General features: G+C 33.6%; 1 protein-coding gene across 4 annotated transcripts; it reads left to right on the forward strand.

The window, feature by feature from the left end:
* Nucleotides 1-540: 540 nt before the first annotated feature.
* Nucleotides 541-49,926, forward strand: LOC149907883 (uncharacterized). 4 transcript variants are annotated; one of them, XM_090103000.1, is made up of 18 exons: nt 541-784; nt 15,520-15,667; nt 21,971-22,299; nt 22,489-22,644; nt 24,189-24,372; nt 28,706-28,855; nt 29,924-30,039; nt 32,048-32,222; nt 39,241-39,369; nt 39,599-39,741; nt 40,233-40,449; nt 40,617-40,891; nt 40,999-41,180; nt 41,409-41,600; nt 44,746-44,905; nt 45,639-45,763; nt 46,314-46,483; nt 47,668-49,926. In XM_090103000.1, the coding sequence occupies exons 3-18, from the start codon at nt 22,212-22,214 to the stop codon at nt 47,855-47,857; spliced, it is 2,652 nt and encodes an 883-aa protein (XP_089959126.1). In that variant the 5' UTR covers nt 541-784; nt 15,520-15,667; nt 21,971-22,211; the 3' UTR covers nt 47,858-49,926. The 4 variants fall into 4 exon arrangements, with proteins under 4 accessions (XP_089959126.1, XP_089959129.1, XP_089959127.1 ...); XM_090103003.1 differs by having other exon boundaries at nt 21,971-22,293; XM_090103001.1 differs by having other exon boundaries at nt 15,520-15,660.
* The last annotated feature ends 22,163 nt before the right edge of the window (nt 49,927-72,089 follow it).

The following is a 72,089-nucleotide window of genomic DNA, read 5'->3' on the forward strand; positions in this document are numbered from 1 at the left end:
AAGAATTTTTTCTTGTCTCCAGATAATAATTAATCACCCAAATATATTGTTTAAAAAATATAACCATGTAAACACATGAAACTCCAAAACATTCCTGAACCCAACTGAAACTATGTATTTCGAGTCACTTGACCGTTAAATAAATTGAGCCATACTATCGTCGTATACATTCTATGGGACGCGTCCCATGAATGAAAATAGGCCTGTGTAAATAAATTACACTGGTCAATCTAAAGGGTACGGTGAACAATAAGGAAGTCCTTAAGTGATTCTAGGATTCGCAAACACAATCAAGCATTCATGAATAATTAAAAGGTGAGCTACAAAAGCTACGTTCATACTCTACACAATTAACGTAGTCTACGACTTCAGGTCGATACTTATTATGAAATTAGACTGTCGTACCGGAGACAAAAATAGTAAATAGAGATGTAGATATATCGGTACGGGGTCTTAGATTGTTCATGTGAGTAAAGGTTTATTGTGATGGAGACATGCGCGGTGTATGCCCCGTAGGCAAGGTCTCAGAGTGACGTCGAGCGTCACGGAGCACGCCCGCGAGCGCTGCTCCTGTGTCCCTGCTGCCGGCAAACTTACGTAAGTTCAAACATAAACAGTGAAACTTACCATTGCAAATAGACATTACAAAGATCACAACGGAGCTGACAGCAAAAATTACAAGGGAAGAATTGAGCAAAGAAAATCAAGTGTGTGTTAGTGCTACGAACCTGTGTTAAGTTTGACATTAGAGTGATGTTTTCAATGTTTAAATTTTCATGATTAGGTGAGTTTATAATAATTACCCATTGGTAGGGAATATAGTACTTAAAAAATATTTGATAGTTGGAAAGTGAATAAATGGTAAATAATAATTTTACTATAAATATTGTATATTCGTAGTAATCACCTACGAAGCTCTACGGGAAGGGCGGCATCGTTTATGTTATCATTAATTTTATAGAACAATTTCGATGCACCGGGTATGCGTAGAATTTGTAAATTTCCGGAGAGATGAGGTTTTAAGCTCAATGCATAATCCCCAAAATATACTCTCAAACATATTTTCTATTAATTATTGGTGTAATTGTGTAGTTTATTTAAGTGAGAAATCTTTGTTAAAGTAATATACGCATGGTTATTATGATAACTATTCTTTCAGTTTCATAATACCAATAATACGCTTCGTGATTCTTAATTAAGTAATAGTTTCTGATTATTCAATTTTAAACTGAATACCAAATTACAAACAGATAATTATTATTAGTTTATTTTTTTTATACTCATCAAAGGATTATTTTTAATTAAACTAACCATTTATTAGAAGATTATAATGAATATATGTACTTTAAAAAAAATACACTCAATTTAGCATACTATGGGATACAAGTTTTTCATTATACAATAGTCCCCGTGTTTTCCGGAATAAAAACTAAAGATATAACCTCTATCGCTCATTTATTAGCTAATAGAACTTACTAGTCTACTGACTTCCTATTACTGAAAGATTTTTTATAAATCTATTTTTGAGTTAATCCATTACAATATGCAGAAAATGTAATTCAAATCCAATCGTAGGCCCCATTAACGTTATAAATGAGAAAATTCCTATCTGTCTGTGATATGCTTTTACATCTAAACTTTTAGTTAAATTTGGAATTGACTATAATTGACTATAACCACCTATAACTTAGGAAAAGACATAATATACACTTTTGATCAAGAAAAAAATAATTTATGTGTGTGAAATGTCGTTGCTACGCGAGCGGACCTGCGTGCGTGAACTATTATAATTGTAGATGTAAAATATTTTAATAATTACGTACTATACTTAAAACATTACATCACACAACAACTATGTATATTAAAATGTCCAGTAACCAAGTACAAAATAAACTCGTTTGAAGAGCTCCAACATTATATAAATTAGACTCATATTCACACAATACAGAATTATTATTATGCCGTGGACGGTAATAGCTGTTGTCACGCAAGAATGCCTCACGTACTTCATGACAAGTAAATACTAGGATTGTGTTATTATAAACTTTTTAGCGCTATTTTAAAATGAGACTAATTAAATAGGTAATATTTAGAAATAATTTATTCGTGTATAAAATCTATGTAATAGCTCTATTGAAAGACAATAAAAGGACTAAACAAAGAAAAAAATACGTACATTATTCCTGTGTATAATTTTTAGCGTATTGTTTTCAGTGTGTTTGCTACGAGCTTTTGTTGTCATCTTGTATGGTCTCACAGAGGTGTATTTTCCTTAGCATTAAAGAATACAGAACTGATTTATTACCGTTCAGAGTAGCAACAACATTATGCGTTGCGATATAATATCGATTAAGAAAAATAAATATTTCAGGACAATTTTCACACACGGTACGATCTGATCCCATACTAAGCCGCCGCCCTTTGCTTCAAATGTCCTGTCTGTGTGTGTGAAATTTGTATTTGTGTTGTATGCAATAAAGATTATAAATAAATAAATAAGCTTTCGCTTGTGATAAGGAAACCTGATAAACATACATATATAATTTTAAATAAATACTGATATAGATAAATAACACCCAGACACAGAGTAAACATCTATGTTCATCACACAAATATTTGCCCCGGGTGGGAATCGAACCCACGACCTCTGGCTTGGAAGGCAGGGCCACTGCCAACCAAGCCAATCGGTTAAAAGGTCAAAAGTATCATACTAGTACAGTACACTGAGTACCAAAGGTATACGAAGGCTTTAAGGACCGCTATTTCATTATGATTACTTTATTGATGTGGCTTTCTGAGCGTAGCAAATACAAAAAGTTCACTTTAATATTTATAGCAACATTATTATGTATAATGATGCAGGAATGCAATATGCAATGAATGTTTGCAAAAAACTACACGAGAACTTACTACAGAAATGTCACAAAATTTGTATCTGTTTATTTTACAATTTTGTAGAAACCTAGTTAATATTGAGAAAACCTCGAAGCTTTCATACACAAATGGGAGTCAAAGTAGTAAGATACAGAGTTAAATTTAAAATTAAATAGTATGAACTGTGTTTCTTAGAAGCACTTCTTCTTCATCTTATTTACTCTTTATTTTCAGCTCCACACACCGAAACTGTAAACTTAATAGCACGAACAATAATTTAATTAACCTATTGGAAATAAAAAATAATGTTATTTTCATTTAAATAATCAACTTTGATGTGTCCTTATTACGAAGAAAAAACATAATTCAAAAATCATCATTCCAATTATAATTTAAGGCTTCATTTCATTGCCATGTTATATACATAATTATAATATATGTCCTAAAATTGTAATGAAATATGTGGCTGCTATTAAAATTTAACTTATAATCATGTTAAAATTTATATGATTTCAGTTATATAACTAAAAATCTGTTCGAATTTGAAGCTTTAGTGCAAAACTTCCCTCATTAACGATTAAACTGCGTACATTTGGTATGCCCTTGAAAAGTTCTGTAACTTTTCCGAATTTCGTAAGCCGCTACATATTTGCTTCTAATTTGCCTCTGAATCATAAGGTAAGCTTCTTCTGCTTTTTTTCATTTTTAATTTTATAATAAATAACAATCATTATAATAAATACGTTACATAATATTCTCAAATTATATCGATAAAACCTTATATCGATAATACCTTTTACAATAATATAATTTTCCATCTGTTTATGCCTAACTTACGGTAATTTACATCAAGAAACTACGATTTATTAACTTTCAAATGACCAACAAACGAACGATTTGAGTTATAACAACCCTGTTTTATGCAAAATCCTATTACCTGAAATTTAAACGTAGCAGAAAGAACATTGAGCTCGGCAATAATAATTGGCATGATATTTTCAGTGCTTTTATTTCACAATATAAAAAAAACAATAAATAAAAATAGGATAGGAGTAGTAGCAATACAATGGGAAGGTCAAACTAAACTAGTGTTTAACGACTTATTTTGTTCTTCTGAAACTCAGGTGAAGTGAAGAGGGGTTGCTAGCAAAAATACATTTTCTTTACTTGTCTTTCAATTATTTTATTTTTTTAATTTTAAGTCCTATTTTTATTTTTGTCTGTAAAAATATCGATAATGTAAAAGTTTTAAAAAGTACAGTATTTATAAATTCGTACTGCCTATTTGGAAAAAATCTTAAAGAAGAAAAAGATAAAAACTTTTTTTTCCTTAATACCTCCACCTCATTACCCACTTACGCTTAAACATTCCGTTACACAAAAATGAAAGGCATTTCAAAGATTTTTCTTGTCTTAAGAATTTTTGAAACAACATAATACTCTACAATGTTTCAAAAAATTCAAATAACTACCGAAAAACGTTTTCTGTAGTTGATGTTAGAAAGTTGTAACAAAAACAGCTTAAGGACATAAATAAGAACGGGAGAGTAAAATATAGGGGAAAATAAAGTGTTGAAATAACGAAGTAATTCGAAACAAAAGTTGAGATGCTCCATTATAATTCAAAAACTTAGAACATTAGATTATGTAGGTCAGGTTAACCAACAAGAGGATTGCGCCATTTCATCCGTCGTGGAGCCACTTTCATTTTTTGTATGCAAGCGAGAGTGCCAAAAGTTTTGCGCACTGCGTCGCTTCCTCGAACTGAATATGTATGGGGGTAAACTTGCCAATTCAAATTCCGCTAGATTCTTAACCACGTAGCGAAATATTGAATTTTTCTCCTTTAATGGCGATGATTCGCGCGCCTGTAAAACAGCCCAGCTGCAAGCTAGATTTGTGCAAATCGTAGGCAGCTTAGAGCTGGGTTACATTGTGTAAAATAGCAATATACAAAGATAACCGAACTATCTTTTTCTTTCTACAGAATCTTCTTTTTTTCTACAAGATCTCCACTGCTAAATATTTTTCTTATTTTACATGTGTAGTATTTTTTTACTTTCTTTTTGTTTAATTATATTTTACTAATACAAATTTATAATAGCTAAATATCGTATCAAATACCTCTTATCCACACCATATTCGAGTTAAGCCTTCATTTATTAGAAGCAAAGCGGAGTCAAAAGTGGAATTCATTCAAACACTAACTTTTAAATAGAGTTCATGAGATTTCAAAGTAACTTAACGTTCGCATTTAATATTTATAATTGACGCTGGTAGTGCTAAAATAAGATATAAAAATGATATAAATTGAAGAAATATTAAATAATAAATTAGCCCCGTGACACGTCCGTGACCTAACGAAAGCTTAATGCACTCCGCTGCAATCGTAGCAAATCGCTGCAAGGCTGACGTGCTCGATTTATATACATATATTTTGGAGTGTTTGCTGTAGACGATAATGATGTCTGAAATAGACGACTATATTTCAGCTTAAATAATACAGAAGCTTGATAAATGCTCATTACGGCTGTCTCGGTAAGACTAATTGTACTTCCGTAAAGTAATATATTGTTGAAAACTCTTTCAGTTTTTCTTGACGGCAGAGTAGGCGTCTTTAATAATTTGAGTATTCTTCAATTGTTCAAACGCTACAGTTGTTTGAATGACGGTCTCGCCGTGCTGTAACAATGGACTTCCGTTCGAATACTTGACTCAGAAACCCAGAATATCTCATAAGGGTTTTTCACCCATACAATGTGGTCCTAATTAGAAAAAAAAACCATTAAAATCATCCTAATTCCTTTACTATATGTAATACTTTACTATAATGGTACTTTAACAAGACATCGTAACATAAACTTCAGACATATGTAGACCACAAACAACCGTTACAACCCAACCTCTCCAGGTCAGTGATATATTACGTTGTAGGTAGTTACCTTGTAACTTACCTAAATAATAATCGTTTAAAATACATAAATACTTGTATTTGAATCTTGCATCAATAGTTTTTAAAAAGCCCTGGATTTATTGGATCAAAGCCACTATTAAAAATACCTTAATAATTTACGAGATCCTTTAGCACCACCTGCTCAATACGTCTTCCCAAACCACCTGCTCAATACGTCTCCCCTCGCTTAAACCTGTAACTTATCTATCAGTCAGTGAGTCGTTCAGTCACTGTACACTGAACAGATTTATAGGTTTTGAATTAGGCGGATCCCCATAGAGCGAGCAGCCTCGCGAAGTAATTGCTGCCCGAGACAGCTCTGTCAGTGTGGACGTAGCCCCCGAGCGACCTCGAGCGAAGAAAATGACGTACACGATAATTACAGCCATTGCTTCGCGAGGCTGCTCGCTCTGTGGAGACCCGCCTAATGAATAAACGCCGGAATCTCACAAGCGGATAAATAGAGCTACAACTCGTTTTCTGCATTCAATACTTTTCTTAGAAAATTATACTATTTATTTAAATTACAGAAATTGTAAGCATTTATTTATATCATTTAGGATTCAAAGTTTTTCATTACTCGTTACAAGAAGAAATAGAAAATAAGTTCGTAAACAGTAGTAAATTCACGCATCGCGTAAAAACATTCGTATAATATGAGACAAACGAGAAAAGAAAAGTGGAAGCGAGATTGCTATTGTAAGACACATACCGAGAGTCTGTATAAAAACCTTTCGTGGAGATGTGCTAGATATCTCGGTTTTCTGTTGCTGTAAGACGCTACGATTTCTTTTTAAATTGAATACTACTGAATAAAGTATTATTTCACGTTTAGATACTATTACTTAAACGTTATGGATATTTCAGTGGATATCACTTAAAATAACAGGGGGGGGATTCGTATGATAAGTTTAAAGGGAATATTGATTGAAATTGATATTTATTATTTTATGGCATTCAAATGCTTTATAAATATAAGGTAAGTATTGTTGGTAGGCCAGAATATTTACGGAACAAATCAAATTTTGGGAGATTTACGTAATTCCTCTTTAATTTTTGGTTCATAATCATACGAACAGTCATACAAGTTTAATAGCATTATATTATGCTGATTTGTCCTTAACTCACATTATAATATGTAATATAGGTATAAAATACTTTTCTAGAACTCACTTAAACACGTTTAAATGCGTTCAACTTATAAGATTTGATTACCTAGAGCCGTAGGGAAAATGTAAAGCTGAATAAAAACATGCAGGAAATAATGTTCACAGTCTTTGCGTTCTAAAGGAAGGTTGCTTCAAAGCTAAGCTTTAACGATGAAGGTAGATTATATTCTAATTATTATGAATAAGAATGCTGGAAAGAGAGTATCATTTGATAGCATTTTACTCAAGTTTAGTACTTGGAATTATATTTTGAAGAAGCGGGAAATAAATTATGATCAAACAGAATTAAATGTTCCATCAATGTCATGTTTTTCGAGGTCAAGCGTGCTCTAATATATTCGTAAGCTTGCTATCTAACCTATTTATTAATAGAATAAAGATCAATGCAATTAAGTAAATAATTTTAACCTTGTCTACAACTTTTTTTTATTAATTACTAGATACTTTCATTTAATGATAACTTGTTAATATTTTATTTTTTGGTTAATGAAATCGGTTGTTTTTAAAAGACAACCTATCTAATGCATTCAATCAGTCAGTCATCTCCATAGTAATTTCTATGGTTAAACACAAAAACTTGTTGCTTATTCCATGACTGTGACATGTATAATTTAACTGTTCAGATATATTTTATTACATTTGAAGCCACACCGGCGATATCACGTTATTAGCATATTAATCTAATACATGCTCTCTTGTTATCTATTACTGGCGTTAGCGAGCAGTACTAGATGATGATGTTAGTCAAATTTCCGCATGATAATATTACCTACAGATTAATTAGTATGTCAAACATGCATTGGCCGACTGTACCGACGCATTGGATTTAATAACTGCAAATAATTACGCGGTTTCAAACATAAAGCGATTGAAGCTTGCTAATTTTTATAACTTTACTAGCTTTCTGCCCGCGGCTTCGCCCGCGTTTTCAGAGAAAACCCCGCATAGTTCCCTTTCCCGTGGGATTTCTGGGATAAAACCTATCCTATCTCTCAAGTTGGATCGAACTGCACATGGTGTGCGAATTTTATTATAATCGGTTAAGTGGTTTAGGAGTCCATTGAGGACAAACATTGTGACACGAGATTTATATAAATTAAAAGATGTTATTATGGCTGTCGATAAGTTTTAACCAAATCAGAAATGATGTTCAAATGTTAATAGTAAAGAATAAAACGTAATAAAAACTTTACTCATTAGACATCGACGAGAAAGCTCTCTCATGCAGTTAGAAGCCTAAATAATCCGAACTTGCATATTTGAAAAGCCCAATTATTGTTCTGTTGAATAGAGATAACAATTTTACATAGAATTTCAGTAGGTATTCATTAATTATTTACAATGCGAAGAAGCCTTCGTCCCTTCTGTACCGATTCCTGAGGGCTCTCCAAGTTTAGAGTGAACAGCTCCTTAAGGGTTCTCTTAAATTAGGGGTGATACATTGTGACAATAAATGTTCTTGATTTTTCAAGATTTTTTGACGTGACAACGTCTTATAATTCGATAAAGCCGGCTGTACGCACGAAAAAACATGACTCATGCGGCGTTACCTTGCTTTGAGGCGTTCCATGTAAGGCTTGAAGTGCAAGCGAGAGCGGAACGAGCGACAAAGAAGCACAATCGGACGTTGTCACGTTCAACTATCGTCAGTAAACCGACTTCACAGACAATTAATTTTTTCCGTTGTAATTTTTGTGAACGGTAGAAAAATCATATAAATGTTCTAATATGCTCCATCGCAGTAGTTAAATTTTCATCGAAAGCGACAGAAGAAAAACTGATTACTGAAGTATACATAAAGTTGAAAATTTTTCTTACAAAAGAAAGATAAATTATTGTATAGATACAAATAGGTCTAAGGATGAAGGCACGATATTTGTAACAAATTAATATTAGCATACATACCTAATATAGGTAAGTACTCGTACTACAAAGATTCTCACGAGCTTTATTTGAGGCTTAAGTGTTTGGAGTCATGGCAACGTATATGCCTATGTGATTTAATATTCCTCATTTGTTCAAGAATACTGTATGATATCATATTATTTACGGCGGTAGGCAATATTAATTAACGTAAGGTTTAAAATGATTGATGTATTAACCATTATGTTTTGACGCACGGCTTGGCACATCCTTTTATCGGATGAAATAAGGAATATCAGTGCTAATTAAAATTAAAGTAATAATAAACCAAAATTTGAATACACATAATATAAGGACTTAAAGAACATATAAGTATATAGGTACACAAACGATGCCGCGGAAAGCGAGCTAGTCATAACAAATATAAAACATAGCAATAGCAATAAAAAGTAATTTATTCTTATCAAATTCACCAATATAATGGTATTGCTTTCAATTTTTATTTATTTCTCTTTGAAAAATACGTAAATTCATAAGTATAGTTATGTTGCTCTCTAACTAAGGGCTTTCTTGCCCTACGGAAGAATAAATTTGCGAATGTTTTGTTATTTCTTATTTAGGAAAAATTCGTTTAACCGCGCGTGCGTAATTTGTTTACAAACCGCCCAATTGTGCTGCTTAAAATATTAGATTGCTTATCGCCTGTTTTATGTATCCCGTCTTTATTGAGCAAAGTGGTTTTCTTATTGTTGAGAAGTCATTTTGAATGCTAATATTTTGCCATCATTAGCACTTTAATGATAAGTCTTAAACATCAGAACTTTTCGTTATTTATAAGAATATAAACATGACTACTTAATAGTCAAATAAAAGGTAATAAGATATAGGTATATTGATATCTGTTAGTGAAGGCTTGAAGAGCTATGTTTCTCTTCTATTCTGCCTTTCTTCAAACATCTTTAAATGTATAATAATAATGTTTTGAAATACTTACATTTTCTTGTCTTACATTTTCATTTTAAAATTGATATGAAAACCTAATAGCATAATATTTTTAGCCCAACCCGTGATTTAAATTTACTCATGAATATTAACGCCTCGAGTCATACGAAACTCTATGATACGTTTATCAAAATAGAAATAGTCTCACATTTTATGACACCTCTAGAACGTTAAATTTGATGGTGGCTACATTAGGCGCAAGCAATTAAAGTGAAAATGCGGCAATAACGAGCGAAGCTTTCATTACAGTCCATAAGGTTAGGATTTGCGTAAAGAAAGTTATAAAAACAGTGGCAATTTTACGAGCGTTTGTGGTCTGCAAACAAATGAGTACGTTTAGTGTAGGATATTACATACAACCAACAATGTATAGAAATCATTACAGCTATTTAAAAATTAATTGTGAATTCTTTACTTTCACGATAAAAAAGCGTACATTTCATGACAATTAGTACTTTTATAATGAAAACATTTACTAAACCCAACAACAAAAACGCGTTAAAACACCTATTTATCATGAACAAATGAGCGAAAAATGCAATTAGCGAAAAAGAAAAACCACTCCCAATATAGAAAACCTTTCCGAAGACATAAATCTTTCTTGTTTGCACTGTGTTTTTCGACAATTGAGGGTCAGCCTGCTTACTCGTAAAACCCTTTTTTGTTTACCATTTACCTCACCTACTAAGCTACGTGAATATACAGCTCTTCACGACGAGTTTTATTACGCGCTCCAGAAAACATAATAATATTTTACACGCGTATTATAAATTACCATACGAAAACAGAGTGAAATAACTTTACCTTAAATTTCAGAATAATGTTACCAACACACGTGTTTACCACATAATTGTGCTTGTGATTGAATGATGATGAACCTGCTCCTTTATAATATAATACTTGATAATATCTTGTTTATTATTATATGTTTAAGAAATTCTTAAGAATAATATTAACCGAAGGACTAAAAACAAATCTAAATTTATCATCTGATATTGGTCATTTACATTATACAAGCCAAATAAGCATTATTAAAACAAAAAGCTATGGAAATTGCACAACAAATATAGGCTCTTTATGCGGCACTTGTTTTGACAGGCCCTTTTTATTGAAAGTGAATTATCGCTGCACAGATTGGACGCCTGCTGTCGAAATTTAAATGCGGTTCAATTTTGGGGATTTCTGGCAATCAGTGTCCTTTATTTTCATATACACTCTTCGCGTTATTCGATACGTTATCATGAAAATTTCAATTTTGTTTATGTTTGTTGTTTCAGGGAGCGTATATTGTTCAATTTGTAAACGGAAAACATAAAACTCCATCTACGTGTGGGCGTAAAAGAGACGTGCCTTTTATATTATTTCAAAAAGTTCGTTACGTGAATATCTGGCTCGGCTAATGTGTTCGGTCTCAAGTTATTTGGGTTATTACAGATGATGGCGCGATCCTTCCGCGCCGCGGGGACGACGTGTTATAAAGCGGACACTAAATCTTGCTGCTATTGACAAATGACGTCGCTCGTTACAATACCGTATCGTTTCCCAGGCCCATAGAATTTTATATTCCTCGACCCATTTCCATGCTATTCGATCGTCCGTAAACCGTTATATTATCCTGAACGCGAAGAAAGTGTACGCTATATTCCTGTTTCATAGCTCTACTTGTAAGGTTTTGTAGCTCGTCTCCCCTTCCGTCCTGTTTGGAAACATTTTCAGTAATGGCATACTAGACACATTACGTGCACTTATTTAAAAATATTAAAAGTTCAAGGAGAACGGAAAATCCGATGCAAGAATCTGACTTGTAGCTGTTGTATTCTCATAAAGGAAGTAGGATAATAAACATGTGCTCTGTTAATAGAGACGGCAAAAAAGGGGCAGTTGTTGTACAATAATTTACCTCATTACTTATTTATAAAATTTAGTTATTGTAAATTATATAATTAGCAACTTTTACTCATTCTTTTAATATGAACAGCTGATTATATAAAGAGCATTTTATAATTGTGACGTTCTGAAATGAACGATAAAATTCAACTGGAGATGAGATGAGAAGATGTAAGGTTTCGTCGAATGAATTTTATCTTCACTATTTTAAAGATTCATAAATAATTTAATTCATCAAAAATGCTAATATCATTAGGACTGTCCAAATTATTTTTAGCCATATTAGCATTTAATTAAAAGCTGACATAAATGAATGTATTTATATATTTCAGAGATGAATGTGGCTCCAAGTAGTGCTGTATAATTCTGCTCTTTGTGGAATTGCTCGTAAATCACCGCAAGACCCGAGTTCTTTGACAAAAGTACCGTCATATATAAATACATTTGTATGGACGCTCTTTCCTTTATATCACACTATTTCCTGAATCTCAATAGAATCGTTAGGAACACATATCGATAGGAACGAGAAATACATTTCTAGCTTCGTTTTTAGGAATGTAAACAACAAAATGGAAGAAAATAATGGCAAGATTTGTTTCGAACGAAAGTAGGTACTTAAAGCATTTTAATTGGTCGCAAACATCGATATATCTCCATATATCTCAGGTTCTTTAATATAATGATAGATATGAATTTATATTAACAATTGGGATAATAATAATTCCTTAATATCAAATGAATCTATTTAATTGAGGCATCGAGAGAAAAGATAATAATTTTAATTTGATAATATTCTAAGCCAAATATAAATGATTAAAATAAGAAATATGTAATATTCTGCTTCACATAGACTAAGTCTATACTGAGCTTTAAGTAAAAATATGTCAGAGATTTTTGTCACACCCAAACTTAAAAAAAACAGCAATTTCAAGTATAAATAAAACAATACTACATAAAATTTCCTAAGTGTAGAAACTCGGAAAGTGTAAAGCGTGTCGGAGACATGGGAGGAGTGGCATTTCGGGAACCAAGTGCTGTTTGCTCCCGCGGCTCTAGTAATATAAACAAAACGCACTGGGAGCACTCACCGCTCGTACGATTGAGCCGGATCGAATATTTAACGTGGAAGCGATTTCAAAAACATTGTTACTCAAATATGGAGCCGTGCCGACAAGCACCGGATAGAGGTGAAATATTTCAATTTCACAATCCTTTTCTATCTCCCAACAATCCTACATGTTTATATGAGGCTTTAAAAGAAAAAGCTTTTTCCACCGGCCTTGCCTAAAACGATTTTTATATGAAACGTTGCAAAATCAGTGGTATAATAAATGAAATCTTGGATTCCATTTCTCCTCATAAAATGCAAATTTATCCAAAGTATATGACATTATAAAGTAATAAAAGTTGACCTACCACAGATGTGGCCTTCTCCAATTCTGTCCGGAAATGATGAACGGAATCGGCAAGTAAAAGGCATTAAATCTGTCTGGAGTTTTCGATTTGCATTGGGAAAATTGCATTTTCGAACTGGCGGCGACAAGGAGGCGACGCCTGCAAATGTTTGCGAGTGCTTCCTAAAGCTTTACTTAAGAAATTCCACATCTATATCACAACTTGTTCTAATATATTATGGAAATAAGTTTGATATATTTTATGTTCAAAGACGGAAAACTTCCATGACTTTAACTACCCAAAAATAAGATCACTCTTTCAGTCGTGTATTCTGCAATAAATAATTTATTATTGAGGATTAAATACAGGAGATACAAACTGGAAATTAGGTACGGGTGTTTTTTATTCTGTATTATCCTCGAAAAACCAACAGATTAAATATAAAAATTATTTATATGTAAATATTAATACATATAAAAACTTTTTGCGTTAAACGAGAACAAAACCCGGCTGGTACGAAAAAAAAACTATAAGAGAAGAAAATTTTAAATGTAAAAATTACGGTTGTGTCCGAAAATTAACTTATTATAAAATAAAAATACTTTTGGCGTTATTATGAAAATTTTTAGTTAAAAACAGCAAAGACAAAATCTAAAAATGGCTTGCTGTTACGATGAATGTGGGGATTATCAAGTGACACCTATTCTTGTGGCTCCCTGTGATTCGTCGCCATGTTGCGAGTCGCCAGCTTTATGTTACCCTTGTTTGCCCCGATGCCCTAAGGGCCAAGTTGTATACTGCTGTGAAAAGAAACCTAGGCGATCTCCACCCTGCATTGACGATGATTGTTGCGAACAATCGAAAAAGGGATGCAGTAAACAAAAGAAGGAATCATATCAACGGGATTGTTCTCCACATCATTGTTGCCCAGCTTGCAAGCATCCTACATGCAAACCTGTCAAAACAAAATATGTTATACCCTGTTACCGCTATGAAGATGGCCGCATTGTGAGTACATGTACTTATGTAGCATATTCTTTTTGGATGCGTTCCAAATATTATCTCGAATGTGGTTTACATTTGAACCATATAAAGCGCATTCCGACAAAATTTTTGTCGTATTATCTTTAAGATGATTCCTGAAACCAACGACATATATTGTTTATATGTAAAATTTGTTGTTGGTTTCAGGAGCAATACAAGCCGTCTCGTCACGGTAGGTTACCAGTTTCCGCGTATTGCCGAAATGGACTACAGGATCAAATTCACGGTTATAGAGGAGCTATTCGATACCTTTGCGCTGGTGGACAGTGCAACGATTGTTCAGTATTCACTGCAGTAGAACCCATCCGTAGAATATTTCCTAAAATTACTCGAGAAGTTTTACCCATTAAAAAGAAGAAAGAAAGGAAACAATAAACTTAATAACACGAAAGATGTACGCATAAATCGCATGTTTATCTCAAAACGATTTACATAAATTTGTCACCCTAGAAACATCACCCGACAGGTTCACCCCATGCCCTCCTCCGCACTCAAGCGAAATGGACTACAAGATCAAAAGTTTGTAGAAAGTGGTGGGATATCATATATTAGAAAATGTTGGCGTAATGCGCAATGGAGTGACTATCCATTTGCTATAGCTGTCAAACCCGCGAAGAAACTTTCTGCCATAGTGCCTAAGAAGAGGTGAACCGATTGGGTGCGTTAATTAATCAATTTTGTCACTTGCAACCGCGTTATGGCAGTGAGTAATGAATTGTAGGCATGGCTATGCTTTTGATAATATTTTATAAAGTGTATTTTAATAAATGATACAAAATGGATGTCATAACAGATGAAAACGGTGTACAAAATGTAAACTCTCACTCAATAAAACGGAATGAGAATGTCTATAATGATTAAATTGCCACTGTCGGTTGCAGGTGCAAAAACTTCCCGTGTCTGCGTTCAAGAGGAATGGAATGCAAGACCAGGAACACTCAAAACTCTTAGGTGCAACTAACTTTCTTACGAAATGCCCCCGTGATGTCTCCATAGAGTGCGATGTTTGTACGAATCCTGTGAAAATTAATGATCCCGTAAAAGTACCCAAGATGGAAAAGTCTGAATTGGGCTGCAGAATATTAAAAAAGAAGCCTATAGAAGTTTCTCTAGAAGATATTTTAGATGACTGAATTAATTTATATGAACCAAATATGTGTTATCGGGTGCAGTGCTAAGTTTGGATAATCGATTTCTTTGAATAGGTACTAAATAGAGTATATTTATCTAATATTATTTTACATGATAAAATAATATTTTTTCATGGACGCTGTTTTTATTATTGCATGATATTTTATTTGTAATTTTGAAATATATTTCTTTTTGTTTCAGGTGAACCAGCCCACAGTTCTTACGCGCCGGGCTTGCGAAGTGGCCGTAAGTTGTAGACCTCGACGTAAACCATTTGTTTCTTCTTCGTTTTGTGCGGATTCGGAACAAGAAATACATCGATACGTGTCTGAAGATGAGCGGGTATCGTGTTAGTTAATTAATAATATGTAATAACTTATATAGCAGAAATCCTAATCTTCCTCCCACTAAAAGAAAATTCTAGAATCTAGTCACAGTATATTGCAAAATGTTAAATCGATACTCTCACATGTTCAAAGAGAACATTAGCCGTAATTTGAAACGATATAGGTAGCTTTTTATAAGAAATTAATATTCTACTAAAGGCCCGCCACCTGAATCAATTCCCACGCAATATCCTTTGACGAGGCCGAAGCAAAAAGCCGAATAAACGCCGTCGGTGACGCTGAGGTGAAATTCAATTTCATTACTACTCAGCTCAGAGCGGAAAAATGAAACGAGCCAATGATAACTATGAAAGCATAAAAATGTTAGGTAATTAGACACGAGTTTTAATATAAATCATAATAACTTCAAGGATATCTTTGAAAATTCTTTCAACGGTACTTGTAATATCTTTCATATTATTTACATCTCAATAATTAAGCACGCTTTTAATGCCCCAAATATTTGAATTCCAGATTGACCCGATTAGTATTTCATTAATATGTTAATTTTTGAAAGGTCAAAGCTCAAGCTTTGACTAATTGAGACATTAATGGTTAAAATAATGGCTAGTTTTGGGTTGCTTGGTTGTTTAGAGTTTTTGCCATCGATCGCGCCCACTCACCGCAATGTTTATTCGCCCAGCGCCGGTCGGGTTCTGCTGGGGATTTATTTCCGAACCGGGATGAAGATACGGCTTTTCGTGATTGGTCCCAATAATCCAACTATTCACGACTCAGCCAATCTATCTTAAATACAACGGCGCCTGAGCTTAAGTAATCAACGCGTATATATCCAGTCAAATTAATTTAGAATTACGTTTACGGGTTTAGGAATAAAATAGAGATACATTCTGGAAGCGATTAACCTTTGATTTGGCAAGCTAATAGTCGTTTATAAAAATAAAGCATAGGAAATATTATAATATTCTTTGGCGTAGAGGAAGACTAACGAATCATAGGTAGATATTTCTACTTGAATAATAACAATATTTTTATTATTTTATTTATTTTTAAATACATTCTAAACGGGTAGTAAATGCAAGTTGTATAATAATTTCAACTATATAAACTCGTATTACCTATACCTACTAAATATAAGAAATATCTTAGTATTTCGTTTTAAATTTCATATCAGCTCAGATTGTATTGAATTTCTGCAGACGGTGTCAATTTCTATTAATTATAACACACATCATTTTCTATTTTATCTTCTGATGAAATAATGACTTACGAATTAATATTTTCGAGCTGTGTTTAATTATTATTAGTTGAAATAAATTTTACTGAATTGTCATAATATAAGTGTTACTTTTTTATCAAGAAAACATTGAGAAAATATGATAAACTGGTATTTTTTTATGAAAATCCACAGCCATCCCGTTATATTATGCCAAACGTGTCTTTGACAGCTAAGTATGTATCTGTCAAGGTTATTATTGGTAGTAGGCGTCTGCATACTAAGCATTTTCAAGAAAATAGGATAAAAGATATTAATAAATTTCATTATTTGCAGTTAGAATATTGTCTTTGTAATAACACTTAACGTTTCGAAACAAAACGAAAATTTTAAAGCGCTTATTTAATCCCAACTCTAGCACAACAGAGTCGGCTAGTTGCTTCTTTCGTAATAGATATCAATAACAATTTCTCCTTAACCCAAACACGCACGGCATTTATTACAGTTTACAGAATCCTTATTAAAACGTTAATCATTTGAATTTTTCGCTATTTATGTAGATTGGATAACGGAATTTAAACTTTCCAGCCTCTTCAGTAATTAACAGAAAGCGCAGTAGCTCGAAACACGAAAAGTTCCGAGTTAGGAATTTCGTCTTAGGATTTTTTACCTGCAAAGTTAATTAATTTACGAGATTCGAGTTGAGGAACTTGACTGCTTATGCAAATAAGTAGTTTATTGTCGCTTCGCGGAGTTTGTGGAGTCTTGATGGAACTTTACATTCGTATTTATGATTAATTCATATTAAATGTGATCATTTCCGTCTCGGAGGCGCAAGTTTCTTAGTTACTCCCTGTAACTAAGTACCTGACGAGTCTAATTGTTTTTTTTTGTTCAGGGTAATTGTTGCTACCATTTCGAGAAAAAGAAAAATGGATGTGGCATGAACGGCTGTCACGCGTGCAGCTCGTGCCCCCATTACGGAGATTGTGTACCGGCGAGGAGTGTGCTTCCAAACAACTGTTATTTTCATTGTTGTTGATGCTAATCCATGCGCGATGTTTGGTTTTAAATTGTTCGTTTGTTTGCATACAATGTAACTCTAAACAATATGGTGGCTATATTATTATTAAACTCTTTATTTACTTTTCTTTTTTTATTTCGTAAAATGATACTTTTGTGAATTATATTGTTGTCTAGAATCTCTGATATAATTACAACAGTATCATAATATCTTTTTATTTTGGTATATAAATGAAAGTCACATTTGTTACAACACTCAAGAACGGCTGAACGGATTTTAATGATTTTGGTTTGTTAGATTTGCGACCAGTTGTCTTGTGCGACCAGTGCGAGCAGTTGTCTTTAAAAAATAATTCTCCCAGTTTATGCTGAATGACTACGATGAATTATAGTATTTGTGTCAATTAAAAATTTTCATGCAACAATTAGGATTATCACTATCTTATATTATAGAATACTGGTAATGTTTAATATTATAAAAAGAGCTCAACAGATTTCGAACCATTCAACTTATAAAGAAACTTCTTCTTCTACTACTACTTCTTCTTATAAAGAAGCTATTCATATGCATGGTCAGATTGGTCAAGCTTGGACAATTCGCTAAAATTCAGTATGTACGAAAATATGTACCTAAGGAATTAAGCATGCACCATAATTAACGGAATTGAGTATTGAAGCTAAAGTTTTACATAATATTTTACTTAGCAGTCTAAGCAGCAAAAGTCAAATTATTATTAACGATTGTTATAGAAAGTTAATAAACCTGCTAGCGCAAGGTATTGTGAAAATAATTAATATAGATAGATAGATAAAATAATTAACATAGTCTTTAAGAACACATAGAAGGCATCAACTTTTACACAATTTGTAATTGCATTGCAAAAATCTGAAACCCAAATTATAAATCTGAATAAATTACCATGCCATAAAGTAAACTGACTCTACAATTTTGACAAATATTTGCGCAAATCAGTTCCATAAATTGACGAATAAGGGCGTTTGTCCACTACAAGGAATTTTACGGTCCGGCATTCCGATTTTTTACGGTCCGGTATGGCACGCAATTAATCTAAATACTAGCTTGTGCACTATACGTAATATTACTGTCCGACATTTTACTTTTCCCTATTCCGGATGGTTTTTTGAGTTTACGAGTCGCTGTAGGTATAATTGTTTTCGAGTGCCCACTTGCTTGGATTTTACTCTTTTTATTGCATATGCCAATTGAAAGCAAGCTCTTGTTTTACTTTCTTTTAGCTGGCTGCTAGCAATGAGATTTGAGAAGTCGGTATTGTTATTTTATATACATTGACCAAGCATTGATCTATAATAATTATTATCTAAGTAAGTGTTGGTAAGTTAAAGTTCAAGTGGGAATAGATTTATTTATCATTTATTTATTTACCCTTCAATAAAACTATACATAGAAAACTTATTGCTAATATACAAAACAAAAAACAGTATAGTTTATTAGGCGGCCTTATCACTTAGAAGTGATCTCTTCCAGGCAACCTGGGCAAAAGGTAACAAGCTTACTGAAATTACGATGGTAGGTAGAAGAAAAAAGGCAAGGAACAAAAAAACAAGATAAATAAATAAATGATGAGATTTAGCTCCTCGTCACCGATTAAAATAAATAAGTGAAACACGCATTTTAAATCTCTTACGGAACTTTACTTTTTATTATAACGAAGTACTTAATATAATATTTCACCTTCTATATTTCTACTCGTTTCTTGTAAAATGCGAAAACAATCATTTATGATAGCATTATACCGCCATACTTCCTTGAACTGTACCGCACTGATCCGAGTAAAGACGGACAGGTGCACAAGCAATTCATCGGTTTTTTCATGCCAAACCGGACCGTAAAAAATCGGAATGCCGGACAGTAAAATTCCTTGTAGTGCACAAGCGCCCTTAAGGGCGTTTGTCCACTACAAGGAATTTTACGGTCCGGCATTCCGATTTTTTACGGTCCGGTATGGCACGCCATTAATCTATATACTAACTTGTGCACTATACGTAATTTTACTGTCCGACATTTTACTTTTCCCTATTCCGGATGGTTTTTTGTGTCTACGAGTCGCTGTAGGTATAATTGTTTTTCTTGCTTGGATTTTACTGTTTTTACTGCATATGCCAATTAAAAGCAAGCTCTTGTTTTACTTTCTTTTAGTTGGCAATGAGATTTGAGAAGTCGGTATTGTTATTTTATATACATTGACCAAGCATTGACCTATAATTATTATCTAAGTAAGTGTTGGTAAGTTAAAGTTCAAGTGGGAATAGCTTTAGCTCCTCGTCACCGATTAAAATAAATAAGTGAAACACGCATTTTAAATCTCTTACGGAACTTTACTTTTTATTATAACGAAGTAATATAATATTTCACCTTCTATATTTTTTACTCGTTTCTTGTAAAATGCAAAAACAATCATTTATGATAGCATTATACCGCCATACTTCCTTGAACTGTACCGCACTGATCCGAGTAAAGACGGACAGGTGCACAAGCAATTCATCGGTTTTTTCATGCCACACCGGACCGTAAAAAATCGGAATGCCGGACAGTAAAATTCCTTGTAGTGCACAAGCGCCCTAAGGGCTGATTTTTCAATCCTTAGTTAAAACTTATTCGTCGAATAACGTGCTAAACTACTATTTCAAAAGTATTCTAATTGCCCATCTTTTAAAATTTTACAGGCGGCATTTTTATATCAATATGTAATCACTTATTTGATTTAGTTTTACCCATGTTTGAAAAATCGCCCTAAATTGAAGAAAAACGTGATTATTCTTGGAATTAAGAAAAAATCGCTTTTTTACTTTTTGAAGATTACCTATAATTATAACCATTACATTTTACTCCGTAATTAAAACTGTATTTAAACTTTAATATCTACATTTTGCAATCGAAACTTCCTAGTTACACCTCCACAGTAAACAAACTGACAAAAACAAAACACGATACTGTCAATCCCATCTCTGTATGTGTGGATTTATAAATAGGTATATTCTATGTACCTGTATTCGACACCATGTTATTTTTATCTGTGACGAGGGAAAAATAGGGAAATTATCCTTATGTCCGTGACTTTCAATTATTTAATAATAACTTATTTATAATATTTTGGATATGTTTTGGAAATACCTTTGACATCATCATATGAAATTGTTCCAAAAAAAAAAGTATAAGAAATACAAGAAATAGTTAAAAAAGATCACCGCTTCACAGATTAGAAAAGTAAAAATAACACATGAATTTACAGTAACTCAATCTAAACGTAGCTCTGTAACTAGCCCTAACTAAGCCTTTATAAAATACACTTCATATTTGAAGTGTAATAAAGATCCAATTGGCTAACTTAGCATCCGAAATCTGCGCAAACTTTATTTCCCTTATATTTGTGAAACGGCTACTAAAAGTCCGAATTTTCTTGTGGAATTCCCCAATTACTTGATATCGATTTTTAAGGCGGTAAAATTTTGTAGAGCGCAGGTCTTCTCACCTTCGTTGGTGTTTTATGTTCAAGTTGCGACTTTCCTTAATGTTTTGATCCTGTTAATTTTTGTGGAAACTTGATATTTGCAATCGAGTTATTATGCTCTCCCTATATAGATTTAATGGAATTAATGCTACTTTGTATTTGTATAGTACTTTAAAGCGCCATAAGGCAATGCTTAAGAAATAAGTTTTAATCTCGGTTTTCATAGAAATCTTTCACTTGTTAGGCAAAGGCCATTATAAAATTTTCTAAATAAGGGTGAATAATGTGATAGCTAATATCTATAATATTTTGTTCCGTTCAGGCTGTAGGTATAATTTTCAAAATCTAAGATACTATTTACTATCAAGTTTATTTTGTGGATTTAGTAGGTAAGTATAGTTGTATTATGATCTGTGATGTGGATATGTGAAGCCAGTGAAGGCTGTCTAAAGACAAGAGTTATTTTCTTTTATAAGTCCCAACCATAAAACAAGAAAATATGAGAAGTCGACTGCAAAAAACAGTATGCAATAAATATAAGATTCTCCAATAACGGGAATATTACTTTGTTTCAGACAACGCGCCGGCCAAAATGCGAAACGAAATCAAATGGAAAGAGGAAGATCGGAAAGATTTGTAATAAAACCTCGATAAACTAGCGCCGTTGTAACAATAAAAGCTTTAGAGGTTGAAGTCAGCCATGCGTATCGAGGCATCTTGGGTTTTTTATTTTTTTGTTCGGGCGTGAGTCGTGCGCCAATGCGAAGGCGAGGCGGGCGCGAGGCGGCGCGTGCGCGGTGACTGCCCGCGCGCACCATGCGGCAGCCGGTGGCCTTGCTGCTTGCCGTCGTCTATGCTGTTACGGCTCAAATCGCTTGGACACCTATTTTCCTTGACGGTAGCAGTATGTGCCTGCTATGCTTCTTTTCTCTGCTCTTCTTATCATTTTCACTTCCTCTAATCTCTTTCTTCTACTTTTATCATCTATAACTTAATTTATTTGCTTAAATAAAACAGCTTAAAATTAATTTCCTTGCGAAATAAATTTAACGTAATTTAACCATCCAATTACAAAATACGTAATTGCAAACAGGCCAAGTGGACCTCTGGACGCAGACGTCGACGGGGTGCGCGTGCGCGGGCGGCGGCGAGGGGTGCGCGTGCTGCGTGCGCGACGGCGCGTGCCCGTGCGGCGATGTAGCGCCCACACGCTGCGCGCAGTGCGGCCTGGAGCAGTACTGTTCCAATAGTACGTGTTTTGTCAATAGGAAAAGAATGTTCTAGAATTTTCTTGTGGGCGATTTTTAGCGAGTATCAAAGTCTTACAGACTTTAATCTCTCCATGAACATTATCGCTGTAAAGTGTTCGAAATCATAATATAATGAGTGTTTAAAATCCGTTAAAAAGTCTCTTATTTGTAAACATTAAGTGGTAATTAAAGAACCATAGAAACGTACGAAATTAACATTTCACAGCTTCCTTGTTTTTTTATTGTTGTTACACGTGTGTGAGGTATTTTGCAAAGATTTAGACATAAACTTGTTGTTCTCATTTCTAGGAAATCACTTTCCGGAAAAAAAGTATTTTAATGGAATTATGGAACATTTTCAAACTTTCCTCTTTATTCATTAGAATAATAGCCTTCCTAACGCTGTCGATGTTATCGAAAATTGATGATCTTTCGTTAATGAAGTTATTATTTAGATGGAATTTACCTAACCCACACTCAATATCAGTAATGAGGAAATCATAGTCCATATAGGTTCTCTCTGGAGAAAAATATACTTTAAATCAGAATGTAAAACTTACAACAACACTTCAATGCCCTGATAATATCTTAAACTTATATAATAAAAGCCGAGAAAGAAAGTTCCAAAGTTATAAGTTGATTTGAATGGTAAATGGTTGAACTAGAAAGTAAGAACGAAAATCTGATTTGATCAAAATACATGGAACGCGAATATAAACTATTAATCAAGTTTACTTTATCTAGTTACGTAGCTTTTTAGAGCTCTGGATCAATAAAACGTATAAAAGTATTTCGTATTGAAAAGGTAAAATCTCAAACAGATAAACAATTATTCATCCTTCCAAGTTAATTAAATACGGATATGTGTATGCGAAAAATTACATACGGGCGAATTACTTCTCTTTTTAATATAATATTGGATGAATATTTTGCAGGATATTAATAACATTATCAGAAACTTAATATGCAAACGATAGGGTTAATGCAGTATATTTTGGTGAATATTGAGGTTTTTAATTAATTGTTTTTTTGTGATGTGGAAGTAAGTGCTGACAATTTTCTTGTATAATAAATATAACGGAATGAAAAGTTTTGTTTTCTATTTTTGCACATTGCAGCAGCTTTGCGAAAAGTGGAATGTGCCTAAAAATCTTCGATAATGTTTACGTCCAATATCATTAAAAGCATTAAAAGCAAAGATAGCACTTTTATACTAAACAGCGATAAATGATACGTTAGCTGATTTGAGATTTATCACATACAGTGCAGAAAATCCATTTATGCGCTCTCCATGTCTGATCTTTGCCTAACGGACTTTACGTGATATCGTTGTAAAGCTGATTTTAACTTAAGTTCGAATAACTTTGAATGATTTTATAGTGAGTAGCCGACACGATCTGAATATAATAACATGGTCAGTTTTATTAGTTTCTAATCAAAGATAGGAACATTAATTGAAAATCTATTACATTTTTACTACCTACATGATGTTTTTGGAAAAATTTCAATCTATTAGTATTAACTATCGATTATTTTTTCATAGTGTGCAACATCACAATCGATTCCCGTATTCTGAAGAGCAAGTCGGGTAAAACCTTTGGGCAAATCAAGTCGCCATCCATCGAAGGGCCTGGTGCGTGCTCGTACCTCCTTCAGCCTGATGCAGGGCAGCGAGTTGAGATACAAATATACAGACTGGTTTCTGTTGGAAGATTTAATGGCACTAGGTAAGTTCTTTAAAAAAGCGTTTTATTATGTTCAGCGCTTACGGTGTATTCAAGGTTTATACCTAACCATAACTATATAACCACAACATAATATTTTCAAATGAATATGTTTTTCTTGCTTATATGTTAGAAAAAGCTTTATATTATGACGTAATATTGCAGGATTGATGAAGATTTATCCCATTAGCTAATTATATTAAAACTAGTCGCTCTATATCATAGATACCGTGTGTAGTTTATCGTAGGAGAAAGCTCTAGGATTAAAACTGCAGTGTTTTATTTTCTACGTTATATTTTATGTCTTTTGAGTTTTCCATTTACTATACTATAATGCTATAATTTCATTATACTGTTTTTAAGGATTGATCGTGTATTTTAATGAGCTCTAATTTTGAAGTAAGTGCCTACTTACTGGTTTCTGTCAAATCAATTTATGTTCATCTGTAAAAGACTGGAAGACAAGCGTGGAGTGGACGGAATTATAAGAGAACCCTAGAATCCCGCAGATACTTGTAATCAATGTCCCGTCAAATTGAATATGTCGTAATGCGACCCTCGTCGTTTCTTGTTTGCAAATACGGTGCTGAAGATGAATAAATTGTTAAGTCTAACACATCTTCAATTCTTTTTTTTGCAATTACTTATATAATTTATCCTACGTGTAGTATTTTATTGAGTCGATCGCCGTAATCTAATAACAATCATATTTTATCTGAAATACATGTTAATACTTAGAATTACGTATAGTAAAAGAGTTAAAAAGGATAGATGAATCCTGAGATTACTCTCCATATACAAACTCATTTATTTTTTATTCCATTACAAATTAGTAACAATATTTGAATGAAATAAAAGTAAATATTAACTCAGTTGTTCGAGAAATCAATTCTGCCAATTCTTCAACATTTACCCTATATTCCTATAACGATTCTAAGAGCCTGTTGTCCATTCCCCTTGATCTGTTGATAAGACACGCCGCCTAACTTATCCTCGACTCAATGTAAGTCCCTGACCTTTGGCATCTCGTCTTCCGTGTCACATTGAATGCCTTTGCATTTCAAAGAAAATATCGGATGCATATAGCGAAATGCTTGCAATGCACTACTTTTTATAATGTGGTTCATATTTTGAAATACCTAATGATGATTTGGATAAAAAGTAGAGTTATTTTATATTGAAAACTTATAACAAAAATAAGAGACAAAAGATTTTAAACAAGTAATTTGCTTTATAAAATACAATTGTTATAACTATTATATAATAACTCAATTTATTGAAATTGAGTTTACAACATTTAGTTTATGCTACATATTCATAGTAGAAATATCTCGTAAAACAAATTCCACCACGTATAAGTTACGCCCGAACCATAAACTCCCTAACTACCGCAACCGTTTTCTCTAACCAGTGTAAGTGGGCTCACGAATAAATAAGTAGTCTTATTACCTCAATCCATAGCAGTAAGTTTGCTAAGTCTGCTATCTTATGTTCACTAGCTAAGCTACACTTTCATGCTTATCTTGATTTGCTGGGATTCAACTCGGAAACTAGACTAAATACGAGTTCAACTTATGCATCTTTAACTTTACATTTCTTGTTGACATTCTTAATAACGGGAGATATAAACTCAGACTCAACTACAATATTAATAATATGAAAACACAGGGAATTAATTATTTTGTAAAAAAATTGAAAAATGTTGTGTGGTTTTATGAAACCACGGTAAAAGTGAAACTGTTCGAACGGTTCCGAACACTGCTTTGTGTAGCGCATGTCGCGTGACGGTCTGCTGCCGAGTAGGTATACCTACTCGGCAGCCGCGATACACGCGACATGCGCTACACAGACCAAAAAGTTTGAGACGATGCCATAAAAGTTTCACTTTAAAAATTAATAAACAACGAATATCGCAACCACCAATAAAAAGATGCGTATGAAAAGCTCTTTACAACAAGTAGCTCTAACCTCAACATACAAATTAATTAAATAAAATTTTAATTACCGGTAAAACCTGCTAGCTTTGCCAACGGTTGCAGACTTTGCCATAGCCAACTTCTGAGGGAAAAAGTGTAGTCACATCTTAATATCAGTTTTTTGTCATGTATGCATGCCTTTATAGTAAAATTTATGAGTTAAATGGCAAAACCGAATGAGATGTGGCAGCCCAGCTTGTTTTTGAGATGTAATTTTCGGCGGTTACTTTTTTCGAATTTTGGCGGTATGAAACTTAGTGCTCCGGAACTTTTACAAAAACAAACGGGAAAAGCATTGCCTACGTAAGTATTTTTTTGATATTATGTTAACATAATGTTCTTTAGCTAAATAAAAGCTGATTTACTGTGCTACAAGCTACCTTTACTTCGCAATTGGTATTGGTAAATTCAACAACCCCAATCACAACGTCTGTGATGGTGACTTTGCCATGTTTTGTTGGAGGTTAGGGCTGCCACAAAATTTCTGATGAATATTTTATCAAGTTTAAAATAACAACAATTTTTATATTCAATTAAGATCATATAAATAAGAATTTGTCATTGTTTAAATCTTTTAGGAATGTCGTGTAATATGTGATATTAAAAAAAAAGTTAGTTAGTTTAATGAATACTATTTTTTTTTGTTTTATTATGTAAAACAATTCAAAGTTAAGAAACTAACTAGAAGTAATTGATTATGTTTTTTTTTACTTTTACTAAATTGTTCCTACTACGAAAACATTTTTATTTGACAACCCTAACCCTAACTTCTTCTTATATAGGAAATATTTTGGAAAGGTTGGTGAATTTGCCACCTTCTTAGAGAGTTAAATTACCTGTGCTAAATAATATAAAGTTTTTACTTTATTTTACGGGATATAGGAAGAGTGCAAATATATTACTTTTTAACCTCATAAACTCCAAAAATTTCATTTTTTCTTTCATATGGCAAATTTACCAGAAGTGACAGCTAACTTTGCCATAATTGTTTTTATGCTTAAAATATTATAATTTACAAAAACGAAATAGATATTTAGTAATAATGTAAATTTTCATGAAATTTACTACGTCTAGGTGCAGGTTACTCATTACGTTTTCATACAATTATATTTTTTTAAAGCGAATCAAACTTTTTAACACATGAAAAAGTGGCAAAGTAAGCACCCGGCTTCGCCCGTGGAACATATTTACGTTTTCTCTACATAAAAACCATCCTCAGACTTCAAGGAATATAATAAAAAAAGAATTATCTAAATCGGTTCAGCCGTTCTCGAGTTATGCGCTTACCAACACATTTTGCGATTCATTTTTATATATAAGAAGATGCTCTGGTACCTCTATTTCTATTTTGTTTTTGTAAAAGCTGTGGTTTCATAAAATGGAATATTACAAACATGGACATTCATACACATCTTATTTATAAATCGTAAAACCGTCTACAACAACACATCAAAAGATACACGATTCTTTTGAGTCTTATTTTCTTAGAAGATTATAGAAGGTGAGGTACCTACTTTTAATAAGCTAAGTAACAAAAGAAAATAAGTGGCTGAGAAGGTCGTGTAATCCACTCGGGCTATGAGACTATTGAGGACGCCTGACCTTAAACTACACACGCTATGTCAATAGTGAATTATACGCCGACGTAACGTACTTTTATGAGGGATTAAAAAGGTTTATATTATGTCATAATACCTTTATATTTCTTAGTGAATCTTTTTTGCAGAAATGTAAATAGTAAGTAAAGGTTGAACATAATAGTTTAATAGGATAAAATGAGGCAGATATTAAGCTTCTTAGCTAAGAATTATTATTTTCTTTGTCGCTTTTCTTTTTTTTTTCGGATGCACTATATTATCAATTTAAGCAGCTTTATTATCTTTTATCCATATAATGTTTTTCTGGTTTTTGTGAAATATTGTATGTATTACACATACAATGTACATAGCTATATTATTTTCATTCATTTAAGTAAATTGATTAACCATGTTATTGAACACGACGTTTTAAATATTTCCAGCGGGTGTGGTCACAGTTAACATGTTTGCGGTTTTTAATTTTATTAAATTCAATAGTTTTTTCAAATGTGTTATAAGTGTAACAATTCTTAATATACATATATATTATGCCAATCAAGGCGCCGCGGCCGCTTATAAATATACGAGTATAATATTTCGTTTGTTTTTACTTCTATTTCACATTCTATCTGTATTGTAACAGCCTTAAGTCCTATCCCAAAGAAACGTAGGTTGGAATCTGTCAATATTCGTAAATGGCACTTGTCATACTGTTTATTCCTTGAACTATGACATTATTATTGGGTATACCTTGAACTGTGACATTTCGTTGTAATTGTTTAGTTGCGTGGGTGGTTGGTTGCAACTGGGCGGTGCGAGTGCTGTGCAGGACGCGACTGGGGCGGCGGAAACCAGGTTATGTGGCGCCAACGAGAGATACACCCCGCCTGTGGTGCTCTTCGCTGATCATGGAGCTTCAGTTCTTGACTTTAAGTAAGGATTTGAACAATTATTTCGTTACAAAGAGTATTCAGTGAAACCGTTACTGAGTTATCTTATATAGATAGATGAAAATCTCTGTCTGTGTATGTTCATCCACTGTTTCAGATGTCACATAAATACACAATGAGATTATAAGAAGTTTTAGGTTCATAGAATATTTATAGAATATTTAATATAAATTTGGATAATTTAAAAATTCTTCACGTCGTGCCTTTAATTTGTTCTATTAACCAAATAACGAGAGAGACTCATTGACTTTAAATGAAATAATCGTTTAATTTTCACCTCTTCTTGGAATTTATATTCTTCAAATTAAAGTTCTCAGATTCCTGGAAGGTATCATTACCCATTATAACGTATAAAATACAAATACTATTCGACAAGCGTTAATTACGATATTGTACTTAAATATCCCCAGAAACGCAAATAGAGCCGTTTCGAATTCACGTTACATCATTGTTATTCGTATCAGGCCGCAGCTAGATGTCGGGTTTTTAGTCAATATGAACTACCCACTGGAGATCAACAGTGATTATGACTATTGTTTATCGATTAATCAGAACGGATAATTCTGATATTGTTGTAGATTTTATTCGATGTGCGTGACCTGAAATTTATGGACGTGATTTGAAGTTGCGTATCGCGATTATTTACGGCGCTCGGATTTTTTAAAGCAATTAGTTTGTGCATTTGTTTTGTTTGTTACGGATTATTATTACGAGTTTAAATATATAAAACGTATTAAAATATAAATTATATATTGAACAAAATAGATAATACAGATATTAGAGAACGAAACATTCAAACTTGTTGAATTTGTATTAGAAGTTGAAACTTTAACCTGAAATCTAAGAAGTTAAATCAAGCTTATACTATTATGAATTTATTAGTCTGTGAAAAGCATAATAACAACGGAATAGTTTTAGTTATTTCACGTTTAAAACTTTATTATAAATTGTCGATTACTAGGTCGAAGTCGAAAGTTATAATTTACAAAATCTATAAATTGCTATAGAGTCTATATAAATATTTAGTTTTAAACGCTGTATTTAATTTTAGAATAACCGAAACAACGGTGAGGTCGCAGTTCTTGGCGTTCTTCAGTTTCACATCTTTGAGCAATTCTCAAGGCGTTGGGTTTCATCCTCGAGGCGGCTCTAGAATACCACATACAGGTAATAATTAACTACTTCATGATTTGAATCATGAATAGGATATAATGTAATATTTTGAACAATCTTGTACATAAAAGTTTACCTAAACTTACAAAATTTGTAGTATGTCGCGAATAACTGAACTTCATATTTTATTAAGTGGGCCAAATTTTATATTAAGCAACCTATAGGAGCTTAAGAAAAGTGAGGAAAGTTTTAGTTGACTTACTAAAGTTTTAGAATTTGTTTCGAGACTGGATCAAGATTTTTGAATAATGTTTAAAAGGTCACGAAGCATACTCCGAGTACTTACTATAATTTAAGGAGTAGTGACTCTGTATATATATTAAAAAATAAAATCAATGTGTAATATATATTAAAACATGTATTTCCCATCATTCACACAATAGACGATAGAAAGTGAAAAGATAAAAGAGTATTTATTGGCTTCGAAAGATTTTTCATAATAACGCAAGTGTGGTGGACAAAGGTACGACCCTCGTCACGATCATCCTATACACATAGCACCACAAAGATACTCTGTGGACTATAGACGTAACTTATCACATATTCTATTTTATCAACATCAGCTCCTTTTAATGGCGTACAGATGCCCTTTTATGATTTCATATTAATAACTCGCCCGATGTACATCGAATTCTGGTTTGACGTTATTAAGAACACTTCTACGGTGTCGTAAGAAGATTTAATATTGAATAGCATTAACGTTTGCGTAAGAGATTTTAAATTTGGCGCCTTTTTACATTATGGTTTGAATGGTGGCGAGATGAATTAAAACAGTTCATGGAATCCTGCTCCGAATGTTACTATGTCAAGTTCTACAGAAGGGGCTATACAGAGGACGGTTTCTGAAATTTAATCTTTTTCATAATGATGCGCTCGGCGTGGAAATACTGTAGCTTACTTTATCTGCTACGTGCGATATGAACAGTGAACACAGAAATTGCACGCGATGATGTGACAACCCCCGCCAGCTCGAGAATACGGAAAATTGTTTCCACTAAGCTCAAATGGTGCATTTTTGCCACGTTTTACTTCGTTTAGATGCTCTTTTGAAAAGCTTTTCACGTTCATTCAAACTCTTTACACGGTCTGGTTTTGAAGATAAAATATAAAGAAAATTGTATGTATTTGAGGACACTTCCTTTGAAAACACACTGAATTTTCATTTGAAAAGGAATTTAAAAAAAAGATACGATTCACGAAGATTCCACATTACCTTTACCTCTACAAGGACAAGAACAGAGCCATTTGGGCAAAGCGGGCGTAATGAACCGTTAAATTGCCACTGTGAACTACCTATTTCTGCCACTTTTCCTTTATACTTCACTTCTATCTTTCCACCTCCGTTCTTTACAAATATTGGTTAACGTTATATAACATGGCTCTTAATAACAAGGTGCCGGTGTATGGGCCAAAATAGCGCGATTTGAGTGGATATATATATTATCTCTTTATGGAACGTTTATTTCATGTTACATTACGTAAATATTAGGCCAATTTTAATTGTTACGCATTCATTTTTTAATTAGTAGAATCAATAGTTATTTAATGTGTTTACAGATATTATGTTAATGTATGAAATTAGTTCAAATATTTTAATTCATAATCGTAGCGTGTACGATTATTAATTAAAACATTCGTATCGTTAGTTATTATACCTACATATTATGTTTAATAGTTGTTAAAATTAAAAATGTGTATTCTATAAAGCTGTATTGCACCACAACATTTTAGGAACGTCCAATTATCGCTAACAAGCATTGCAAATCACTGTTTATTTACCTCTGTGTACCCAAAACCAACACATGCAACGTCAATAAATATCCACATCAAACGAAGAAGTTTTCGCTATGAAGTTGGAAATTCGAAACTCGATAGCGTTCGAGCTAGCCATGATTTAGTAGGTACATGTGATACCTTGTAACATTGTAACAGATAGCGATTGGTTGTACCAAGGCCGTGATCAGCGTAGAGCATGTTGTGATACCTTGTTACATTGTAACAGATTGCGACTGGTTGTACCAAGACGTGTCGTGTCGCTCGCCCGGCTCGTGCGTGCTGGCCAGCCCCGGCTACCCCGGCCTGTACCCGCCCCACCGCCGCTGCCGATACCTGTTCGCCACTAATTCGGTACACACGAGGGTCAAGATCATATTCACGTCGATTATATTGCCGAGGAAGTAAGTATTTTTCAGTTTACTAATAGGTACGTGTCTGCGAATTGCTAGGCGTTAAGGAAGATATCAGCCGTCTCAAAAGTTATAAATAATTGATATAGCTGTTTTAGGGATGAGCCGGAATAAATATTACAGGCGGAAAGCACTTTGTTAAAGTAATAGCTAAACGTGTTTTCTTCACTTCATATTCCATTAATAGAGTCATTCATTTGAATAAATTTAAATATGATTATCTAGTTTTAAGCTTTAATAAATTAAAATGGCCATATTTTTACAGAATTTATTAAAACGCTTACATCAAACATCTCAAACTAAACTTCAAAGTCTCAAAGATCAGACAATAAAATATTAAACATCACTTCATATTTCTCTTTTACAAGCAAATCTTATTCGCTTTCATAAATGAAATATCATTCATTAAAATTAAAGACTTCAATTCAGACGAAATTAGTTGACAAAACTTATTTAAACCTACCTGCCGTTTTTGTTCCCCGTTGGTTATATTTCGAGGGTAAATTCGTTAATAAATTACTTCGGCTTTTGTTATTCTCATTCTTGTTAGCTTAGTTCACGGCGCGCGGTCAAATTTCAAAATTTATTTTCTTTGGTCGTGAGTTGAGCTAATACCAAATCAGCGTCTTTGTTTTTGTTTTACTTCATTATGAAAAGTATTTTATGGATAAATCGTTTTACGAGCCACGGGCTTTAATTAATTATCGCTTTGTTTGCAGATAATTAGGGCTGTAGAGTGTAGTTGCTAAGCGTTTCGTTAATATTATTATTAATAGTATAGTTGTTTAATTGCATTGTTAGATTTATCAATTCTGTTGGGCATTATAAATTATAATTGAATATGAAATTGGGGACTAAAAATATCCGCGAATACAACAAAAAAGTCCAATCCCGTGAAATAACAAAGCAATAACGTTACCGAGGCGTTGTTAAAAAGCCTAGGGAGTACCATTAGGGATCTATTCCCGCAGAAGTATTTTTATCGAACACCCGTATAAAGTTCGCTCGATCGCGTTCCGAAAGGCTCACTAACAATCGGCTTCAGTAAATAAAATGAACGCCGCCCAATCTCCCACCCCTATGCAAGGCTAAAAATTTACATCGACATAATCAAGTTTTGAAAGTGGGACGTCCATTTACTTAAATTGATGTTTTCAATTGTGCTCCACTTTGTGAATAAGTTAATTGAAATTCTACCGATGAAAGCTTTCATCAGTGATGGATGTTCTATTAAACAAATGTTTTTGCTGCTTTTCAACTGTGTATTTGCATAAATGCTCACCAGTCCATTGCTAATATATCTTCTTGTTAACAATTCATCTCCCAAATTGATTTTCTGAATCTCTATTCAGGGATTTTAGTTTAAATTTTAATGTTGAATACAATTACTTAGCTGAGATAGTATTAAATAATCCTTAGTTAATATTGATGTTTTGCATTAAAACAAAACATGTATTATGTGTCGAATAAAACACACAGCGTTGGTGAAGAAAGCTGTCTATGAATCCTATATATCTCTATGAAAAAGGGTCACCTTACCGAATATCAATGGATCTTTCACCTCACTAGCAAGAGCGCGTCCCTAGTATGTCATCTGTCATCGCCAATTTGACATCACCTTTGAAGCGCTGTCATCTGCCTCTGCCGGCATAGCATCTTCATCAGCAAGCAGTAAACTGCAACGCTGTGTGTTTTATTCGACACATAATACATGTTTTGTTTTAATGCAAAACATCAATATTATGTGTCTTTCTAAAACACACAGCGTTGGTGAAGATGTGTTTGATATCTGCTGGTGAAGAAAGACATACAAACGCTATGTTGAAAATAAATTATCTTGTTAATATTGTAATACCTAAGAGTATTAACAACTTAAATTTCATTCCTTTCAGAATGTTAAATGAACCTCTTGTATTGTAAAATAAAGTTATATTTTAAATTCTAAAAACAATACAAGGGGGTTATGTAGCAACAACAAAAATTGTTTTTCTTTCATGTAAGAACTAACCATATATCCTCTAAATTTTAAATTATTCCCCTCAGATAATCATAAGCCAATACTAATGAACTAAGTCTTAGAACCTAAGAACTGATTTATTATTTCTCTGTATCTTTGAAACAAATCAAAGTTCAAATAATAAGATAAAAATAACATTTTAAAAATTATAACTCAAAGGAAGATCAATGTCATCAAGGTTAAACAATGGAGCCTCTAAGGCTAAATACTACAGTAAATAACATCTGTATATAAAATAACTATAATACCAATGTTAACACAACTGTACCTTAAGCTTTAAGCATGTTTGTTACACATTGATCATTACTTGGATCTTAAATCGATTACAATTAATTAAATAATTAATTAAACAGTTTAAGGTTACCTTAAAGTGAACCAGACTCACTGGCACTGGCTAAATTGACTGATTGACAGTAAAACTTTATAAAGGACTGTATGGTCCTTCCATTGCCTCAACAGGTTGGTGCCCTTACCACCTTCTTGAAGCCACTGCTGGACAGGGTTGCTACTGTCTTTAAGATCTGGAAGGACCTTATCTAGCCAGACATAAAGGTTTGTGTTGCAAGCTTAAAGGGTCCGCCCCTCTATAGATAAGAATCAATTATCTACTTTTAAGACTGAAAATCAGTCCTTTGTTACTTGAACCAACCTTTCCACATGGGTCACTGGGCATATTTATGTGTCTGGTTGTCCTCACAACCGACCCCTGATGGATAATATGTTGTTGTATCCATTTTATATCCAACTTCAGGTCAGGTTATAATCTTATTTTGCTGCGATAAAAAACTCTATTTTGAGATCTTCAGAAGTCATGTTCATGTCATGAGCTTCTCGGCCTGACCCCAGTAATAGCATAAGAGCTCCTGAGAGAATAGGGTCAGCTTGCTTATGATAGACCTAGGCTAATTAAAATTAATTAATTTAATTTAATTGGCTAAATAGAATCTCTGTGTACTAGATTACATGCATTCTTCTATTTTTTTTTTTTTTTTTGCATTATGAAAGTCACCTCCTGCTTGGAGGATCATATGTTGGCACTGTGGTGGGGCACCACTACCTAACTGCTCTTTCTCCTTTGCTCTACAATGGGCTTTTTCTCCCCCCCCCCCCTTTTCTGACTGAGCAGTTGGGGGGTAAGGCCATTCACCAATGGTCTGAGTGCTCCTGACTTCCAGGTCAATAACCATAATATATAACCATAATAGTCAATAACCATAAGCCATCTTTAGGCGCTTGACATCGAGTTGCGGAGAAATGCCCGTATATTATTATTATTTATTATATTAATCATAAGCCACCCTTGGGTGCTATGTATCTGCCCGGGTCCCGGGGTGCGAGGTGCGCTAGTGCACTTGGAGGATTATCCTTGGAAGGGAATATTCAGCCTAGGCGTCAGCTCCATCAACGACTGCAGATGTCGCATAATTCGAAGCAGGCTATGGCAAATATGCCCTGGCACTAAAGCACCTCTTTGGATAGCAGAATGGACCATATCAGGAGCCTCCGAAATATATTTCCTGTTGTACAAGGTAGGAGAAGCCACTCCAGTACAGGTAGATTTCTTGAGAGGCAATCTAAATCAAAAGCCATTTAGGCGTCCTGGAAGCGTGCCAAGAGTTATTCTCAACTTCTCATCTAGGTACAGTTACTCAGTTGTGAGGGCTAAGAGAGTTAGCAACCTTTGTATGTGGGCGACCAAAGTCTGATTGGTTGCTTGGGCTACAGGATGTGCGCCCCTTTCAATCTACTCAGAAGCATTTTTATTGCATACCTATGGTACACTACATATAAGTCAGAAATTCTAAGGCCAAGTCCCCTGCTTCCCTCTCCATTTCTCTGACAGGTAAGTACTGTTCAGATGTCCTACTCAGCCCGCATCCGCGGTATCTGTAGTTAGGAAGTGACAAACTTGTTCTTTTACAAAGACTATGACATTTCTGTGTATGTTGTCTTTTCCACAGCTCGTAAGTCTTGTGTAGCATGTAGAGGGAAAGCCTTTCTCTCTTGGTCTGCTGTGCGCGAAACTCTAGAGAAATACCTGGAGGCGACAACTGTACAGTCCTCTCAGTGTTAGATGTCTAGAACTGTCTGCAACTCTTATTTAGTGCAAGACATGGTCCTCTTAATGACTACCACAGTATGCTCTATCTTTGAAGCTTTTGGGACTAGCAATAACACAGACATTTCTATACTATCACACATGAGGCACAAGTATCCAGGTTTACAATGTACATTTTGTAATTGATGTGCCAAACCTGCTTTCCCATATGGTCTCCGGGACCTGTAAAGTTAATTGGAACAATCCTTGTAGACAAAAAGATAATTGTCTAACTAGAAGGCTGTGGCTCATTCTGTGGCTTTACTAAAATCTCCATGGTCTCCGAGACCTGTGAAGTTAAATTATTAGAATAATCCTGATAGTCTAACTAAATCAGAGGGCTGTGGCCCTTTTTGTGATTGGAGTGCCAATCAAGCTTTACCAATATCTCCATGGTCTTCGCGACCTGTGAAGTTGAATTGGAATAGTTCTGCCCATCAGGCTTTACCAAAACCTCCATGGTCTCCGCGACCTGTGAAGTTAAATTGGATTAGTCATGGTAGACCCAAAAGATAATTGTCCAACTAAACCAGAAGGCAATGGACTTTATGTGGCTGTAGTGCCAATCAAGCTTTTCCAAAATCCTCACAGTCTACAAGACCTGTGAAGTTAATTTTGTAACGGTCTCAATAGACCAAACTTAATAGCTTAAATAAAACAGAAAGAGGGCACCTCTAGCTTGTAGGGTCTCCGCGACCATTTGAAATGGCTGCAATATGCAGGCAGAAAATAGGCCAATGATGCCTGATTGTACAAGCCAATCCTGGCCTTGGAAGAATCTCATTACTGTTACCAATGATGTCTAATTTTACAAGCCAATCCTGGCTTTGTAAAAATTTAATTACCGTTATAACCTGTGATATGTATCAAAATTACCTGGTTAATACCTAGGTGTTTAGGTGTCTCAGATTGAATATCAACCTGGCGGAGCCATCAGCTCTTATTGCCAGAAGCATAATATCTGAATGTAAGTATGGCATATATTTTTCTGTGTCTTTCTGGACACTCAGTTCTTTCAGCATAACCATACTAAGCTAATCATGGCTAAGGACGCCTTGTACATATTTTCAGTACATATTTTTGTAGAAGATACAAATAAAAAATACAAAGATTTTGGTTACTTTACTGTTGATATTATAAAAATTTTATCACGCCTGAGTGTTAATTTTAAGGCAAGCTCTTTCACTTAAGTAAGAAAGGAACTAGATAAACATCATTATCATCGGTAACATTATAAGCAAGAATGATATCATTCAACTGTTCGGGGATATGGTAAATATCCTTGATGATGATAACGTATATAAACATATCTACATCTCCTAATATGCAATGTCTATTTCTTATGATTTTTCAATACTTATTCAAATAAGTACCCATAGAATCAAAGCTTATTTTGGTATCAATTGACTATGAAAACACGCTCTTTATGTTAAGAATTATTTACCATAAACTAGGTAATCTCAACTTGTAGTAATCAGTACCTCATACTGAAAATTGTGTGAGACCGTTGTTCACATTATACATTCTATATCATATCTTAAGTAATGTAAAATCTATATGTGACATGTTTGATACATGATAGATATGTAAATTATATTATAATAGTTAATTAACAATTTCTTCTCTTTAGAATATTGTGATAGACAGGTTTTGTACCTATCTAAAATATAAGTACCTCTTAATTGTTTTGAACTAATTGTGTAGTAGTGGGCACTAAGTAGTAGGTACTCACTTTTGTTGAGGTAGTTACAATTGAATGGTCAAAGTGATTGAGATACCTCACTACCTGCTGCTGGGGCTCGTTAGTCATAGGGGATCACGGTCGATTCCATAAACCTAAGTACCTTCTACCTAGGTAGCCTAACGATATCTCACAATTCTGGTTAAAAGCAATACTTGACACAGTAACCAATGTGCCTGTGTATGATAAATAAACCCGATGATAATATAGCGATCTCACTATAGGCATGCATTGTGTTTTATTACTAATTACCTACATCTAAATATTGATGTATTTGTGTCAAATACTGTGAAAATATGTATGCCACGTGTTGCATGGAATTCTATGCACGAGTCCGGACATGTTATGACAAGTCTGATTGTACTTACGGAATTTCTCGTCTCCCGGTCTCTTGGGCAGTGACAAACCATTGCTTCTCTCGTCCTCCGAGGACGAAAAAGAGTTCCCGCCACTATTATACATACCAAAGCACCGGTTTTCGAATTTTCTTCCGACAACGTGGTCTTTTGTGTTTCATATTGGAACTAATTCCGTTCCTAAACCAATTACTACTAAAATTTAACGCTTTATGTGTTTTATTCAGGTAAAAGTAACTCAATCTGATCACTTTTACTAGAGATAAATACTAATTATATTCTGCGCGATGTTATTGCGCACGAATTCATAAACGCTATGCCGGCAGAGGCAGATGACAGCGCTTCAAAGGTGATGTCAAATTGGCGATGACAGATGACATACTAGGGACGCGCTCTTGCTAGTGAGGTGAAAGATCCATTGATATTCGGTAAGGTGACCCTTTTTCATAGAGATATATAGGATTCATAGACAGCTTTCTTCACCAACGCTGTGTGTTTTAGAAAGACACATAATATTGTAATTCTAAAGTGTTGTTTATTGAGATAGATTAGACTTTAGGGAATTTAGTACCTACTCTTAGGTTTACAGAAACTTTAGGGGGGTGGAGTGAAGTAAGGCTTGGTTTTCGAAGCTGCGGGTGGAAAGCTAGTATAATCAAATATACGTAGAATGTATTTTGTATACCTATATTTTCATACACCCTGGTGTGGTGTCGATAATTATTATTTGGTAAAATTTTCAATACTTAAATATGACTTAAATTTCCAAGTGTATTTTTAACAATATTTCTCTTAAGTCATTGTACGACGGACTATTTGACGCTCCGAGCCGGGAGTTCCCCGTCCGCGCCGCTGCTCGCCTCGCTTTGCTCAGAGAGAAGCGCCACGTTGGAGCACCCTGGACCGAATCTGTTGCTGGAATTCAAGTAATTGTCTATACTGCATTATTACATGTATGAAATGAAATAATAATTCATAATCAGTTGTTACTTACCACATTATTTACTAATAACACACTGTTTACCGCATACACATATGTTAGTTTTACCAATTGAAAAATTTTACTGTTTTCTATAAGTATAACGGTCAAGTTACGTTTAAGTTACGTTGCATATATATATCCATGTTTTATTTTTACATCTTTCTTTTGTTTAGTTCTGGCCCACTCGTACCTCCATATGACTACAACGGATTCCTCGCGAGATTGGAGTTTGTTGAGAAAATGGAGACGAGCGGTCCACCGCCCACAGTGGTCGCGGCGTCCCCACCGTTAGCTGCGCTCACGCACCTTACACATGGTAATCCTGAAAATATATCTTTTATATAAAATTCTCGTGTCACAATGTTAGTCTGCATACTCCTCCGAAACGGGTGGACCGATTCTCATTGAAATTTTCTGTGCATATCGGGTAAGTCTGAGAATCGGCCAACATCTATTTTTCATATGTACCACGGGCGAAGCCGGGGCGGGCCGCTAGTTTATTACATAAACCTATATTTACTTGCATTTTAGGTATATTTTGCATCTTTAATAAGTTTTGTATATAACAAACTTTTCATAAGTTTTCTACTGGACCCTTTTCTGTGAAAACAGCCTTTTGACTTTTTAACATTTTTTCCGTTAATTTTTTAAGGTTTAGTTTGTATTGTTTTAATAATTTTAGTTGTAAGTGTCTCCACTCATTCTAAACATAGGAAAAAATCTAACTTGCGTCTTTCAGATTCATTAATTTTACGTCCCTTACGTTCGCAAGTCCTTTAAACGACTTTTATATCTTGACTCTCACAGGGGATAGGTTAGCAATAGACCACGAAGCGATATCCAACGAGATATCGAGTAGCGGGCGGATAGGGTGCGGCTCCACTGTGCGAGGGTATGGCGCGGGCGGCGCGCGCTCCGGTCACTTCGACACGAGAGCGAGTGCGTGGCGGTCGCAGTGCGCGATACATCTACTCGGCGCTCCTGCAGATGTGGTGCAAGTGTCGCTGTTCAATTATAATTTAAGGTAATGTTGTGGTGGAATGAAAATAATGAAACCGGTGTTTAGCCAGCTATGAATGTATAAAAAAATATCACTTATTTCTATAAAAAAAATGATAAATAAATATTCTGACTGCCTTCTAAAAATCAAGCAATCAATTTCAATCTAAACATTTCATTATCTTATAACAGATTACAAAGTTGTCGATCTCACATTGAGATTTTGGAGGGACTTCACGATTTTGGTGGTAGAGGAGATAGAGCAGATAGATATGAAAGAGGAGATAGAGCTCTTCTGAGGGTATGTGGACCGTCTGTGAGAGAAGCTAGAGATCCTTCTGGAAGATTCCTTGTTCGTCAAGCTGTTACTTCGAAAGGTGCTAACCTTACGATCTTAGTTCGAAGAGCAGCGTCACAAAGTGTGGATGAAGAGGAATTTGTGGATGGTGCTTTTGCATTTCATGATGGTAAGTAGCGTGATACATGAAATATTTTAAATAGAAATCTACACTGTTATCGATAGTCAATAATATATAATATAGACAGAATTATTCAAAAAAAGGAACATTTGTAGAACAACACGAAGGCACAGTATCACCAGATGCGACATGTGCGTCGACACATTACGGTCTGGCTTCGCCAGCACACGGCGGTGTGTCCGCGCCATCACATCATCATATATTCTGGAATATTGAAGAAAGACTGCTATGCACTCATCGGTTCATTCCCGCTGCTAATCAGAGCGTAACAATAGAGGTAAGATAAAATTAAATGTGTAAAGAATTTGTACATAAATCGCTACTGTCAAATATGATGTTAACTTGTACTGGAACTGCTGATGATAATGGACGTAAGTATTTGATTTCAAAACTTCTTTTGTTCTCTTTTGGTAGTCTATATGACCTAGTAATATTATTCCATCTAGAAAATCTATCAACTCGATGTTTCTGAATCACCGCACTTACCTTGCAAGCGTTTCCATAGATACAGCGGCTGGAGAGAATGTGGAGTGCAGAACCAACAGGGCTAGTGGTACCAGGGGCGTCTGGTTGCCGAACGGCGTGCGGGGACGCGGGCTGCGAGTGCCGGTCCGCCACGCCGCTGCATTACCACGACCATATAGCGTTAGTGGCTGGTGATGGGACGCATTTGTCCTGCCTTTGTGGTGACTTTCAGGTAATTTTCTTTAATTTTCTAAATACGTCATATTACTGCATTATCATGACCATAATATGGCCTTAGTGGCGGGGGATGGGACGCACTTGTCCTGCCTTTGTGGGGAGCTTTATTGTTTAGTTTAGAGAGTCTTTCTAGGTACACTGTTTTACTCTGTGTAATCTTCTTTTCGAACTTTTTTATGCGCTATGTATATGTTAATCTGTTGGGTGGTCATATTTTAATTTGATCAGTGTTGACACTTTCAGACAACTCATTTAGTTTTAGTAGGTACTTATGTCATAATACTTAAGTGTGTGGATGTGTGTTATGTCGATTTTTTTATTTCATTTTGATTGAATAAAAAAAATTCAATTTCATTTAAGTGTTTTAAAAACTGTTTAAAAGTCATTTTATTTTACAGCGTTTAAAACGTAAAGGGCTTAAGAGAAAGTATGAACGTAAAATGGTACTTTGATTTTACTATGAGTTATTTTAAAGTTCTATAACTTCGCAAGCACTGTTATAGAATACTGGGAAGTTTCTATAACATAAAATATTGATCAAGCCTCGTTAAACTTAAAATATGCAAAGTGGGATGTAATGTATATTTTATAAATATTCCATTACATTTTTAAACAACGCTTATGAATATTATGGGCGTTTTTTGTTAAAAATGTTAATTCGTTTAGTCCTCCCAACGTCAACTTATTTAGTTATGAAATGTATGTAGCGTGAAAATCTCATATTCATGTTATTTTTATAATAAATATTTACAACGTCTCAGCATAATAAGGAAAATATTATTGCCATATTAAAACATTGTCTCCATAACTGAACATAATTACAAAAGGAAATTTCAAAGAAATTGATAGAAAAAATCACGCATCGTTTTAGGCGGCGCGGCGCGCGCGGGCGTGTTGAACAAATTAGCAATTTCCTTATATAAATAACCAGCTATAACAACGTTTCGAGAGAACCTAATGAGTGTATCGGCAAAGTTTTATATTTAATTTCTTTGTTTCATTTATTTTGTACCCCTGTGTATTTCTCGGGGCTTAAATTAAGTCAATAACAAGTTAAAAATAAACTTACAGATACACTTATTTATATTGATAATGATTTTTCTTTAAACAAATACTTACATAACGGTCAATAGGATAAAAATATAAAATCACTAAAGCATCTTACGAAATAATTAATTCCAATTCCAGTTCATGCTATTTAGATAAAAGCCTTTCCCTTTTTCGTATTTCGATGTTTTACGCTCAAAAGGATTTACTAAATCCTCTGAGCACGGCTACGTCAAGGCAAAGCCCCGCGCCGATACAACACGGACTCGTAGCTAAGGATGTAATAAATAAAATAATTGTGTTATTTCGGATTCGGGACCTATGCTAACACGCCCATGCGAAGAGTCAACCCTTCCGCTGCCGCCCGCGCGGCGGCACCATCCGCATAATTAACTAAGAGGGTTACTATTAAGTATGTAACAGTAATAGAACGGGGTGCGGTAACCGAACCGTAAGGGCCGTCTACGTGAAAGCGAATTTACCACTAAATAATTACCGCGTGCTCCCAATATCACGTGTACACCCAGCCTTGTAGGTATTCTAACCCCACACGATAGAATGTTACACCGACGAAGCTTTAAGTTTAAGTTGTTTATGCTCGAACTTTACACAGTCTTCGTCATTGATATCACGATATAAATTTTGTTACTTACATTATTGGTGTATGAATTAATTCGTGGTAAATTTTCATGAAATTTTGTGAAAACAAACTTTCAAACGTGCCTCAAAATTTGAGAAGCAATTATATGATAACCACGTTCAACTTTCGTACTACTTCAAAAATTTAACGATGAAAGTTACTAACTAAAAAGTGATAAAAATGAAACGGGGCGTGACAGAGTTGACGATTCATTATCTTACAAACGTATAGGATTTCATATAGTTGCTGGAAAAATAGACTACTCATTATTTCACAAAAGAAAATTAAAATAATAGTATTTTTTGGGTATAATATCTGTTATAGATGAAGTAAGCTGTAATGTAAAAGTAAATAATAGATAGACAAATAACATATTTTGTATTTCAATCGATATTCAGTCCTGAAATTCAATATTTTATCCTCACAAATAATTCTATCCCACATCCAAAGAATGTAATGCATCGCAATTCGCATATCATGATTATATTGGTCAGTAGTGCGAGTATGTCGCGACGCGCCGGCGGTCATAAAGCGTCACATAAGTGGCGGTATGTCCGTCATGGATGTTAGTGGCCGGACGGAGTAACCCCGCGTGCCACTGTCGCTGCCCAGTAAATTCAATTACTCACTAATTTAATGTGAACGTGATTTGTGGAAGGTGCCTGGATTTTTAGACAGTGCAAATAAGGCACCTTCTACATATTATGTAGATAGTTGATAGATAAAAATTTTTTATTAGTGTGTTTCTTTTTGCCTTTTATTTATCCTCCTATAGATAAAGTTTTTACTACAACCTACGCTATAAGTACATATATTTGAGATATCTATTTCCTACATTCCTGTATGTTTATTTTTGTCCTTTTATTTAGAAGTTAAATACGATAAATACCATCATGATCCAAACCGTGTCCATCCTTTATTTTATTTTTGGTTACCTTCACATACCTTTTCTACGTTTTACATAAATAGATGATTCTATTGGGAAAATATATATAGCATTCTACGAATATTGAACCCAACAAATACGATATCGATACGGTTGAATGTCCTTGGGTAGGTCATAGTCTTCGTACAGAGTGGAGTCCTTTGGAGCTCACTTACCTACTTGTTTTGACTACCACAAAATTGTATCTTATTTCTTATCAAATCGTTTGAACGTTTCGATATCGTCGATACCTATATTACTTTAACGCAAAACCCAATATTTCCATTCCCCAGAGAAAAGGTTGGGGTTCTGTCCCTTACTTTTTATTATCAGTATGCAAAAAATCAACTTATTAAGTCTACGGGTGGGTACGCTTTCTCATAAAAGGTTTCGAGAAAATATTCTCAGGCAGCTCTTTGCATGTTTAAACGTATATGGACTCGTATTTGCCTATGTAAAGTGAAGGTATACTTTAATTAAATTATTCTTTCTGAGCGTTTATTTTATATGATATTTTCTTTGTAAAAGTCTGCCTGGCTGCCTGTTGTCGTGAGAAGTTGGACAAGTTTAAGACTTGAGTATTCGGTGGCACACTACACGTATGCAAGCCGGGGATTTGATTATGCAGCGGCATATAGCTTTAACGACGACGCGATGTGCGGCCAACGGACATACACCACGCATTCTGGTAAGTCAATAACAATATTATTCTCATTTTAATATTCAGCTCACATTTATTATCTCACAATTTGGAAGGCACATTATAAAAACAATCTAAGAAGCCGAATAGGTATTGCCTTTTTCGCAAAAAAATGAATGATCATTTTAGGAAATCGCGCCGGAACGAGGGATAATTGGCAATTTATCTGAAATGAACTCGTATCACCTCAAATGGTGTAACGCGAAAAACCAACAGTTCAATTTGACATTCGTCGCGCGTCGCGGACATTTGGAAAAACGCGTCGGATATTGTTCTGGGTGGCGCGAGGCATGTCCGAGAAAATTACGTGCCACGACCCAGTTTCACGCTCCGCGCTCGAGACGAAAAAAACCTTGAACAAGGTCGTAAAGTTCCAATTACATAGTCGCTATTGTGGTGACTTGTCGCTACGTTTTCATATTCGTAGCACCCCTAAAATTTGTTTTCCCTTTTTGTTTCCTCGAGAAATTTTCGTGTTTTTCTCTTATTTTCCATCGGAATTCGACAACCTGATTGTTAGAATGTATGTATGTTGTTAAATTAAAATGTGAAATAGAACTTGGAAAGCGTGTAGATGTTGTAGGAGAATTTTCTCTTCTACAAATGAAATATTACCTTTCAAATTTCAGTGACTGTATTACCAAAAATTTAACGTTTTGATTAATTTAAACAAAACTGTGTATTTGCATAATATTATGTTCTATTTTATTGTATGTGCCAGGTGAAATATCGTCGCGCAATGTGTCTGTAACGGGAAGTTTGAATGAATTCTTCTATCAGCAATGCACCTGGGTCCTGGATTCCAATGTCGAGCGTCAACTCTTCATCGATATATCTTCTGAACAGGTATTGGAAATTCCATCTCATTTGGAAACTCATCAGATGAGAACCTGTACTCATCAGATGTACACATCTATAATAATTATATAGATAATGAAATAATTTTATTACTCTTCCACAAAAACATAAAAAAATGTTGTGTGGTTTTATGAAACCACGGTAAAAGTGAAACTGTTCGAACGGTTCCGAACACTGCTTTGTGTAGCGCATGTCGCGTGACGGTCGGCTGCCGAGTAGGTATACCTACTCGGCAGCTGCGATACACGCGACATGCGCTACACAGACCAAAAAGTTTGAGACGATGTAATAAAAGTTTCACTTTAAAAGTTGAAAAACGGTAGTTAGGTACATCTTTTGATGAACTGAAAAAAAAAATAAAAAAATAACAAATTTATCAGGTACACAATTTACAGAATTTTTATAAGAATGAAAATTGTTCATAGAGTAAAAAGCGTAGTACCTAGCTGTTTTATAATTTCTTGCGTATTATCTGAAAATCAAAATTTCAAGTAGAGAATTATCAAGGAATCTAAATTAAAGATCCAATATTATTTAGGACAAGTCCTGCAGTTCATGGAATATAACGATCCACGAGTGGTCAGGCAGAGGCGCTCACAGTGACGGCGGACTCGCTGCATCAGCAGGTGACCTGCTATACACCTTCTGTGCTCGACATAAGAACCACACCTATACATTACCGTGGAGATTGAACACTGTTGTTATAAGGTAACGTATGGTTACTTTTATGGAGATAAAAAATATTGTTCCTTTCATGGGAATATAGTGATCCGAAGACGAGCCTTGAGTATCCGATCGAGCTGCTATTGCCAGTTTATGTGGTGCATTTTTACAATATTATTTTTTGTTGCAAAGTTTAGACATTTTTTACCATTGGCAATTTTTAGTCTAGGAGTTTGAGTGGCACTTCGTAGCACAAGGTACACTTTCCCATTTATCAACTGTATTTTATCGAAAGGAAGCAAGATCATTTATAAAACCAGATCAGAAGTGTTTTGATCGTTGTATTTCAAGAAAAAATCTTATATTTTGCAAAAACATTTGTTAAAAACGGTGTGAATATATTTTAAAACAAAGTATTACAACGCTAGACTAGCAGGTGGTCCTTTCAGAACAAAATATTACAGTTTCTCAAGAAGTTAGTTCTTACAAATAGAACCACCTCTTATCGTCAGCTCAGCAGTCGTACGTGACCTACATTCTAATTCCTTTTACATGAGCGGTTTAATGTTATGGAAAAATGTGACTTTGCAGTTGTTATTACAAATTTAACTACATTTGTGTAAAGGGTCCCGGCGGCACGGGACACATTTCATGCCCGTTATGCTGTGTTCACTCAGAATCCTTTATAGGGGCTTTCAAGACACCTTAATCAAAAGAAGGCCAAATTTTGCGACCCCTGTGTTAAATTATTTATGAATGGCCCTAAGCTTTAATACGTTACTCGACCGAGTCGATCCCTGAAAGCGCGTGCTTTTATAGCTAAGTATTTTCACGGTTCCGAGATCTTTTTGTACATATTAGATCGAATTCCATGACGTACGTGGAGGGTTTCCGAAATGACATTTTCATTCGTAAATCTTGAATAACGATGTACTTGTCTGTGTCGGTTTTGAATTTATAGAGCAAAGTCTCTAGTCTCTACATTTTATCGATAACATGTTTCATCTTTCATTCTCTTACTATAATTTTATTTGATAATCATTTAAATATTATATTTGAATATCTACTATTTAAGTATTAATGAATAGTGACGGATCAAATGAGAAATTTAGTATGGGATATTTAGAAGGTACATTTGTATGCTGACGAAGATTAACATATGCATGATTATTTACCCACATTTTCCATACAATTGTATAGATTATTTACGTCAGCTTTTTGTGTACAAGGTTGGTGGCTCTGTCCCGACAACAGCCGCTGTACACGATACGCTGGCGGTCCCAAGTAGTGCGCGCCAACAACAGGCTGGGGCCGCCGACCCCCGCGCCGGCCGCGTCCGCGCGCGCCTCCCACCTCGCCACAAACATCCTAGTGCAATTACTTATCTGCTCCCTGTGGCTCCTCCGCAACAAACACTAAAAAGTGCATTTACATACATAGTTAAAAACGAACGGTTGTTAGATATACAAACTTTTTGTACCACACACGTCTTTGTAAAGATAGCTCGTAAGTACATAGCGTTTTCGATGTACCCGTAAGTAATAACATATAACATGAAATGTGAATTGTGTTAACGTATCTGTGGTAATCGTTGTAAATGACAAATGGGGGTGGAAATGTATTTGCAAGTAAACAATCCATATCGCGATAACTATTAGTTCTGGTATTGAAGTGCGATTGTAACAATGTAACTCGTACAAAATGGAATGGTTGTAAAACTATTGTTTGTATTTGTATGCATTTTACCATCCCTATTTATCGTGTTTTCGCATAAACTGTAACTCATGGTTTGGCGTGCATTTTGTTGTCAATACATCAATACATCTTTTAAGCCATAATTCACGTTTAATAATTTTTTTACCTTTTAAAATGCTCATCGAAGTATGTTTTTTATATGTTCGATTATTTAATCTCCAAGAATTTATGATTCTATTGAATAAAATCGTAAATCTGTTACCTACAGGGTCTTATCTACAGGGTAAGGACTTACGATTTTAATTTTAAATAAAAAACTCAATGTTTATTTTATTTTTACGGATCTACATAAGCTGTATTCAATTCGTTACTTTTTCGTTGTTCTAGCAGTTGTTATTTTTATAATCCTAATATAGGGATTATAAAATAAAGGTATATTAAATTATTATTTTTAGTCAGAGTGAGATGGCAATTCAGCAACTATAATAATAATTAGAATTGGTGATGATAAAATAGCTTTCATTGGTTCACATGATCTTACGTTTTTTTTAAATTTTACACAATAATTAGTCATTATAAAATGTTTGTTAATATTTCCGATTGACTGATGTAAAGCAAAATTTCGCACGTATAGATTAGTACAGAAAGTCAATTAGTATTTTTAAAATTAAATCAAGAACACACCTCCATGTATAAAGCAGAAATTAAATGTATTTGGGTATATTATTCGTTTTATTATCATAATATGTATTTAAAATGGCATAAAAATATAAACTTTTGTTACAATTAATTTCATTTATTTAAGAATCATTTAGGCTTTTGATTTATCGTCGCAAATTGCTAGCGGCATAGTTCTTTCGCCCTGTATTTTATTACCATGATAAGTCTAATTCCTACTTACACACAGAATAAAAACGACAATTATATTGCTATTACTGAGGCTCTTACTATAAACATAAATGTTCGTAGTATAGTATAATTTGCATCTCATGTCGTTGCATTTGTCAGATGCACAACGTAAATCAAGGTAGTTTATGGGGTATAACTCCGCATTAACAAATTGAAAGTGTATATACCTGACTCTTACTGAATGGCTATTTTCTAGAGTGCACTTGATGTAAACCACAGGAAAATCACCGACTGGCTATGTATCCAACAATACGCCTTTCTTTTTATGTTTCGACTTTTGTAAATAACTAGCACAGCTCAAAGTTCATGAAATATTAATGATACTTGAAATTATTTCACAAGGAACAAGAATTATCACAAAAAGAAGAATATTATGTACCATAAAGGTATAATGTTATTATTTTGCCGCGATATTTACAGAAGTCGACACGAGTAAAAGATTAGGACATATTATTATCTCCACACAATTCAGTAAATATGGACATTTTACTTTTATTAATCGTTGTAATGTAGGTAGAGCAGATTATTTATTTATGATATTATATATGCACTCTAAATGTTGCTTCTTCTAAGTGTGATTTGTACAGATGTGAGATTTAAAAAATGTACGAAACAACAAACTGTATTTTATTTCATTAACTTAAACAAAAATCCGATGCAAAAATATAATAGAGGTCTAGATGACTAAAGAGAAATTGTTGTGAAATATCATTACATGTATGCTTCTGTATTGATATTTAATTTAATTACATACTATACATATAGTTTATTTATAGCAAAATGTAAACCAAAATTGTAGATGTACATAGCACAATAGTTGTACAATAATTATAATAAAATAGGTGAATCTATGGAACGAAACCTTGATCCAATGTTTGTTATATGAAATAGACAAAATGAGCAAATTTGTTTGTATTATTTTCAATCCTTTATACCATTTATATTGCGACGAATTTAATTAATTTCTTTCAGCTTCACAGGTTCACAACTCAACTGCATAAAATCATATCAAATACTTTTTACTTGCTTCGCTCCATTATGAGATCATGGCCACAGACGGGAATAATTCAATCATTTAGGGTGGCAGGCGGTTATATTGGTGGCTCTTAATTACTTTGCATATGCGAGCGAGCTAACACGTGAACACTATTACAAATTATTTATCAAATATGCATACCGTCAAAATCCATCCACAAATCAAAAGGTCTGTTATTAAACATATTATATGCTTCAGTAGATTCGACGAGCGTACTGATTGTTGAAACAAAATCAATTATTCAAACATCTGGGTTCTAACATTAACATGCCTAGAAATACACAAGCATTGAGAGGCTACGAATTCTGTAGCAATGAATAATTAATTTAATTTGTTCTTCGCTTCATTATGTGGAACAAAAATTGAATTTTGACCTTTATCAATCTAGACTTGCAAAATTTCATAGTTATAATAACTATGAAATTTTGCAAGTCTAGATTGGATTAGATAGTAATCAGTTCACTTGATATTATAAACTTGTATCAATGAACTTCATGTTCTATTTCACCGGTATTTAATAATCAAATGGTCCTATTTAGATAAAATAATGAAGACAAAGTTTCCAGATAATCTAAAGCGACTATTGGATGTAAGGGAATACTGTGAATTAACAAAATAGAGTACAAACTTGAAAGCCAAGACTGCAGTGAAGCTTTATCGGTTCGATCGCGCCTTTAAACTTTCCATTAGGAACGCTCGCCTTTGCTTTTCTCTCAACTTCCTTCAAGGCGATCCTTTGAGGTTTCTTTAAAAGAAACTCTTTTTACTATTGATATAAAATAAAAGAAGTATCTACATTCTACATCAATCAAAGCAGAAACGGATGCCAATTAATATCGAAGAATATTTTTTTTTATGATTTATCCATATTTTTCATATTATGTAATTTAATATATCGAATGAATAAAAATAGCATCACTAATTTGAACGAATTTGAGTTATTTTAAACATCTTTGATCTAACATCGAATTTCTAGAGGTTACAATCTAAATCGTAGCCTCTAGAAATCTTTTTTTTATTCTTTATATAACAAGGCAAAACATCATTAGTAAAAACAACAAAAATAGAATATCACTTACAGAATAGTTATAAAGATAGGTAACATGGTGCATGGCATTTTGAATATGTTAGGGTTTCTCTATAAAAGTCAGGTGTCGCTCGACACGATCAATCCGCCTATTTACCAGCAAGGTTTCATGCACGTTTCATACACTCCTATATATATTTCTCTCAAAGAAACGCAATTCAAGCTATATGCGGGTGCGGCAAATATTCAATCCTTTAACCGAGGATCCGCCCGCACAAAATTTCCAAGTTTATTTTTAAGATCTACTCGGGAAAAGCGCCAAGCGGCCATATTCGGCCCAAATTTCCATAATAACAATTGAACAAATCCGAATTAAGCTTAACTTTTACGGGGTCCCCTGGAGTTCGTTAAAAGTCCTCTAATTGGGGATTTAGCTATTTTATTACACGGAATTATAAGGCTCAGTGAAACTAGATAGGCATTATTCATTAGACGGATAATGAAATAGTTTTATCGTTGATTTATTACAAGATTCATGAAAAGTGAAACCTTTTCATTTACTCATTAAAACAACTCAAATAAAAAAAATAGCAAACATAATTTTTCATTAGTTATCCTAGTTTATTTTGATAGTAGATATTTTCTTCAACTCGGAGCAGTTAAATTGTAATAGGTACAAAATATTCATACAGCAACGCTTTTTAGAATTTGAAGTAATTCGATTTTAATATTACGTGTGTATCGAAGTCAAGAGTTCCATAATTATAACATCTCAAGAGATCTTAATCTTAGAGTAGCATAGCAAGTTTCCATCAACAAGACTAAATGGCAGAGTTCTCGGCGATACACACGTCTCTCTTAAATTAGGGATTTATGTATTATTCATGACCCAGAGCGAGCATGCTCCAACTGTTACCTTTTCATTTCACTGAACATCCACTGTATTAACTGCATCTCAACAAATTAGAGCAAAAGTGTAGCTGAAAAATCTATTTTGGCGCGGCCCCAATTACTGCTTGCTGAATTGTATAATTGAATTCTCGTTTCTTATGCATCTGAGTATACAACGTTTAACATTGCGATTTATATTTTTTAATCAAAACGTGTTTCGTTTAAGATACGAGTAAACATTATGCACAGTACTGGTAAATCATTGAAAGGTCTCGAAAATTAAAAAAAATGGAACGAAAATTGCCGTGATAATTTTTGTAACGAGAAATACGCAGTAGTATACCACAGTAATTAAATCATTTGTTCCGTATCAAATCAAGTTTATAATGAAACTATATCTTATAAAATTATATAGATATTAAAAAGATTATATTTTGTGCGTTATCTTATAAAATTACTAAAAAATTTTATGTTGTGCGCTCGTGTTTTATCTCCCTGAGTATAAATATGGTATGCTTAGTGCTTACGTATAATAAACATTATTTTGTAATCTTAGTTTGTAACTGATACACTTAAATTATAAACATTTTTGACATTATACATATTTCTTTTCTTTTTATTTCTTAAAGAACAATATTATATAAAAATACGTTCTACCCACTCACGAAAATCAAATACGCATTATTTATCGCTTCAATAAAACATAACACCAAATATCACAAAACAAAGATAAACATAATTATTGTCGAGCGTGAAAACATTGTTTGTCCTTTGAAAGCTGTTGTGAGCGTTCACTTTGATACTAGTCTTGGTTAATTAGAAGTAACAAGACGAAAGCACTCACTTGTTATATAAAACTGATGCCAATTACAAGCTATACCTACAACATATAGCTAGAACATTCTATGTACACTACGATCTAATGAGCCCTGTCATTGATATTTAGGTCAAACGTATCAAATTCTGGGACAAATAACGCAAATATGATAACAGCTTGCCATATTTATTGAACAAAATCTAATTAACTTTGCTTGTCCACTATCTTATGCGAACGTCGTTCGTTTAATATTTTCATACATTGGGTAATGGTATATCTTGTAAATACTGTTATGGTTTTCAACTCTTAATCAATGAAGTTTTTAATATCATTAATTTATTTAAGAATTATTAGTTATATTAAGTACCGAATGTTTGAGCAGGCAAGACTGCTGCTGAATTGGTGGGTTTCTAACGGTAAGTAATCAACAATTATAGTAAGTATAAAACATTTGAATGCTATAAAACTAAAATATTAAATTCAATAAACAACTGGTCGAAAGAAATCACTGAAAATGAAATTCTTTAGGAAACATAAACATCAAATATCTGATTCAGGATTCACTGATCATCTTTAATGGCAGACGAGTTTTTATCTCCACCGGGAATCGAACCCAGGACTCAGGACCCCTCGGATCTGCATTCGCTCTTTGACAGCTGTCTCAGGAGGCATTAAAATATTTATGGGCTTTTATTCAGCTTTCGAAAGTTCATCTTCAATGTTGTATTTTTGAAATGAAGATACTTACCTAATCGGTAATATGGTGGTTAATAGCAAATTGTTAAGATTATTTCTGCAACTGATTATCCAATAGAAATATTTTACTGCTAAGGAAAATCTCATAGAAAATACAAGATATTTCCCCAACAATACAGAGCCGTAAATAGTCAAAAGTATTAATGAAGAATCCTGCAGTAAACTGAAAGTTTCGCAAGCTTTACAAAAGTCTTTGCCAAAACGTGAAATGTAGCACCAATAAAGTTTAGACGAAACAGATATAATATCCATGTAACATGGATATTCTATAACTTACTACCTCTATGTTGCCGTTTTCTGCGCTGCGGTTAATGCATCGAAAGTTTATGAGGGAAAATGCACTATAAATATGATTTTTAATAAAAATACAATGTAAGTTATTGCTCAGTTACTAAAATGGTATGACATCACAACAATTTAAATTCAAAATACAATTTTACATTGAACTAAATATGGCGCCTATTTAAATAAAATTCATATCTCATTAATGTTCTTCCAATTTCATATTTTTTATCTAGCGCGCTCCACCTCAATAACATATTTTTTTTACTACATATACCAACATCACGTTCTATAAAAATGCAATCGTTGAATCCGTAGAAAAGATTCATCATTATGTTAAAAGTTTCCTAATGACGGCTCTCATTTATATTCCGAATCATTATAGATAGGTAAGCAGTAGTTTAAACCCAGGACGGAAGTAAAATTAAACTAATTACCATTCGCTTTCTTAACACGACATTTCTTAATTGACCTTTGCGAGAAGGCAAAAGTTTCACATTTGTTAATTGGAGTCTATAATTAGAGTCAGTCTTCAAGTTTAAATGCTTCCCTCCTCAATCAAATGAGGAGATTTTTTTTTAATTATTAGAAACATCAAACAAGTATTTGGAGAAGAGCTCCGCTTTCGAAAAAAAAGCCGTTGTTTCAATATTTATAGGTATCATAATATACCCAGGCAACTACTAAATATACGACGCAAGACCTTTGGAGCAGTTTATTCTGCAGCGTATGACAATAATCACACTACGCACTTTTTAACGAAATCAATAAAATATCCAATATTAAATGGTTAGGTTAATGTCCAATCAATAATATTCATCAATCATTTTTGTTATTTTCTAATCAGCTTTATGTTATTCATGTGTAGAGAGACATTCAAGGATAACAGAATTTTCCTTAACTATAGGCTATATTTACTTGTAGGTATCGGTTTGTGTTCTCTATTGACAATCATCGCATACCTTCGACTCAATTCTCAGTAAACAAACACGATCCGAATTCTCTTAAACAAATGTCAACAACAATGAAACAAATACTCTTTGGTTTTCGTTTATTGGACGTGATTGGATCTCGATGCGTATTGTATCGTATGAGAGAAATTAAATAATTGAAAAATTTCCCAACATTTTTGGTGTGAAATATACATAGCTCACCGTGATGACGAAGCAATTTTGTTGTGCAATGGCCCGAAAAAACCCTCGTGAAAGGTCAACATCCCTGGCCGCAATTTCAAACAGATTACGATTCGAACATACAAACTATTCGCCCAGACGAGTTTAATTATAGTGATCAATTTGATAAAGGTATGTTGTTAACGTGTGTGAAGCATTTTCATTAGAGATTAGAGATTATAATGAGATTTATTATTTTTAATTCTCGTAGCACTGCGTCAATTTCATGGATTACGTTGAATTTAACAATCAGAACATAATTTAATATAGCGTACCTCATTAAAAATTATCTTACCAAAATCTGTCCCTCCCGCCAATTACGTCTATTTTACATTCATTAATGTTGACATTCCAATTATTTTATATAAAAGCTTAGTTGCTGCTCGTTTACTTTTATAATACTTTCTTCAAGAAAAGTGTCAAATTACATTTACAAAACTGGTCGCTGACTCTTGAGATTGTCGTATGGTAGTTATTTAATGAGATTAATTAACCTAAATCTAATAAAATCATTGAATTTCATATGTAATAGAATCAGATATATGATTAAGTTTGGATTAAGTACCCTTATCAACCTCTTTCAATCCAATCTACTAATCCTCCCGTTCTATTGTAAGTATTTTACCATTTTCGTTCCTAATAAAAATAAATCCTAACTGATCCAGAAGCTTAAATGAAAAGATAAGTTCTTTTATGTTATAATCATGACAATCAATCAGAAAATCTACTTTTGTAATGTTATTGACTGTATTGTTAGAGTACTTAAGTAATTATAAGTATCAGCCAGGATTTACAAGATATGTAGCGTTTATCTATATATATAAAACTCAAAGGTGACTGATATAGTGATCTATCAACGCACAGCCCAAACCACTGGACGTATCGGGCTGAAATTTGGCATGCAGGTAGATGTTAGGACGTAGGCATCCGCTAAGAAAGGATTTCCCGAAATTCTTGTGGGAACGGGGAAAAACGGGGATGCACGTACAAAGTCGTGGGCGGAAGCTAGTCTAGAATAAAAATGTTTGTTTTCTGTAACAGTATAAGCTCGATGGTTGTTTTTCATATTTTTATTTCTATTTGTAAGCTTCAAAACTCGTGACATTTCATAAAAGAGCAGAAGACTATAGGTACGCAACAAAAATGTTTTAAAGTCGTATTACAGCTAAAATTACCTACATTACACCTTCTAATGGTTCTATAAATTACCAATTCATCTGTAACGATAACAGAAGCGCCTTTTAACATCGCGATCACGTCCCTATATTCAATTTCCATTTTTCCCGCAATCGCACTCTGCTTCAAGATTTAACCTCATTACTTGTAAACGTGCAAAATAATATTTACTTTCAATTGATATTGCTTTATTTGTTATTGATTCCTTTTCGCTTTCTTTTTCTTTACAATTTAACGATAGATTATGGAATATTGTCCTTGTTTTTATATTTTGAATGGATGTATTCTAATAATTAGGAAGGAAACCTCGCCTCAGGGAGATATTCTCTGATAAAATGACGAATATTTTGTTGTTTATTATGATTTATGACGATTGTTTGAATATAAAGAAATTATTTAATTGTGACTTTTAGTATCTACAATCTACTTTAATTATATAATTTTATAATTATATTTTCTAAAACTAATTTCTGATCCATTTCCAAAAAAAACTACTGACCTCCTTGTCTCTCCCTCCTTAAAAGTCTATTACACTACATATACCTACCTTGACTATTAACTTCACACGGTCATACGCTTCCTCCAAAAGATCAAAAAGGATTAACCCTAAATCTTTAATATATCCATGAACTCATTTGCCTGTGGGATACGCGTAGACGTTTAAATAAATAATGAGCCGCAAGTAAGCAATTGGTTGGAGCGAGCCCTTAAGTTATTGATGTGTTACATAAGCGAGAAACACTTTCCATTTGTTATGCCAACACCTGATACTGGTGCCGGTTTGTTCACACGAGGGTAGATTGCAATGGCCCGTATTTATCTTGTACGAATTCGCAACAATAAACGTATGAAGTCGCATTTTATTTACTTCCAGTGTAAACTGCTACATGCGTAAAGGATTTATAAAGTTTGTGAAAAACGAAGAAACTTTAGGATTGTGGATTTTCGACATGATTTATCTATAATAGCATTGTATACAAAGTCAGTATTGAATCTATTACCAAACTAGCTGTTGCCCGCGACTTCGTCAGCGATTACGTCGTTTTTCGTCATTCGTCGTTTAAAAAAAATACGTGACACTTTATTTTTGAATGTTCTTAATTGTCTCTTATAAAAATAAACTACATTAAAATTGAATACTCTGATAAGAAAATCTTAAAATCGGAGGACATAGAAAATCTGAGGAAAACATGAATTTGATTTAAATTCTACATTACTTAGTAATTCAAATAATAATCTAAATTAAATGTAGATTAACAGTTTGAGCACATCATTATATAATATGTACCTAAGTATTAAATTACGTTAGTTTACATAGTAATTTTACTAAAAACACGATGACTTTCTTTCGCGCTCGGTACAACAAACTAAGCATGTTTGTGGTACGTGGCCCGCGTCACTTGACCCCCCGCGAGTTCCCCTCCGTTACTATGCGAAAATACATTCGTCGCCCTACTGTAGGAAAAATTGTAATATTTTAAATTCGAGAAATATTGATTTCTTGTATTCGACTATTCGTTGTAGTCGAATACAAAATATATTTGAAGAAACTTAGGTTGGCCTTCAGGCAAAAGGGATCAAATGATAAACTTGACCTTGTATCTTAAAAGTAAGCATGAAAGGATCCTCTGATAATTGTTGAGCACCAAAGGATCATTTAAAACGCACTACTATAAGAGCGAATATTGTCTAAGAACTGTTTAGATTGCACATGTTCCTCTAAAAGTAGTGATTTCAAAGGTTCTGGTGTATCTTCAAACGAAAGCCGACTCCTTAATCCTCTTTAAAGCATTACAAAAAGAACATACTACGTTAATATCGCCTATACAGAAGATGATCTGTAATCAATTGTGAGGTTATAAGCAAACCCACTTTTATATTTGTCGGACCACACCACCGAATTCGTAGATTGATCTTCTATGTTTACCTCTTAAGTCATTAAGACTGTCGAAATCTGTCTACAGTAAGACGGGCCTCTCGCTATTCGTCCGTTTCAAGAGACCAAATAGTTTCAATTCTTAATCTTTCATTAAACAAACTTATTAATCGTACTTGTCTCAAATAATCTTGTCTCAAATAATAGTAATATTCGCGTCCCTACTCTAGTCATTGCTTATGCTCATGTTCATCTTCAAGAGATCGAATAATATTATGGTGCACCCTATCATTTGTCAATCGGTCTTCATATTGAGTAAAAGTTTCAGATTATCGAGATAAAATATGCCATTTGCGATCAGCTGTGAGACGTTATACCCTCTCAGTGAAGGTTTCGGTCTCACAGGATAGTACATGCCGTTCGCGGTCAGCTGTGAGCCGCAATTCTCGTTGTGAAGCGGTTTCAGGTTCTCGGCATAACACAATATGTTGTTTTCGGTCAATAGTAAGCCTCTTACCTCTAACGATCCTTGAGAACTCTTATTTCTCATTTTCTTAGCTTTGCTCGAATTTCGATATAAAGATTTTTTAGGTGGCACTGATGCGAGTAAATAAAAATTAAGTTAAAACGGACTGAGAGTGTTATAATCATCAATCATCATCATCATTAATACATATTATAATAAAATTGTGGAAAAGCGATGTCTGTACAATGAAAATATGTAGAAAAAAATTAGCAGAGGTTATTATTAAATCGATCTTGAACCCAAAACTGTAGTTAAAAATTTTTTTGTGTGTTTGTCTGTATGTTTGTGCACGCTAATCTCAGAAACGGCTTATCCGATTTAAATGCGGTTTTCACTAATGTATTGTGGTAATCTTCATTTAACAGTTAGTGTTTATTTCATGTCAATCGGTTCATAAATAAAAAAGTTATGACAATTTATAAGTAATCACGGCGAACATTTGCTAAGGCATTCTATTGTACACTGTACAGTGTACAGTGTACGATAAAACGTAATTTATCTGTTATACGCTACAGTTATTCCTTTACATGTCCAGATGATCATATCAAAATTCCCCAAGGGTTTGGGGGTAAGCTGAGGTAGTAGGGGGGGCGGGGTCAAATTAACATTATGGTTACTTCTAATAGGTAAATTTTCCACACAAAATGTCCTTTAAATTATGTCGTATTATATTTTTAACCCCCGACGCAAAAAGACGGGTGTTATGTGTTTGACTGCTATGTATTTCTGTGTGTGTGTGTGTGTCTGTCTATGGCACCGTAGCTGGCTAACAGGTAAACCGAATTAGATGCGGCTTTTTTTTGTTAGGCAGCATATTTTCCGACGCCGCGCTGGTTCTTAGATAAATTGTATCGAAATCGGTTCATCCACTTATTATACCTACATAGGGGTAAAAGTGGGAATGAAAAAAATGATATAATAATTTATTTTTAAAGATCGTTGGGAAGTTTATGAAATTATTTATTCCTTTTTCTATACACTTTTCTTCGTCTAAACGGTTAAGTTACGTGCTCCCTCTCTCTCTCTTCAGCCTTTAGTTACGTGCGTGAGACAGGAAACATCTAATTTGGATTTGTTGCCGGATTTGATAAAAATTGAGTATCGATTAAGCTGATCAGTGGCTACACCATACATTATTAAAAACATCCATTTAAGAAAGGAAGGAAATAGAATTTGCTCCTCTCCCCCCCTGGTTCCTAAAAAATAATATGACATAATTTAAAAGAAATTTTACGTAGAATTAGTTAGGCATTTCTTTTTTGATTTTCGATATTATATACTAATCATAATTTTTAATTACAATATTATGTAGTAACTATTTGGTATAGGTAGGTTAGGCATTTCATTTCTTGATTTTCTTTAATAAGTTGGTACGTAAGTTTTTTAGCTCAGTTTAGTAAGAAATTTTAATAACAATTCTTTTAATTATTTATGGTAGTACGTATTTACTCAATAATTGTATGTTAAGTAGTAATTCAGCATGGGCGTAGCCACGGTGGGGCTGGGTGGGGCGCTTACCCTGGCTTTGATCTGGTAGGTACCAATTGTGAAGGGGAGTGGGCGTGGGCGTTGGCGTGGGCCTGGGAGTGGGCGTGGGAGTGGAAGCATGAAAATAAAAACAATTATTGTTGCCCCACCCTGAGCCCATGGTCATAGGTCCCATAGTCACTATTCCACGCGGACGAAGTCGCGGGCACAGCTAGTAGACAAATATAATCAGAAAGCTTTGAACTCCTAAGCTCAACCATAAAAGATAGACATTAATTATGATGTCGGGAGATATTTTTTATATAATATGGAGAACATTTCTTTCATACTAATAATTGTACCAAGTTTCGTTTAAATCCGTCGAGTAGTTTTTGTTTCTATAACGGTTATACAGACAGACAGACGGACAAAAATTTTTGGCGTCAGTGTCGATCCCTAATCACCTCGTGATAGTTATTTAGGAAATATATTTCATGTACAGAATTGACCTCTACAGATTTAATATAAGTATTATTCATATAATTAGATGCCAATTTCCATGTAACGTTAAATTCGACTATACAATAACTAACAGACAACGCAGGTTACTCTCGTTTCCGTAAGTTGAGGCGGCTACATATTCGGTCCTCATAACTTCACTTTTTGTGAACGAAACGACAGCGCGGTTTAATTCGATGCCAATACCATCAGAAAAAAGGAAATATTTTTAATCGTGAAAAAATATTATGATTTACACTATTAATACTATTTTAACATTAACACAAAATATAAGACTGTGAGTGTGTAAAAATAAATCCAGCTAGTTTCACATCAAACTTATGTTTTTAATTAGGTATACGACATGAAAATATATTAATTACCAAGCAATAATCATACAGGTAAATACTGAACAAAAGTATTAACAGTCAAAGTATATTTTTACTTACAACATGTAAATGATGAAGGAATAATAATTATCAACGAACTAACCTTTTTGTATTATTGTTTATAAATATAAATTCATAAACAATAAATTTATAATAGAAAAAATTCGACCACTAAAGAATGCTGGTTCGAGTCCCGCCTCGTTATCGAATTTTTAAAACACGAAGATTTTTAAAAATGTAACCAATGAACACAATCAATATTAGATTAACTGTAATGGTGTTTGACTTAAAATAATAAACATCTACCTTCACTTTTAAAAATGTAGTATATTCACACGAATTATAAGCGCACCTTATAGGGAAGGGAAGATATGGGTTAAAGAGTTAAATAAATAAATAACATAATTATATTTAAATTATTAATTTTTAACATTGTGTTCAGTAGTTTTAACATGTAAATTGATTTGATTTTTACGAAATCTCATAGATGGCGCTGTTTCAAATTTGTATACTAATAAATTCATTAAACTGATTCTCTGCCCAAATTACGTAAATGACATAGTTTTTAGGGTTCCGTAGCCAAAATGGCAAAAACGGAACCCTTATAGTTTCGTCATGTCCGTCTGTCCGTCTGTCCGTCTGTCCGTCTGTCACAGCCGATTTACTCGGAAACTATAAGTACTACAGTGATGAAATTTGATGGGAATATGTGTTGTATGAACCGCTACAAAAATATGACACTAAATAGTAAAAAAAAGAATTGGGGGTGGGGCCCCCCATACATGTAACTGAGGGATGAAATTTTTTTTTTCGATGTACATACCCGTGTGGGGTATCAATGGAAAGGTCTTTTAAAATGATATAAAGTTTTCTAAAAAACATTTTTCTTAAAGTGAACGGTTTTTGAGATATCAGCTCTCAAAGTCGTAAAAAGTATGTCCCCCCCCCTCTATTTTTATAACTACGGGGTATAAAATTCTAAAAAAAATAGAGGTGATGCATGCTAATTAACTCTTTCAACGATTTTTGGTTTGATCAAAGTATCTCTTATAGTTTTTGAGATAGGTTGATTTAACTGTAATTTATTATATTTGCTGCTACGGAACCCTTTGTGCGCGAGCCCGACTCGCACTTGGCCGGTTTTATTATTGTGTAAAGCTAGATAATAGCATAGCTTACCCGAAACCAACATTTAAACATGAGTCTTTAGATTGTACGCTGTCGTAATACACGGAATACGTAAGAAAAAAAAAGGTTCACAGCTCCTCCCCCGGAGGTGATAGCATGATAATATGTTTAAAAAAGCCTCACCCGACCTGTTAGTAATATTCATGCAAAATTTGAAGTCAATCTATGCAGTACTTTTCGAGATTAGCCTGGACAAACATACAGACAAACAGACAAACAGACAAACAGACAAACAGACAAAAATTCTAAAAACTATGTTTTTGGCTTCTATATCGATTATAGATCATGGATTATGTATTCTTTTAAAAAAATATTCAATGTACAGTTTTGACTTTCCTACGATTTTATTATATGTATAGATTAGGAAAGGAGAATACATATATTACTTCATCCAGGCATATTAAATATATATTTTGAATTAATTGCAGACGCGTTTTATCGCATATAGCGAACCACTAGCCACGCCAATGGTATTACTGCATGGATTCACGAAACGAATTCACGATACAAACAATCACGTGAAAATAAGCTTCATATTTGAATAGAACGCAACACAAAAATGAACAAAATTCTACAAAAACCCATTCTCATAGCACACAGAATGACCCAAATCAGGACAAATAAATGCGACGCAGCTCCAAGTGCATCGTTTTGGGAAAGGGAAAAAACTACACAAAAGCGATGAGCGCTTTATTTGAATGTACCATGGGCTCACTTGAAGCCGAGTGGGACGCGAGATTAAAGGCTTACTCGACAGTAGCCAAACAAATTGCCCATCTAATGGCAGAGTAGTGCGGGGTTCGGTGCGATTCTGCCCGCTCCACCAATAATCCCCGGCGGTTAAGAGTTTCAAACGATTTTTAGCCTGATACGATTACATTTAAGTGAGATGTTCGCCCGGAATCGTTTTGGCTAACACGAGACATTTTTGGAACGTGTTTTCATCAGAATATACGAATTTATTCCCCGGTATCCACCGCTCACACTAATAGTTTCGTACTCTTTGTCGGAACGTTTTCTTGCATCAGGATAAAATACCGTTTAGGTATTTCATTTGTCAAATCAGTGAGAGTTCTCTTTAAAAATGGAACCTGAAAATTCAATCTTGTTTGCAAATCGCAAAGCAATAAAAATGAAAATTGAATAAAATTAACATTAAGGAAAATTATTATGCTAGATTTACAGTAATTATTATGATATAACCTCGTTACTTAGCAACTTCATCCTACACCGTGCTCGTAACGTAGCACTAATCGCCTAATAATCGTAGGTATATCGAGTTACGTGTTGGTAACCCAATAACTACGTAGCTATTGAGTTGCAAGACGCTATAGAAGATTGCAAAATTTCCTCTCTTCCTATAATTAATAGGACAATACCTGTCTTTGAAGACGTGTGCTTTAATAAAAGGGTTGTCCGCCTTGGAGATGTAACAAACGAGAACAAAGTTCTACAATCCAATAAGCGTTGCAGAGGACAGGACACACGTGATTGCGTCGATACATTACGTTTAACATTGTCTTTTGTTCAATAAGTCTTTTATACGATTTCTCTTAATTTGAGCTATTCAAATTACATGCTCTTTGAAGCTCTTTGAGATACGCTCGACTGGGGAATTTTAATAACACTATTCTTTACAATATGCTTTTAGAAGTTTGTATTATTTTTAATATGTGAATTGTTTTATTGATTGGGCACATAGACAATTTTATTCTTTACAATGTAAATAGAAATTCTTTAGGATTAAAATATTATGTACATGACATTACATTAACTAAATCTTGAGTTGTATTATTGAAAATGAGAAACAGACATTCACTTTACAGATTCATTGCAGCATTTACAGTGTTCAGTTTAGCTAAAATTCAAACACTGAAGTTCTCAATTACTTCGAGAACATGGTAACGGAATACATAGCAAGTTAGCACTAAGCAGCTCCTCAGAATAAAGAAAACTACATGGGTGTGTTCCTCAGCAAATAAATAGGAAAACGACGTCAGAAGGTGCCTTTGAAATTCCTTTTATCTCTTCATCTTGTGGGTTTTACATATTATATGGATGAAATATTTAAACGTACGGGTTATCCGTATATAATTTTTTAACTTCTATGTAACAGAAATACGTATGAGTATAAAGTAATGCGAGGTGCTCTTAATGACCCTCGGCGATGTACTGATTTTTTTTTATAAAATACAACATATTTTTATGCATTTGGTTCATAACAAATGCAAGCTAAACACATTATTGTACTTTGTACGCGCTTGCTCGTACAATAGTGTTCGATATAGAGTTTTGTTACTCTATATCGAATTAGTTTGACTAAAAAAGGATAGGTTTTTATTTTAGCTCTACGTGTGTAAACGTAAAATACTTTTTAATAAAACTGAAGATAGTTCTATATAATTTTACGATAACAATAAAACATCTTAAAGAGTGATTCGCACCAAAGTATAAAGGCATTCGAAATGTTATTAAACAGTCGTTTAGCGCATTGTTTTACGAGCTCATTAAGTTTTAACGAGGTAATCAAAGGCAGTTCGGTGTAAAACAATATCCGAGTCAGAAAGCCTCCATGCCAGAGCTATAAATTTCCCGGGGTTACCAGCTCAGCCTTAAGTGAACGGACACCTAACATAACTTATGGACTTGTCGCTGACTTGGCGCTTTTTGTCACGTTAACTGCAACCAGACACACATTATACTTGCACGTTATACGTGGCCATATAAAGGATAGCATTTTTAGTCGTTTTCATATTATTATGCAAAATGTTCGCGCTTCGAATTCGTCTAGGTAGGTAGTATTTTTATCAAATACTTTAAGTATACTCGTTTGGTATGGATCATAATTTCGTTCAAATTGTACATTAAATAACAGTAATGAACCTCGTACCCATAAAATAGCATGTAAGTATAAAATACATTCCCTATTTCCACATTCCGTGTATAATCTGTAAAACTAATTTTCTCTGTTTCAAACTAGTCCAATTATCTCGAAGGTACAATTTTTCGCAATAATTTGATAAGTATTCTACGTTATAGTACAGCGAATGTTTATGTTTTGTTTTGCTGACAAGAAATTGTGCTTCTATTATCACCATTAAAACACACCACGTAAACATTTACCGACACACTTTATGTTGTTTTTTTTATAGAAGACGTTTAATGTCACGACACTTCGACTTAATCTAAAATAATGGCTTCAAGACCTTCCACGAGCTCTATTTGGCGAACTTTGTAAACAGGAAAATTCAAGAGATTAAGTGCTTTATATTTACGGGAAAAGATGTTTCTCCTTATTAAAGAGCTTATACAATTATACCGTTCTCGCAATTTAGGGCCATCTCGAGCGTGCAACAATATAAATCGTTTTCTGTTCAAATAAATCCAATGTAAGCATCGTTTGCTGTTCCGAAAATGTATTTGAGATTAATAAACCATCGATTCACTTTAGAGTCCAGTTTCGCTAATACTATAGATGCTTAACAACTCTTTCAATTAAATGCAAGAGTAATTAAAATAGGATTTTCTTATACATTTTTAATATAATCTAAGTAAGGATTCAAACTGAGTAATTAAAGTCTTAAATATCAATTTGATTCCTTGTTCAGATTCTATTCTAAAGGTATAACAAAATCAAATGTTTTTAATTACACTATTATTATGACTACCATTGATCTCAATTAAAAATTCTAAGCAGATATCTGTAGATCAGTTTTATGGTTTTATTGTTAGGTTATATGATATAGAGTTATTTAGATTTTATAAGACAGCCGTACAAAAGTAAATTGAATATAAATTGTATTCGGTAAACAATAGAGATCCGTTCATTTATTATTAACATCACTAAAGTGCTCCGTAATTATATGAATTCTTTGACAGCTTAGTTCTAATAATAGCAAACTAAGGTTAAGTAAAATAATTAATATTACTGCCAAATAAATAATTATAGATATGAGCTGACGTTCCGTTCAGTTTTTTTTCTATAGGCACGCATATTCAATTAGGAATGAGTTATTGATAGAATGTTGATAGAATGTTGATATAAATCATGATATTAAAAATAAAAGGTGCCTTTGTTTAACAGCAGTAGTAAAAAATTATGAATTTGAATTTAATACTTCAGGTTTATAAGGGCCTGAAATGTTGTATTAAATGTTTTCGATTTATAAACTTCAAATTATAGTGGTTTGAATAATTTCTTTACATTATAAATAAAAATTCTGAATCATAAAATTATGTATTTTCAGCTATTTACAGTTCGCGATTTGTATATTTCATTTTGTTACTGCACCAACGTAGTGAATTAGACGCTTTCACGATTAAAGCATTTACGTTACCTACTGCATAATAAAGTTCTATTTAAAATTATTAAAATGTAAGATTTTGTAAATTTGAAATACAATTTTCCACGCCATTACTTATTTTATATTGAGGTGAGTAAGGTGGACGCAATGAAGACTTTAATATTTTGGACATGCAATCAAAGCGAGAAGACTTTTAATAAATGTCAACCGTACCTTCAGAATGATGTATAGCTATTTTTTGACACACTCAAAAACGCTGCGTCAAGGGGCTCTCATAATATCAGGCCTGCCGACTCATGATCTGAATATTGCTTTACAAGTAATTTACTGGAGTGGACGAATAAACTCTCCAGATATTTAACGATAAACAATTTCAGTGCTAAAGAGATTAAAACGTTACTGTGAAATTATATTTTCAAAACCTCTTGAACATTTTTATGAGCTCTAATTAATGCTTAGGCCGTGGCCTAAATAATTTCTATCTTCAATTTCATATAAACAATTGAAATAGTCAGAAATTTTATACTAAATATCATAAAACGATAGACGAATTCTTTAGCAGACTCTACCTAAGTGTTGGAAATACTATTTAATTAATCGTAACACAGACCATTAAGGTTTGCAAATTTCTCACTTACATAGACTTGAATTTTATGAATAAACAATACAAAAAATATCACTAACTGCTGATCTTAAAATATTCTTCATACGAATTACCATTTAAACAATTTCTATCGCACTTACCTCAATCATGCAAGCTGTTACAGCTGGCATGTTTGAGGTTTATTTACTCATTTCCTTGCCATCATGAAATATACATTAATTGCTTTTTGCATAAAAATAACTAGCAAAACGATCTTCAATCTTCCACTGCAATATCCTGTTAAAATTGCTAAAAACTTGGCATCGTTTTCCATTCATATTTTGGGGGGATTCACTTTGCGTTAATAAAAATGTACGATGTTGTAATCTGTGAATGTGTGCCATGGAGCTCTTAGTCCATTTAGCAAACTCATAAAACTGTACATGTGTAACGAAATGGCAATATATTTCCTTGAGTATATATTTCACGCGAAGTGGTTCGAAATGGCGCAGAGATTTAAAACGTACCTACCGAAGTGCCTCCGTGTAAGCTTGCTTACTTTGGAGGAAGCAAAATAAGAAGCCAGTTCATTTTAATTAGTGTTATGAAGTATGCGGAAAAGATTATATTTATAGCATTGCAACATAATTAATGTTATGACAATATCATTATTTTCGTTTTTAAGACGGTTTGATGAATAATGTTGGGAACATAGCGAACAGAAAAAATATTTAAAAATTTAATTATCGTTCGCGATAAACCGCACAAAACACATTCTTATGTAAGGTTACCGAAGTTTATTACATTTGCCTTCATATTTCTTAATGGCTCAAAGTTTATAAAGTACGTAGATAAAAGTCGTTAATTATGAGCCGTAACTTTTAAATTAATAAAAGTACACTTGCTAATTTCGGCTACCTACGTGTTAAATGTTGAGTCAGAATTTTCAGCGTCGCGCCTAATTAATCATTGCCCCTTAGTTAAAAGGCTTCATTAGTAACATTTATTGTCGTAAATTATTTTTGACGTTTATGAAATTCACGTTTCTTTTCAGGAAAATCAGGTCAATTAATAGGCTCGGCTCGAATTAGCCGCTGCGTTGTGTTTTTGTTAAAGATTTATAAAGTTTATATTAACAGTAGGAACAGACTTTGAATTTTGTAATATCAAGGATAAGTTTTAGGATTAGTAAGGTTTAGGATTTTTTAAACACTATTGTTGTTTCATTGTAGTTTAAAAGCATTAAAATTAAAATACCCAAGAATATTCAAACGGCTATGGGAATAAGTGGCTTGATTTTTGCATTTTAGATCTTTCCGAGACGCTCGTTAAGATTGCTTTAAGGAAGCTTTGTAATAAATAATAAGTAACTAAAGGAGACTAATTAAAACCTAATCAAGTTTCAGTTTATTGGATTATTTTGATAGACAATAAGGACCTAGGATGGAAGTTTATGGAAAGTACGAGTAAGGAAGGGGCACCCGGCTTTTGTTAATAACACAAAACTGTGAAGAATTTCATAATTTTAAATGGTTATTTGAAATTGTATGTAGCATGGAATTCGTAGAATTTTGTGTTAGAGTCACGTTAATTTTCAAAGTTTATCAATAAATTATATTACTTGACGGCTTTAAAAATAATCATTTAATGTATAAAAATTATCTCAAAAGCAAGTTCGATAAAGGAGAGTTCTAGGAAGCAACAAAATATTATGTTGAAATTACAAAAAGGTCTTTAGGTAATATTATAAATGTGATGCTTACTAAAGCTAAATGACATGGACCTGAATGAAAATTAGATTGAAGTTAACAATGCCGACGAAAGCTGTGTAGAAGAAAATGAAAAAAAGGTAGCCAATGGCCACATTGCTAGTAAAACCAATACTTACTAAACGAAATTATTATAATTGACATCGTTAGCACGTAGCCATTACAAACGTGAACACAAATCTAAATAATAAACAGCACCTGCTTCAGGTCTCATTTTCACTAAACTTTTTTTCGATATTGCAATTTGGTACATTATGCAAATTATGTATATATCAGGGCACAATATTCGGTAGCAATTTGCAGGGAATCGTACAGAAATCAATTGATATTCCGATCTCGTTTGAGAATTTTCGTGGGGAGTTATGTCGAATACACTTCTGATTCACGCAGGGCGTATACACCGTCTCCATGGAATACTGACAGTTCGGCTGTACGGAACAATCATTCTAACAAATTTTCCGTTAGCTGTGACATTCTTGGATCAAATCATGTTTCAAAATTGTATAAGAATATCATTTTTCTTCTTTTTTTGCTCTGTAATAATCAGAAAGTATGACGGTTTTAAGTGCTCTCCAAGACTCTTATTACGACTTTCCTGTTTACGTGATACGTAACCCAAAACTTCACTTAACCCTTCTCAAACAGAATAGTAGTTAAATTCAAGGTACTAAAGGTGAAAAATAAACGCAGCAGTGGAAAGGGCTCGGTCCTCGGACCGCTGCACTATCTAACATATGTAAACAGCCTCTCCAATGCATTAAAACAGTGCGAGATCTATCAGTTTGCTGATGATACGTGCCTAGTTTCAACTGGTTATAGTGTAGATGAGGCTCTAACAAAACTTCAAAGTGATTTTGATACTCTCATTAGGTGGTCCCACGACGCAGGATTAGTACTCAATGCTTGCAAAACAAAATTATAGTCCTTTTCACCTAGGATGATTCCTGTGACACTTCATCGTGTTCCGAATTACGTATTTTATGTTTAAAAAGTCAAAATAATTTTAGTGCATAATATTTTTATTTTATGGCGGAATTATTACCAAAAATATAAAAATGAAACATCGTAAGCTTATAAATAAAAAACAGTATTGTTTAGCCTAATATAATGAAAAATAAAATAAAATAACACAAAAATATAATGCCTACGCAATTCGTGTACATGAAATGGATTGTTGAAAAATCATAGAGTTGGAAAATCATATAATCGGCGCCCATCTTGTGATCGTTTGTCAATCGAGTCAATCGTCTGTACTGGTGCGTCAGCCTTGTATACAAGTTGCATTTTTATATTGATACTTTACGTGGTATTCTGTTATTGTTACTAATTGTTATTGTTGACTTTTTGTTGCTGTTGTTTGCTAAGTTTCCTTAGCTAATTGTTGGCGAAATGCCGAAAAAACTAATTTTGGTACTTTATTCAAATCGATTTCATTTCCATATAGAATATTATCGATTATCGGAAACAATTGATACGATTTCAGTAACCGACATCTCTACACGTGTCAAAAATCGATGTGTCACAGAAATCATCTTAGGTGGAAAGGACTATAATGTACGTTAGTTCAAGTCATAACCGCAGCGCAATTTCACCAAAATTAATAGCTCATAATCATAGTTGCCTACATTCCAAAAAATGTGACGCTATACATGCGTGCTCATGTGACGCTATAGGTCTCGTTAGCAATCACACATATCTTGGCTTAATCATTGACGATCGATTAAATTAGAAAGCTCACATAAACCACGTTTGTGATAAGCTTAGAGCCATATTAGCTAAATTCTCTCTAATCAAATACAAAGTGCCATACAAAACGCTACTGTTACTTTATAAAGCTCTGGTGGAGTCTATAATACTATACGGACTATCAAGTTATGGGAGAACATACAAAACACATCTCGATAGCATTTTTTCACTACAGCTACGTATCCTAAAAGTAATTGTGCCAAGTAATCTTAAAACAACTTACAATGACGACTATAGAAAATTATTCTCTTTTCTAAAAATATTACCTATTCACGAACAAGTTGAACTAGTGTTATTAAAACAATACTTTTTTACAGATAATTTCATCAAAATAAAACACTCGTATTATTCAGCTCGTAGGGCGGACCTCTCAGTTCTTCAGTTACCAAGCTATAATAACCTTTATGGAAAAAGAACATTAAACTACGTAATCCCTAACTTAATAAATAGACTACCTAAAACACTTAAAGATACACTAACAGATAAAAATATTAAAATAAAACTAAAAAACTACTATGAACAATTAATTATTGATAAATATTCATAAGTACGACCATGACTAAAATTATGTATATGTATACTTATCTTAGACTAACGCCATAATTTGTATTTGAATATGTGTATATATACATAAAATACACACATCCATTATCTACTGACATAATATAATTGTGTATGTAAAAAATGTAAATCAATTTATCAATTAATTAATTCTGTAAGCGAAAATCAACACCCTGTGGGTGCAGAGTGCAGACCGCAGTTGCGATAAGATGTAGATTAATATTTTTTGTTTCTACCCACGTTTGTTATTTCTTATGATAATTAAATAAAAGATGTATTGTACTTAGATGTTGCGGGATATTTTTGTTAGTTTTGTGAATGAATGTCTGTAATAACTAATATGTATTTTTGTTTATCAATATTATATTATCGAATCTTTATTTTCTATGTCGACGGCGCTGGCGCGCGGTAAATCTCTAAAGAGATTATGTTTGTGCCAGTTTAATTTAATTTATAATGAATTGTATTATTGTAGTAAATAAAATAAATAAATAAATAATATAAGCATTATTACACTGGAGTACGTATAATATGAACAAATTATTAAAAAAATTAAATAACTTTAAACCAGCTGGCGCTAGCCCGTACTGCTCGACGTGTGTTAGAAGAGATTGCTTATTTTATTACCCACTTTCAGGGCAACAGTAATAAATTCATACCGAGCTGACAAAGTGACATTTAACCATCTAGATTTCTAGGTCACTTACAGCAACTGGATCAGGTTTAAGAGTAATATTCATTTATCACTTCGTCTAAAGTGAACTATAAATTTGATGGAAATTTAATTAAAAACCAAAGTTTTGTTTATAAGCTAGGTTTTATTGTGTTTCCGGGCTATATAGATATAGATAACCAACACTCGATTAATATTTGTATACCTATTGCACTTACTTTATATCACCTTTCATTATAAGGCACATAAAGTTCAGCACAAAGGTCTAAGATAGGGAATAGGCTTAAAGAACGCTTAAACGTTCTTCCAA

This window comes from Colias eurytheme, chromosome 6, assembly GCF_061535395.1.
Source record: "Colias eurytheme isolate Ceu_HAF_F1 chromosome 6, ilColEury1 Martin Lab GWU primary, whole genome shotgun sequence".
Classification (NCBI taxonomy): domain Eukaryota; kingdom Metazoa; phylum Arthropoda; class Insecta; order Lepidoptera; family Pieridae; genus Colias; species Colias eurytheme.

Bases quoted from the DNA above. Each gene is read 5' to 3' on its own strand.
- LOC149907883 (XM_090103000.1), top strand. From the start codon at position 22,212: ATGCGGCAGCCGGTGGCCTTGCTGCTTGCCGTCGTCTATGCTGTTACG. The intron at 40,892-40,998 runs GTAAGTAGCGTG...GAACATTTGTAG, and splicing joins TGCTTTTGCATTTCATGATG to AACAACACGAAGGCACAGTA. The intron at 41,181-41,408 runs GTAAGATAAAAT...GCGTTTCCATAG, and splicing joins ATCAGAGCGTAACAATAGAG to ATACAGCGGCTGGAGAGAAT.